This window comes from Crinia signifera, chromosome 4 (assembly GCF_055691185.1).
Source record: "Crinia signifera chromosome 4, ASM5569118v1, whole genome shotgun sequence".
In the NCBI taxonomy this organism is placed as follows: domain Eukaryota; kingdom Metazoa; phylum Chordata; class Amphibia; order Anura; family Myobatrachidae; genus Crinia; species Crinia signifera.
The window spans coordinates 186,646,066-186,718,154 of record NC_139220.1 but is presented as its reverse complement, the minus strand read 5'-3'; the positions used below and the strand labels follow the sequence as shown (position 1 = coordinate 186,718,154).

The 72,089-nt window shown below is 44.7% G+C and overlaps 2 protein-coding genes across 4 annotated transcripts in view; one reads left to right on the top strand and one right to left on the bottom strand.

Annotated features, from left to right (window-relative positions):
* Positions 1 to 1,795, bottom strand: part of SCO2 (synthesis of cytochrome C oxidase 2) — a 4,121-nt gene extending 2,326 nt beyond the window's left edge. The window contains exon 1 of one of the 2 annotated variants that reach the window (XM_083183216.1): positions 1,661 to 1,795. The gene's annotated coding sequence lies outside the window, so the exon portion shown is untranslated. Of the gene's footprint in view, positions 1 to 1,623 lie in introns of both variants that reach the window. The other variant, XM_083183217.1, reaches the window with a different exon arrangement.
* A 15,897-nt stretch (positions 1,796 to 17,692) lies between these two features.
* Positions 17,693 to 70,320, top strand: LOC146074754 (uncharacterized). Of its 2 annotated transcripts, XM_083183213.1 has the most exons (16): positions 17,693 to 18,027; positions 22,793 to 22,854; positions 22,938 to 23,036; positions 26,185 to 26,292; positions 40,677 to 40,772; positions 45,025 to 45,135; positions 45,343 to 45,462; positions 46,340 to 46,420; positions 47,591 to 47,800; positions 49,982 to 50,075; positions 50,152 to 50,315; positions 59,073 to 59,187; positions 62,094 to 62,242; positions 64,359 to 64,433; positions 66,472 to 66,585; positions 67,576 to 70,320. In XM_083183213.1, the coding sequence occupies exons 2-16, from the start codon at positions 22,822 to 22,824 to the stop codon at positions 68,845 to 68,847; spliced, it is 2,841 nt and encodes a 946-aa protein (XP_083039339.1). In that variant the 5' UTR covers positions 17,693 to 18,027; positions 22,793 to 22,821; the 3' UTR covers positions 68,848 to 70,320. The 2 variants fall into 2 exon arrangements, with proteins under 2 accessions (XP_083039339.1, XP_083039340.1); XM_083183214.1 differs by lacking the exons at positions 17,693 to 18,027; positions 22,793 to 22,854; positions 22,938 to 23,036 and adding an exon at positions 35,828 to 35,890 and having other exon boundaries at positions 26,193 to 26,292.
* The last annotated feature ends 1,769 nt before the right edge of the window (positions 70,321 to 72,089 follow it).

Genomic DNA, 72,089 nt, shown 5'->3' with positions numbered 1-72,089 from the left:
GTCGGTCGCGTCGTATACCACTAAAAATGACACCCGATGGCCGCGCTAGGAAACAAGTACCATTATGGTCAAAAATATGTGTGGCCAGACATTGCAATGATGTTCTGGCCCTACAGTTACTGGTAATGGTGAATTATTGTACATATGTCCAGACTGACACCCACTACCACTGATTTCATAGTGAACCATAATACATTGGTGGGTCTTTGCATTGTTAAGACTTTCCACTGGAATGCATGAAGTTAAAAATAAAAAGCAAATGCCAAAGTTATGTTCCGTTTTGTCAGTTCCACTGTGGTCTCCTATGGAAATATATATACACATTGTACTCCTCAGCTTGTTAGAAACAAGGCAAAGGTTTGTCAAATCCCATCACGCAAATCTTCTAATTTACAAGCCAACTTGGAAGAATAAAGCCAAATGCTGGGTACCACAGTAATGCATTTGCTTAAACATACGAATGAAACCTATACAGTAGCAACTTCAGAGTACTAATTTCACAAGTGCCAGCCAACCCTGATTTGCAGGGACTCTCCCAGGTATGAAGTTTTCTGGAAGGGATGAATTAAATAGTTTCCTCTCCCCCCACAGCTTCCATTTAAAGCAGTGGTTCCCAACCCTGGTCCTCAAGTACCCCCAACAGTGCATGTTTTCCAGGTCACCCGGCAGGTGCACTCATTCAGGCACATTTGAAACGATCCACAGGTGGAGCTAATTATAGCAATTGTGATTCTGTGTGGAGACCTGCAAAATGTGCTGTTGGGGGTTCTTCAGGACCAGGGTTGGGAACCACTGATTTAAAGTGTCGTGATATTCAATTGTTTGTGCATTCGGACACAAGTATTACTGACAGGGGCGGATTTAGGAATGAGGGTGCCCCATAGTACAACAATAATGTTCACCCCCCCGCCTAATTGTATTATTTTTATTGATTACTTATAAGCCCTCATTTGATAACAGCCAATATAATGGGATTTATAAAAAAAAGCCACCAACTGTGACATGTTCTTTTATTATGAATACATATTTACTAAGTAGGACAGTTACAGGGGCAGTATCTGCATGTCCCATCAATTTACACTCTATTTAAGGTGGAATATAGTACAGTATAGTGGATATTTTGCAGTTATTGGTACATTTTGGGCTGACAGTACTATCACAGGCATCCAAACATGTGCCGCCTCTAGGCGGCACTGATTACTGAGCACCCCTAGGCGGCACTGATTACTGAGCACCCATTTGTTATCACACATCCACCCAAATGCACCAGGTAAATCGGGTGCAATTCCCAGGATTTGTGCTTAACCCCAGATTGTTAAAATCAATATATACTATGCTGAATGTAAAAATCTTCTAAAACTTCATATATATTATATAACAGTGTTACTGCTATTCCAGGCACTGTAGCCCCACTGACACCCATCTACCACCTATCAGGTGTGTAATGGCCATGGGGACACTGTGTAAAGGTGGTACCGCGTTGTCCCCTCGTTTTCTTTGCCCTCTGCTGCCAGGGTGACACAAACACCACATTTACAATGGAGACACTGGAAATAATGGTATGTGGCCGCATAAACAGAACCTACAGAACGGCACAACATAAATAACTTTACAAAGATAAACCTGCAAAAGAGACCGCCGCCCGCGTTATAGTACACACCTCCTGCTCTCTCAGCTTCCTATTCCGGTTATTATTAAATGTTTGGAGAGAGGTTAAAAGAAAGGTAACTTTCTCGGTTTACGCATCGCGCTATTCTATACATAGCTATTTTTTATGAGAGCTGTCTTATTTCCATACATAAAGAACTGCGGAGGTGGCCATTTTCTCGCAGACCAATATGCTATAAAGCACTCTTATTTAGCTAAGGGAATATGGCTACTGTAATGGAGGCAGAAATTGAAAATACATTTTGGTCTCTTGTCTCCTGCAGAGACGTCATTGTCCGAGACCGTGCTGCTGTGTTTTGCAGCAGCCTGGCCCGCGTTGGCCACTACGGCAGTAGAGAGGCGGGGTCGGGTGAGGGTGACGCAGGGTGGAGAGGTGAGAGAGAGGGGGGGAGAGAGAGAGGGGGAGAGAGAGAAAGAGAGGGGGAGAGAGAGAGAGAGTCTAGCTCTAGTGTCTGTCACCCGGATAACCAAACAAGCAGCCAATATTATACGCAGCTGCGTAATAAACTTAATCTTATATTGGGTATATAGCTGCCCATCAGAGATCCATTCAGTGCGTGGAATAGTATTTCTATATAAATAACTATCATATATTAATTATTATTACATTTTGGGTGGCTCGATATACAAATGATTGCACATACCCTCCAACATCTCTTGGCGAAAAAAGAAAAAAAACAGTGCAGAAAAGGCTAGGGGGCATGACCACAGTAAGGATGGACATCGCATTTCGATCTTTCACTACCATCAATGTTTTGTTTCAATGGTAGTAGTTTTACCATTCGATGCCATGATTCTGATGTTTACCACCATCGAATGGTAAACATTTGATGGTGTTTTAAATGTTCCTGCCCATAGCCAGCCACTCTGCAGTGCTACTGCTTCTGCGCAGGCTAGGCCTTGTGGTAGATGTTTACAGAGGGGGGAGGAGCTGCCTGTCACCGCTACAGAATAAGGTAAAGGGAGGAGCCGCTTGTCAAGCGCTGCGGCTAAAAACAGCACAATCGGTACTGGTGTTTTTAGCCAGTACAGACTGTTAAAAAAATGGTACTGTACCAGCTAAATCTATACAGTTGGAGGCTATGAGATTGCAAAAATCATGTCAAAAGTGAAAGAGGAAAGTCAGTATAACCTTTACTTCCTGATTGGGAACATCATGTGCCATCCTGTTATTACTGCATCACTGCACATTTTAGTGTAGTATTTTTGTAGCAGGATCTTGTTTACAGAAGTGGCATATTTCTTGGTAAACGGTCATTGGGTCACCAGCATGTTGGTCAACACCATTAGATCGACATGCATTTAGATTGACTAGGTCAACAGGGTCATTAGGTCGACATGGGTTAGGTCGACAGTCAAAAGGCCGACATGGGGTTTTTCCAATTTTTTTGGGGGGGTAACGTGCTGACAGGCAGTATTTCATGCCCTACCATCCACTAGGATGTGGTGGGAGAATAAAATAGTATGCCGAGCGTAGCGAGGCACTGTGCCCGATGGGATGAGGTGCCTTGCAGTGGTGCGTTTCAGTGTCCATGTCAACATCCGGGACAAAAAATTAGAAAAAACCCATGTCGACCTAATGACTCTGTTGACCTAACCCATGTCGACCTAGACCATACCTCCCAACAGTCCCGATTTTATCGGGACAGTCCCGATTGTCAGGGCCTGTCCCGCTGTCCCACCCGCGGGCGGCAGTGTCCCGCGGTGTGGGGGAGGCTGTTGGGAGTCCCCCCTGTCAGCTGCTAAGCAGCGGGGAATAAACGCTGTGCGCATGCGCACAGCGTCTATTCCCGCAGCCAGGGGGCTGGGGGCATGGCTAGAGGCTCACAGAGCCTCTGGGTCATGCCCCCATAGCGGGAGAGCCGCGAGTATAGACCACGCCCCAAATTAGGCCACGCCCCCGAAAATTTTGGCACGCCTCCGGCGAACAGCAGCAGCGTCCCGCATCCTAAGATGACAAAGTTGGGAGGTATGCTAGACTCCTGTCGACATCCATGCATGTCGACCATGACTCATGTCGACCTAAATGCATGTCGACCTAATGGTGTCGACCTAATGACTGTTGACCAACATGCTGGTGAGCTAATGATCCATACCCGTTACAACATGAGTATGCTGATTTTAATCAATATGTGATGCATATACAAGAACTTATCAAAATGATCAGATCTAGATTGTTTCATGAATTGGACAGTGTGGCTGGAGTGACCAAAGTGACAGCAAAGGGAAAATGAAACCTTGCAGGACAAATATAAGATTTATTCATAAACAAAGTTCACAAATAGGTTTAGTCAATTTGCATAGATAATATACCGATGTATAATTTTGGGTAAACTGAAGACTTGGAATGGACTTGAAAGTGCTATAACAGTATACTGGTAACAGTGAATAATGACAGGCTTGCAGAAATGAAGAAATAAGTAGACTGTGGTTTAACAGAAGCAGATTAGATCTGCGGTATCAGAGAAGCCTTGCAGAGGCCCGGAAGCTTATCATATCTTACCTTCTATTATGTTGGTTTTCAAAATGTTATTACTAATGCCCTTTGGCATGCTGGGGGTTAAACACCCCCCCCCCCCCTCCCTTGCAGCACCCGAGGGGCATTACTAATTTGATTGAGCAGCTCTCACACTGTTTTATGTGCAAGAGGCATTAGGTGGGACCTGCATTTGGAGGGCAAGCTGGTTCCTGTAGTGCCACAAGGAGGATTAACCCCTTCCCGACATTTGACGTACATTTACGTCATGGTCGGGAAGTACTTCCCGACACATGGCATAAATGTACGTCATGGCTTGTAACTGTCACCGCGTCTATAGACGCGGTGACAGTTAAGAGATGTCTGCTGTCCCTGACAGCAGACATCCCCCCTCGCCGCCCAGGGGGGGCAGGGGTGCCCCCCCCGGTCGGCGATCGCTGTGATTGGCTGTTCAAATCTGAACAGTCAATCACAGCGTTTCCTGTGTTACCGGCGGCTAAGCCGCTCGGTAACACAGAAAACGGTGGTGATCGGTGCAGCACCGATCACCACCGAGCGGCAGCACCCCCCTCCCACCCGCCGGGCACTCACCCGGCAGCAGCAGCAGCTCCAGCGGCTCCACCGCTACGTCCGGAGCGCACGCTGCGCTCCCCTCCTCCCCCCTCCCCCCGCAGCAGCAGCAGCAGCAGCATCATGCTGCTGCTGGAAAAGTGAAAAATAAAATAAAATAAAAAATAATGGGCAAATGTGTATATATATATATATATATATACACACACATATATATATATATATATATATATGTGTGTGTATATATATGTATATATATGTATATATATATATATATATATACACACATATATATATATATATATGTGTGTGTGTGTGTGTGTGTGTGTGTGTGTGTGTGTGTGTGTGTGTGTGCGTATACCGCACCGATCGCCAGCCCCCCCCCCCCCCCTCCCACCCGGCAGCCCCCCTCCCTCCCACCCACCCGGCTGCCGCAGCGCCAGCACCCCTCCCACCCCCCCGCCAGCCGCAGCGCCAGCCCCCCTCCCAAAGCTGGTGACCAAAATGGGGTCACTTGTGGGGGGGTTCCACTGTATTGGTGCTTCGGGGGTCTTGCTAATGCGACATAGCACCCGCCATTCATTCCACCACCAAAAATCACTCCTTCCCTTCTGAGTCCTGCCATGCACCCAACTGGTATTTTTTGGTCACATGTGAGGCATTGCCGTACCCGGGAGAAATTGGGGCACAGATTTTGGGGTGCTTTGTCTCCTTCATTCCTTGTGAAAATTAAAAATTTTGAGCCAGAACTGCATTTTTGTGTAAAAAATTAAATTTTTTTACACAAAAATGCAGTTCTGGCTCAAAATTTTTCATTTTCACAAGGAATGAAGGAGACAAAGCACCCCAAAATCTGTGCCCCAATTTCTCCCGAGTACGGCAATGCCTCACATGTGACCAAAAAATACCAGTTGGGTGCGTGGCAGGACTCAGAAGGGAAGGAGTGATTTTTGGATTTTGCAGCACAGATTCTGGCTGAATGACCCCTGAAGCACCTATACAGTGGAACCCCCCCACAAGGGACCCCATTTTGCAAACTACACCCTTCAGGGAATTCATCAGGGGGTATAGTGTACATTTCAAACCCCCAGGGGTTTCACCAACTTTGATACAACTGGGCAGTGAAAATGAAAAATTACATTTTTTTACACAAAAATGCAGTTCTGGCTCCAAATTTTTCATTTTCATAAGGTACGAAGGAGAAAAAGCACCCCAAAATCTGTGCCCCAATTTCTCCCGAGTACGGCAATGCTTCATGTGTGACCAAAAAATGGCAGGACTCAGAAGGGAAGGAGTGATATTTGGATTTTGCAGCTCAGATTCTGGTGGAATTTTGGTGGGTGCTATGTCGCTTTAGCAAGACCCCCGAAGCACCAATACAGTGGAACCCCCCCCACAAGTGACCCCATTTTGCAAACTACACCCCTCAGGGAATTCATCTAGGGGTATAGCGTACATTTAAAACCCCCAGGGGTTTCACCAATTGTGGTACAACTGGGCTGTGAAAATGAAAAATTACATTTTTTTACACAAAAATGCAGTTCTGGCTCAAAATTTTTCATTTTCACAAGGAATGAAGGAGACAAAGCACCCCAAAATCTGTGCCCCAATTTCTCCCGAGTACGGCAATGCCTCACATGTGACCAAAAAATACCAGTTGGGTGCATGGCAGGACTCAGAAGGGAAGGAGTGATTTTTGGATTTTGCAGCACAGATTCTGGTTGAATGACCCCTGAAGCACCTATACAGTGGAACCCCCCCACAAGTGACCCCATTTTGCAAACTACACCCTTCAGGGAATTCATCAGGGGGTATAGTGTACATTTCAAACCCCCAGGGGTTTAACCAATTTTGATACAACTGAGCTGTGAAAATGAAAAATTAATTTTTTTCATTTTCACAGCCCAGTTGTATCAAAATTGGTGAAACCCCTGGGGGTTTGAAATGTACACTATACCCCTAGATGAATTCCCTGAGGGGTGTAGTTTGCAAAATGGGGTCACTTGTGGGGGGGTTCCTAACTTTTAGCATCTTATGGTGCCTAGAAACCTACATGGTGCCTAAAAAATAATCTCATAAAAAGGAGGCTCCAAAATCAAGTAGGTGCTCCTTCTATTATGAAGCCTGTGGTTTGGTCACCGTGCACACTAGGGCCACATATAGGATATTTATGAAAACAAAAGAATTGGGGGAATCAATTTTTAGTCACATTTCTCTAGTAAAATCTACTGTATTCGTTAGAAAAATGTATTAAAATTGAAACTCTGCAAAAAAAAAGAAATTTTGAAATTTCACCTACACTTTGTTTTAATTCCTGTGAAACACCTAAAGGGTTAACAAACTTCCAAAATGCTGTTTTGAATACTGTGAGGGGTGCAGTTTTTGAAATGGCATCATTTATGGGGGTGTCTCACATACAAGTCCCTCAAAGTCACATCAGAACTGAACTGGTCCCTAAAAAAATCAGTGTTTGAAATTTTCTTGAAAATTTGAGAATTTGCTATTCATATTGTAAGCCTCCTAGTGTCCCAAAAAATTAAAAGGAAGTTGAAATAATGATGTCAACATAAAGTAGACATATGGTCTATGTTAGTTATTCACTATTTTGAGTGGTAAGATTATTTGTCTCACAAGCAGAAAATTTAACATTTTGCAAATCGCAAAATTTTCCATTTTTTTCCGACATTTTGGTATTTTTCACAAAAAAACACAGACTGTATCGACGAAAATTTACCACTAACTTGAAGTACAATGTGTCACGAGAAAACAATCTCAAAATCACTGGGATAAGTAAAAGCAAAAAAAAGTTATCCCCACTTAAGTGAGACATGTCAGATTTGAAAAAAATGGCTGTCAGGAACGCAAAAACTGGCTCTGTCAGGAAGGGGTTAAGGGGTAACTCCTGATAGGCTGGCTCTCAATTTAGATGTATTGGTAAATGCTGTTATCATGTAGCCTTAAGGGCACTACACACAGAGAGATTTGTGCCAGAGATTCATAATGGGAGATTCAGCATGAGAGATATTGGGGATATGCAAATCCTCTTTACCGACAGCATTGAAGAGGGATCACAGCAGAACGTGTCCGACTTTAAAAGCTGTCGGCCCCGTTCTGCCGATAATGGGCGTGGATTGTCGCGATCCTGGCTGCAGATTGACAGCAGTTTACGCAGACACTCCCACTTTTCCACGATCGGCATGCGGGACATTGAATCTTGCCTGCCAATTTGCTGTCGGGCAAATGCAAACGGGTCTGGATCACGGCTGTCAGGAGTGATTGACAGCGGGGATTGCATACCCCCTTAAAATCTGACACAAAAAGTGTTTAGGTGACTTCAGGGGAATAAAAAAAATGCTCAAACTTAAATAATGGGTTTGAATAAAGCCTGGGGAAGTGTCCTCTTCATTTGTCTATAATAGAAAAATAAATAATGTTAAACAATTGCGTGGGGTCCTCCCCATGAGCATGATCAGCTCGGGCAATCTAAACCAGTCCTAGTGGCCTCAGTGAAATAATTAACTGGAAAAGCCACATGGATTCATGCTTCCGATAGCAAAAAGCATTTTACCGCAATTCACATCCCATTAAGTTGTCAATTATGTGAAAACATGCCAATTCGGCCGTTTTTTACTATTAAATGTCACCCATAACCTCTTAAGGTGCCCATACATGATACAATTATTGCATGCATTATGGGCTAGATCGCATTGCATGGGATTTGTATGCAATGTGATCTAGTTCAAAAAGTAAGCGCAGCACATTTGAGCTGTGCATTGGGATGCGCGCATCTCATTGCACACTACAATTATACCATGTATCGGCACCTTCAGGCCCAACAAAGGTCTGTACCTACGAGGATGCGTGGCGTTTTGTTACATTTAGACATTTTTATTGTAGTGTATGTCTCATTTTTATTGCTACTACTATGATGTGTAATGATTACCAAACTGTACAAATAATATACTGTAAATACAAATACTGACAGTAGGACAAAAGGGGAATTTACTGAAACTTGGTAAAAATAAAATAACATTTGTATAGTCACACTATAAAGTAGTTTGAGACTAAAGAACTGCTGGATTTGCATATATTCATTAATAGCAGCTAGAAGATCCATGAACTGGGTAGTATTTTCATTTATTATAGAAATTGGCAAATTGTTCGATAAATATGCAAAATTATATGATGAAACGTTTTAGCTTGTTTTGCAAGAAATAAAAATGATAAAATGGGAAGTGCAACCTGTTGTAATTGTAATAACAACACAAATGATGTGCATGAGTTAATTGAGAATCATATATCAAGTTGAAAAGATAAAGGATCCGTTTGCTAGAGCTCTTCATGAGGTTGCATGATTTTCTTGAAGCGTGGTGAGCGGCGGCGGAACGCGTCCTCCGACGTCTTCATACCCCCACTATCCGCGTCGGTGTGGAGTTGATTTTATATAGTGTGGCGAGCACAGTGAGCCACCGAGCCCAAAGCGTGGCGAGCCCCGTGAGAGGCTACGGATTACTTTACATGTATTACGCGTCCCCTCACGGGGCTTGCTACGCTCGCCACGCTTCGGGGTCGGTGACTCGCTGCGCTCGCCACACTATATAGAATCGACTCCACGCCGACGTGGATAGTGGGGGTATGAAAACGTTGGAGGGCGCGTTCCGGCCCCGATCGCCACGCTTCGGGGTGGCATGGATAGTGGGGGGGGGGGGGGTGGGGTGTGCCTAAACCTCTTTGTATGTAATGTCATCGCACACCCTATAAAATCACATGCGATGCGATTTTGTGGGAGGTGCGATGCGATCCCCTGGGGCATACAGTGCAATGAATAAATTACATAAAAAAATCGTATCGCACGGCACGAAAATGGCCCATGCGATGCGATTTCACTATGTTATCGTACGTAGGAAATCTGGGCGCCGTGCTAGGAAACAAATACCAGGCTTTGCATAACAAGGGAACTGATCAGGGTGGGCAAGTGATCTCATAAGCATGGTCCAAGGCTTTATGTTGCTCTGTACCCACAATGCCTCATCAGCGTGCCACAATATCATGAATTGAGGTCACAAGCAAGTGGGCCTGTGTGGCCTCAGCAGATGGGCCCGTGTGGCCACAGAAGATGGGCCTGTGTGGTAAAAATGTCAGGGCCGATTTTTGGTCCCAGTCCTGCCCTGATGGTGAGAGACAGGATTCAGTTCTGTTTGTCCAATTGTTATGATTGGAAGCATTGGTTTTGGCTCTTAAATTGACCATAAATAATTTGAATTGGTCCTTCACCACCTACCCAGGGCACCACCCCGGGGTGCCACATCACTGTTTGGGCAGACTCGGTTAAGTTATCAGTGGCTGAAATGTTGGCATACAACAGTTTATTGGAAAATCACTGTTATTACTGCTAGTCATTTATGTATTGGTAAAAATTGCCATTTAGCTGATACCAAACATACTCCATCTCCCACTTAAATGTACGGTACTTGTTTCCTAGCACGGCCACCATCGGGGGTAATCGTGTACCTTAACTTAAGGTACACGATTACCCCCAATGGACCCGATTTCCTTTGAAATCAGGTCCATTTTGCCGGCAAAGGCAAAAACGGGTCCATCGCGTCGGTCGGGTGCATTAACATGGCACGCGACGCGACTGACGCGATGCACCCGATTTTCCCATAGGGTTCAATGTTAAAATATTTTTAACATTGTAATCGCATTCATCGCGTCGCTCTTGTGCCATTATAACGGCACAAGATGCGATGGACGCGATTAAGCACATTTTACATAGCTAACAATGGGAAATGGGCCAACATGGCCCATTTCTCATTGTATATGCCCCCCCCCCCATTGTGAACGTCACCCCACGATTGACGCCAACCCGAAGCGTAGCGCGCCTGCGAGGGGCGGCAGTACGCGTCCTCTGACCTTTTCATACCCCTACTATACACATCGGCGTGGAGTTGAGAATATAAAGTGTGGCGAGCGCATCGTGCCCAAAGCGTGGCGAGCCCTGCGAGGGGACGCGTATACTTGTGAAGTTATGCACGTCCCCTCGCCACGCTTCGGGCTCGGTGGCTCGATGCACTCGCCACACTTTATATTCTCAACTCCACGCCGACGTGGATAGTAGGGGTATGAAAAGGTCGGAGGACGCGTACCGCCGCCCCTCGCGGGATCGCTGCGCTCGCCACGCTTCGGGTTGGTGTCAATCGTGGGGTGCCGTTGAGGGGGTTAAAATTGGGGTCTGGGGAGACTTTTACATTGAATCCAATGTAAAATAGGGTCCCAGGGACCCTATTACAATTTCAATCAATGTAAAAATCGGGACCATCGCGTCGGTCGCATCGCATGCGATTTGGTCGCATGCAATGCGATCGATGCGATGCGACCGACCCGATCAACATCGGTGTGGCTGTTCTAGGAAACAAGTACCAAATGTACTTATAAAAAATAAGTCTCTTAAGGAACCTGCAATAATTGGGCTGACTGTTGACTCTGCTTCACATCTTTAAATAACAATGGATTACTATTGTGAAGAATGCCATACAATACAACCAGAGGGAACACCCTCATGTCCTGAATATCCTTCTGTCTCTCTCTCTCTCTCTCTCTCTCTCTCTCTCTCTCTCTCTCCCTCTCTGTCTCTGGGGGTTATTTTGGTTCACTCTTTCTGACAAATTCCTTCTTAGATGGACAAATGCAATGCAGGGGGCAGATGTAAAATGTGAAGAGAGATTTAGATTTGGGTGAGTAATTTTGTTTCTGTGCAGGGAAAATACGGACTGCTTTATTTTTACACTGCAATATAGATCTCACTTTGAACTAAAACCCCACCCAAATCTAACTCTCTCTGCACAAGTAACATCTTCCCCGCCTGCAGTGCACATGGGCCCTTATTGTGATCGGTGCGGCCGGATCCGAATATGCGGCCAGGACCGTGCGTGCGAAACCCCGCCTTCCATACGGATCGCCAACTCCGTCCGTACGCGGTAAGAAGCTGGCCAAACGGACCGCACGTGTATTTTTCACGGAATACGCCTCCTCCATCTCAGGGAACCTCCCTCATCATTCGATGGTCGCAGACCATCGAATGCAGGACCGAGTGGTCCACCAGCTCCCGCAACCTCAGACCACACGGACATTTTTCCGTGCAAAAGCAGGGATCTGGGCGGGCAGCTGACATCCGACGATGTCATATGTCCACCCCTACACGTGCGTCATGGCCACATTACCATACGTACGCCCAGCGTTTGCATGGGAACGCCCATGAAACGCGGGGCGTATTCATATGGTAATGAGCCCAAATAGCCCTTCACGCCCCTCTCCACCCCCTGTTCGAAGTGTTCACATTTCATGCGGGATTTGGCGGGATTTGGCCGTACGCCCCGCTCGCACATGCGCAGAGACGCCTCTGCACATGCGCAGACACAAAACATCGGCGGCACGAACGCACGCGGATATTACCGCACCGATCAGAATAAGGGCCATGGTTTTGACCATCTAAGAAGGAATTTGTCAGAAAAAGTGAACCATAACAGCCCCCTCTGTCTGTCTGTCTGTCTCTCTATCTCCCTCTCCCTCTCCTGTTTACCCCAATATTTGTAGCTAACATTTATTTCCAAAAACTCAACCCTTCTACTCGGATATCTGAACCAGGACTGCTTATTGAAATTAATTGGAGGAGTACCATCAGAGGACGTCACTCAGCTGACACCACTCCACAGGGCAACACCCAACCACTTTTGATGCAGGACTCCCACCAATTGTGAGTGGTTTACCAAGACTGTCCTTTTCACTATTTACCTCCGTGCATTTGCAAACAGCACTTTTAAGTCCGATATAGGAACAAGATCTATTTCCCATACTCTCAATTCAGTCTTTTCAAGTAGTTCCACGTGCTAATTTTTTTATTTAATTATGTATTAATAACTGTGTATATTTTAATTTACAGGGTGTGTGATAATTGGTGTACTCCACAAAAGTGCAGTTTATTCCTCTATGCTTATATCCGGAAAGGAGTTCCTCCCCCTAAAACGCTAGGCCATACTGTACCTGTGTTTTCCTTGCTACTCCCAAGATTTTATTCTTTGGGCACGCCTAACATTTTTCTTAACACTCCCATTAAAAAGTCGGTTTCCTCCCCAGACGCTGGTTTCCTGTCATCTTGCAAGCGGCTAGCAATGATATTCGGGTGCTGTGCGAATTCACAAAGCAGCAATCAGGTCTAAATTAAGCTCTATAAGTACTTAGAGGTATCTAGACAGATTGTGGCGACCACCTCCACTCCACAAACGCCAAACACCATAACATACCTCCCAACTTTGGCAGCCCAGCAGGCTGGGGATTTTTTGGGGTGTGGCCTAATCTGGAGGCGTGGCCTATATTCACGGCTCACCCGCGAGGCCAAGCCCCCATTTTGCCGCTATGGGGGCATGACTCAGAGGCTCTGTGAGCCTCTTGCCATGCCCCCAGCCCCGGGGCAGCGTTTATTCCCCGCTGCTTAGCAGCTGACAGTGGGGACTCCCAACAGCCCCCCCACACCGCGGGACACTGCCGCCCGCGGGTGGGACAGCGGGACAGGCCCTGACAATCGGGACTGTCCCGCTAAAATCGGGACTGTTGGGAGGTATGCCATAATCTGTGCGAATGTCCAAATATATGCTGCTGACTAGTGAGCAGCTTAATCAAAATGTCACTGGTGCCTTGTTAATAACAGGTCATAAAACTCTGAGCGTCTGATGCTCCCGCCATACTTTTACCCCTAAAGAGACTAAGAAACCCCACCCCCTTAAACGTCCTCCATCCCTCCCTTCCCTTTCCACCTGCTCCCCTTTTTCCTGGAATAACCAAACAGAGTCATTTATTTATGGCGAATTAAAGGTCACATTTATTAATCAGATTACCAATATAATCTTAATCACTTAGGTGGCAAAGAAAGCACTGCGGTCCATCAGCCCTCGAACGTAGCTGAATCAAGCCGACCGTGGGGGGGGGCCCATGGACCCTTTCTCACAACTGAAACCGGTAACCGACCTGGGTCCCCAACTTGCCCCCACCCCGACGCCAGGCCTTTGGAGATCTGCCCCCCCTTTATTGGGTGCCTCCGCTTCCTGGCGCCACACTTTGGCTGGCCCGCAGGTACTTCTGCCCCGTTAAGACAATCTCTGCTATAACTAGAAGCTTCTTGGATGTTGCTCCTTCTTCGTCCAAGGGTGGGTGGGTGGGTGGGACAATCCTTTGTGCATCACTAGTTGCTATTTCTGATCCTCCCCCCTATACCTGTCCTGTTCTTAAGTATGGGTATACGCCCCCGGGGAGGGGCCTGCTCCCAATAGCTCTATCCTACCTTCCCCCTACTTTCCTCCCCCTATCTCTTCTCTGCTATCTTCTTGCCCCTTTCCTAATACCAGCAAGACAATGGGGCACACCTCCTGGCTTTGGGAGCCCAGACTAATAGTTTATGGTCTCTCCCGGCTAGTCGCCGCTCGCTCCTATTTGCCGTGCAACAAGCAACACACCTGTGAAACGTTAGTCCAAATACCGGCACTCCTGGGTTTTTCTTATTGCTCCTGTGTCAGGTGCTCTCCAGATGGCCACAGCAAACATATGTTATAGCATATGCAATAAGTATCAATGTGGTAGCCGGCAGAGAGGGGCAAAAACGGGCGGCGGATGTTAGAACATACTGTAGCGGTATGTGTCTTTAGCAACGTTTCAGATATTTAACATGCTTTTGTTGAATGGTGATATCAAACAAGGGAACAACCCTAAATAGCACACTCACCCAATTAGAGTCGTGCAACAGGTTTGATTCCAGCTAGTGTACTATACACAGTGGCAGAGGAGGGGGGCTGCCATTATGCTGGCCCCCCTCCGGTGCTCCTGTTGCTGTGCTCCCCACTGCTGCCGCAACTGAATCCTGGCCGCCGGTCCCCTGCACTGGGCCAGCGCATGCGCAGTAGCTTCTTGGATACTGTGCATGTGCTGGCCCCAGCCTCTATGGGCTGCTTTTGCTGCAGCCCCTGGAGGCATATTCAGGGTCGGCGCATGCGCAGTATCATCCACGGTACTGTGCATGTGTAGAACCTGTTTTTAGGGCTGTCCCACAGCTGCGCATAAAGAGGAATCCTGGAGGGAGGGAACACCTCCCAATGAGACTGCCTTGAGTGACTGGCAGGTCAGACTTCCAATGGGAAGTCACTGCCAGTCACAGTGAAGCCAGAGCAGTCTCACAGACTGCATCTGGCTTCACTTAGGCAGAGAACAGTGGCCGATTTTACCTGTGGTGGCTGCAGGCCATAGGTAAAAGCCACCACTGACTATATATAAATGCAACGTCCAGAAGAAAAAAATATCAATAAATTGCCTTATTTTTAACAATAAAGTATTTTTTTTGTACTGTATCTGTTCTCATCAGAATAGTAGTAACATAAGACAACAACAAGAGGTAGACGCACCATGTGGCACAAATTGGCCTGTAATGCAGAGATAATTGAAATAACAGGACATCTGGAGTCATATGGTGCCAATATGAAAATTGAGGTACTAGGACCTCTGGATGGCAAAAATGTGGCTCCTGCGATCTCAATCTCGGGTGCAAATTAAGGGGGTTATTCTGGTTATTACGCTTGCATGCAAATTCACATGCGAACGTGATGTTTTTAAATGTGCATTTCTGTGCATGTGCATGCGCCGGGTGCATGTGGCCACAGTAAACAGAGTGTTTGCCGGGCACACGCACCCAAGACTACGGGCAGGGGTTGTGGGGTGGCGGGTCGGGGGATTCGCCCATGGGAACACCCAGCGTTTCATGGGCGTTCCCATGGAAATCACCTGTGGTGCGAGTGTGCAAGCAAATATAAGTGACCTGGGAGTCATGTAGATATGCGTACAACCTCCCAATCGCAGCTGTGTGTGTGTGTGGGAGGGGGGGTGGGTGGGGGGTTAGGCAGAGCGGCATCTGGGGGACTCACAAGGCTGCGAATAAAGTGACAAATGTTAAACTAGCAGTTGTTTAGAAGGTACATAAAACTGGCAGGAAGGGGAAGATGCCTTAAACAAATATTTCCTCCCCTCCTGTTGGCAGCCCTGCTGTTATTACACGCTGTCTGGCAGTGTCTGTGTGCTAGTTACGGGAAATAAAATAAGAAAAGAAGAAGCGTCTCATACTGTCAGCTGGTTATCCACAGAATAAGTAATAAATATTTACATACATCTATTTTCTGTCCTAACATAACCTAGGGCAAATCTGTCACAAAAACGAACCCAAAGCTGTGCCCATACAGTATCTCGATGTGTGTCTCGCCATCTGATCACTCTGAGCTGATGATACTATTATGGACAAGCCAAGATTTCTAGAAGGGTGTTTCCAAAAGCTTGATTCTACAGTGAGCATAGTCAGCCCTAAGTAGAATGCAGGGGCGGATTGGGACTTGAATCCAGCCTTGGAGCGGGGGGGTGGTGCGGCAGTATGTAATGTGCAGAGGGATGCGGCAGCGGTATGTAATGCGCAGGGGGTGGGCGGCGGTATGTAATGCAAGCGCAGGGGGGGGGGCGGCGGCTCACCTGCTTCTCTCTGCTGGCCATGCGGAGGGGGAAAGGGAGCTGGGAGCCCGCTTGAAGGCCCTGGGAGGTGCTGTGCGCATATGCGCAGCAGCCCTCCCGCGGCCATTTTGGATATGGGCAAAGTGCTGCAGCCGCTGCCCACGGCACAGCCAGCCCAGGGGGGAGCGTGGCTGGCCCGTTTTTAATGATTTTTGGGCTGTACCACCGGGAAATGGCCCGGTTTCCCGGCGGCCCAATCCGCCCCTGCTCGAATGCATATTTAGCACTTAACACACTGATAAGGTTTCCTAAAGACCAAGGGTGGGATGCAGCAATGCAAAAAAGACGGGCAAACCACTGAAAATGCTGTTGGCAGATTTTTGACTACTTACCGCAAATGCAGCAAGCTCTGAAATCAGGGCCGGTGCTAGCGTGCTCTGTGTTACATGCTTGTTGTCATGGGGAAATTCATGTTAATTGCCAGGGGGAGTAACTTGCTCTTTACCCAGGGGTGCGCACAGCAGTGTTACATGCTCATTGCCAGGGGTGTGCACTGCACACCAGCATTCCCAGAATCCACACTTCTGGGTGCTCTGCGCTCCTTTGTCAGATGCTAGAGGTGCAGGAGCACCTCTAGTGTCTGCCTCTATGTATCCTGTGGCTGTGTGAGCAGCGGGTAGCAGTGAACCTGCGGCTCAGCAGAAAGGAAGCTGCTGTGTGCAGCAGGCAATCCACGGCCTGCAGCAGATTACAGAATGCGGTTCTGGTGGTCAGTGAGAGGCAATTTCTGATAGAGCGGCTTGGCCCTCCCCTCTTTAAAGCCCTTAACCAAATAAAGCCCACAGTAGCAGCACCGGGCAACACCACTTACATGCATAATGCCTGCAGTAGCATTTCCGGGAAGGTCCCAGGCAACTTAAGGGGGATTGCAGCGTATGGGGACATTTACACACATAATGCCCCCAGTAGCATCGTCGCCCACACACATTATGCCCCCAGTGCTGCTTACATAATGCCAGCTGTAGCAGCGCCACTTACATGCATAATTCCCCAGGAGCAGCACTGCTAACACGCCAAACACCCAGGAGCAGCACCGCTAACATGCATAACACCCCCAGGAGCAACACCTCTAACACGCATAACACCCCCAGGAGCAACACCTCTAACACGCATAACACCCCCAGGAGCAACACCTCTAACACGCATAACACCCCTAGGAGCAGCAACGCTTACACGCATAACTACCACAGCAGCAGCACCGCTTACACGCATAATGCCCAGTAGCAGCGATGATGTCCCCATTAGCAGCACTGCTACATGTCTTCCATTACATGTTGGCAAGCTGTTTTTCTTAAACTTTCATGTATGTGAGCTTAAGATTCTGCTTTTATTCATAAAGTATTGTTTTTACTCATTTGGTGCACCCTCAGTGTGTTCATTTCTGGCACTCGCTTCTGAAAAAGTGGACCTCATAATAATATAGATAAATCCAATGTACCTAGGAAGGATGTGGTTTTCTGCAGCGAGGAAATGTTAAAAGTTCTGTAACTTTAGGCACATAGATCTTGCTGCAGACAGTGCAGAGAAAAGATGCCTGAAGTTGGAACTCCTCCCCGCCTATCAGCACAGCAGCCTTGCTGTTATTACTACACTCTGGAGGAGTGGCTGATACTGTTGCCGGGAAAACAGAAAATCCCCAGAACTTGAAGCAGCAGCGACAGCACCAGCAGCAGAGGAGAAGCCCGCACTGTCAGCTGGTTATTAAGGAACCGCAGCTTAAGGTACTAGTAATCATATTAATTACATGTGTCTATTTTATGTGCTTAAGCTAAGGCAAATCTGTCAGAAGCAATCGCAAATGTGGTGTCGCTCTCTCCATCTGAGCACACTTGAGACTGACACTATTGTAGTAACCTGTTTGAATTGGACGTTTACAAACAGAATTACTCATCCTGTATTACTAAATTTGTTTATATTGAAGTGCCGTATAATACTATAGACAGATCGTTGCCCCAACATACACTTGTATATAGTCTATGTGACATAAAAAGTAAGTGCTGAAAATACTTTCACTTCGTAAAATGTGTTACACAACAGTAATATATATATATATATATATATATATATATATATATATATATATATGTATACAGTGCTGTATGTATGGCTGTGTGTGACCTTTCATCTTATCTCATATAACATTGTTGGTACTTGTTTCCTAGCACGGCCACAACGATCTTGATCTGGGGCATCGCAGGTAAAAAAATCGCGTCGGTCGCATCGCATGCGGGCTAAAAAATCGCATGCGATGCTACCGACGCGATGCCCGCGATTTCCCATAGGGAACAATGTAAAATGCCTCAATTTAACTAAATCAACATAGGGAACAATGTTAAATGGGCCAGAGAACCCAAAAAACCCCCCTGACCAGTGAAATGGCCCCCCAAAAAGTTAACGCCACCCCACGATCAACGTGAACCCGAAGCGTGGCGAGCGGCGGCGGTACGCATCCTCCGACCTTTTCATACCCCCACTATCCACGTCGGCGCGGAGTTGAGAATAGATAGTGTGGCGAGCCACCGAGCCCGAAGCGTGGCGAGCGCAGCGAGCCCCGCGTGGGGACGCGGATACCTTCACCGGTAAACGCGTCCCTTCACGGGCTTCACAGGTATCCGCGTCCCCTCGCAGGGCTTGCTGCGCTCGCCACGCTTCGGGCTCGGTGGCTCGCTGCGCTCGCCACACTATCTATTCTCAACTCCGCGCCGACGTGGATAGTGGGGGTATGAAAAGGTCGGAGGACGCGTACCGCCGCCCCTCGCCACGCTTCGGTTGACGTTGATCGTGGGGTGCCGTTAACTATTTTTGGGGGGCCATTTCACTGGTCAGGGGGGTTTTTTGGGGTCTCTGGCCCATTTAACATTGTTCCCTATGTTGATTTGGTTAAATTGAGGCATTTTACATTGTTCCCTATGGGAAATCGCGGGCATCGCGTCGGTACCATCTTATGCTTTTTTTGGCCGCATACGATGCGACCGACGCGATTTTGACTTTTTCAATGCATTTCAATGGAAAATCGCGGGCATCGCGTCGGTCGCATCGTAGACCATTAAAAATTACCCGCGATGCCCGCGATTGTGGCCATGCTAGGAAACAAGTACCACATTGTTTATTAAGGACAACTTGTAAACCCAGTCTGTTAATATTTTATTAAAAATGTCACTCTGTTTAAGGTAGACACCAATAAAAGCTGCCAGCTGGGCGCACACTATCCGATTTGCATTAACGATATGCATAATAACGATATCGTTATGCATATTGTTCAGTGTGTACCCACTATTTCGTTAACAATGCACATTAATGAGAACTGTTTGAACATGCATTCCAATCTGACGATGGGCCTTAGTTCGACATGGCTTAAGGTCGACAGGATCATTAGATCGACACAAACATTAGGTCAAAATTGGGAAGGTCGACATGGGTTTATTGCATACTCTAATATCCACTAGGTAGGGACAATATAATAGTGTACCCAGCATAGGGAGGCACTGAGCCCGAAGCATGGCGAGCATAGCAAGCCATGCGAGTGGACGCGGTGCACTTTTTCGGTGTCCATATCGACTGTGTCAACATTCGGGAAAAAAAAAAACCATGAAAAACCCATATTGACATTCCCAATGTCAACCTACTGCTTATGTCAACCTAATGATCTTGTCGACCATAAGCCATGTTGCCCTTTTTCATGTGTCGACCTAATGCCAGTCGACGTAATGATCCACCCGCACCTTTACACTCGGTAACCGAAATGGAGACTTAATATTTGTGACCGAATATTAATTAATTAGTAATACCAAATGGGGAAAGCATTATGCCCCCTTAAAATGACAGGCACCTCTAACTAGGGATGGCCATCGATGGCAAAAGTGCAACTGCCCATTGATAGTGTAAAACTATGCACTGGATGACCATCAATAGTCTTATATATCATTGGTCATAGTAAAAACAACAGAAAAAGTGGCAGCGCTAACAGATAAGATTTACACATAGGGATTGCCTGTTAATAATTCATTTATTAATACTATAATGAAAACATAATTGGTAAAATGTGTAATAAAATAATTCGTACCCTCCTCTGGCCCCTAGAATTAAATCTAGAATGGTCAGTCCTCCTTGGGTTTGAACAAATGTTGACAGATATGGCAATTGTAAATAGTTTGTTTTCTGGAGAAAAGATGGGATGAATTATTTTCTCAGTGGGCCACTGAACCCCCCCCCCCCCCCTGGTACTTACCCAAGGACTCCACTACCTACACATTGGCGGCCTCCAAAAACAGCAAAAATCTAATTTTGGCAACTTTATTGTTTCACTGAGAAAATAATTTATCTGGAAAAAGGAGACCACCAACTGGGTTCTTGATATTCCTCCAGCCGCTGTTCACTAAAAAGAATTAACATCTCCGCAAAAATAATGAGGACCACAGACCCAAGCCCGGAAACAATCCCAAAATAAAGTGGTGAGACATTCCCATCTTTTCTCCAGAAAACAAACTATTTACAATTGCCATATCTTTCAACATTTAATCAAACCCAAGGAGGACTGACCATTCTAGATTAAATTCTAGGGGCCAGGGAGGGTACGAATTATTTTATTATATTTTATTATAAATTTTACCAATTATGTTTTGATTATAGTATTAATAAATGAATTATTAACAGGCAATCCCTATATGTGTAAATCTTATCTGTAAGCGCTGCCACTTTTTCTGTTGTTTTTACTATACATTTCCAGTGGTTTACTATAAACCACCCATTGGCAGCTGCTCTATTTACTTTTATAAAAAAACACCTATTAAAAACAGGCAAAGCCCCAATCAGCACAATCGCTCAGCACAAAACACTGCTGGTGCATCGCAGGACACCCGCGATGTGTGCTGAGTGACCGTGCTGAAAGGTGTTGCTCTGCCAAAGTTCCGGGTCACCCCGAGTGTATGGGGCTGTACTCAAAGTTGACTTAAATTTAATTTACTGGCCCAGCACTGTTAGAGGTAGGCATGGCCATTGACCATCGCGATCTAGGGAAAGCCAGTGCAAGCACACAAAGTGGCCTGCACTGTACCGCACTGACGCACTAGCTCACTTTGCAGCCTACGTTCTATCACACTGACGTGTCCCCTCATCCCACTGCCTGTGCTCTATCACAATGATGCGCTCCCACACCCCATGGCCTGCACTCCCACACTGACACCTTGCAACTTGCGATCTATCACACTGATGCGTCACTTTGCAGCCTACGTTCTATCACACTGACACGTTCCCTCATCCTGCGACCTGTGCTCTATCACAATGAAGCGCTCCCACACCCCATGACCTGTGCTCTATCACACTGATGCAATCCCTTACCCCAGGGTTTAAAATGCACTTTGCCCACAGCACGTGCACGCTGTATCTCCCTGCACGCTGTTTGCTGCCTCTGGGCGTGTCTGGGAGCATCCAGCACAACAGGAAGTTGCCCTGCTAGCAAATCAGCGTTAGCTGACATCAGCAGAGGCAACACGGGAAGAAGGGACATGTCCCTGCACCTTTCACACCAGCCAGTAGTCCGGGAAGGACCCGGGAGTAACCCTGGTACCTAGCCGGGTTGGATTGCCGGCAAATTAGCCTGGGATTTTGTCCCGGGAACCTTTCACACCAGAGCTAGTCCCGGGTTGTTCCCGGACTCAACCCGGGAATTTAGGCTGGTGTGAAAGGGGTATATGAAGTAAAACCCCACCCAAATCTAATTCTCTCTGCACATGTTACATCTGCCCTACCTGCAGTGCCCATGGTTGTGTCCATTTGAGAAGGAATTTGCCTTTGTGAGTGAACCAGGGACATGGTATCATGGATGCTACATTTTTGAATTATAAATGATAGGCATTTGTAAATGCCGTTATATAGCAGGTACCGTTGTGTTAATGATGCACTATCACACTGACATGATCCCTGAGAAGCGGCCTACGTTGTATCACACAGAAGCATTTCCACACTGTGTGGCCTGCGCTCTTAAGTTGAGTTCGGTATTAAGAAGTGATATAGGGCGGTGATTAGTTACGCATTGGGAGCCTTTGTTGGGCTTGGTAATTAGAGTAATTGTTGCTTTGGTGATTTCTGGGAGAGATGTGAAGCTTCTAAGATTACGATAAAAATTTATGTGACATGGGTATGAATGTTTTGAAATAGGACATGGGCTGGGTGCTTTCGATGGTTTCTGTGCAGCAAGTGCCTTTTTTTGAGACCCTTAGAAGTGTCACAGTCAATTGCAGGGAGATTGCAAGAGGATAAATAGTAATGGCCAAATTAGATGGTGGTTGATTATTTTGAAGAGTCCTTTAGATTATATAGGTTACCCATGTTCATGGTCCTGTTCAATATGATACCCTCTTATACTCTAGTTATGAATTTGTGCCTTCTTAGTAGCTCATATGAAACAAAGTCAGAATCTTATATATATGCTATTATTTGTTTTCTGTATGTAAGTGTTCATATTTTATGCTTTCCTTCCACCTACAGACTCTGCCAAGGCGGATGACTTTGAGAATATGCTGTGTACAAACACTGCTTCTGATCAGGAGGTAAGACTATAATAGTATATTACACATCTAAATTATTAAAAATGCTTTATTTATGATACGTTTGTGCTTCTTATCTCTTTCAGTATGGGAACACTCCTCTGCACTATGCTGCCCATGCTGGCAACATAGACAGAGTCGTTAAACTGATTCAGGATGGATATACAATACTGAGTAAGAATTCGGTGCGTATACTACTTGCTGCATTTACAGTTGGAGAGATTACAGAGTTCTAATGGTTATTTCCAAAAGTATCAACATGCAAATGTCTTACCTTATATAAGTGTGGGTTATTTTTTTTATTTATATTTAATACATCATATTAATTACATTTCGTTAAGTCCAGAATGGAACTCCAACCTCCTAACCCAAGTCTAATGCAGCTCTAAGAACATACAGTACTTCCTATTGTAATTCTTTTTCTTTTGCAATTAGGATGCCAATATATATTATTTAATGAATTCCGTGCATCCTTGAAAATTAGATGTATATTTGTGATAAGATACTATATGGAGACTTTTTCATTTTATAGACTTTACGCTCTCTCGGGTAGGGCTCTCTTATCGATGTGCTATTCTGATTCTCACTTGCAATAGGATACGGTCGCTGGGCGGACACTATGATAACCCTGTCGACCTTAGCCATGTTAACCTGTTTCATGTGTCGACCTAAGCCCTGTCAACCTTTAGTGGTTGACCTAATGTATTTCGACCTTCATAGTGTCAACTCTATGACCCATACTCCTTACACCATCATCTGCTCACCCTTGTCATTACCAGCACTGACCCTTCTGGTTCAGCCGTTGCTGCTTTGGTGGATATGATGACTGTACAGATGGAGCGCCTCTCAGCCAGCTCTATCACAATGATGCGCTCCCACACCCCATGGCCTGCACTCCCACACTGACACCTTGCAACTTGCGATCTATCACACTGATGCGTCACTTTGCAGCCTACGTTCTATCACACTGACGTGTCCCCTCATCCCACTGCCTGTGCTCTATCACAATGATGCGCTCCCACACCCCATGGCCTGCACTCCCACACTGACACCTTGCAACTTGCGATCTATCACACTGATGCGTCACTTTGCAGCCTACGTTCTATCACACTGACGTGTCCCCTCATCCCACTGCCTTTGCTCTATCACAATGATGCGCTCCCACACCCCATGGCCTGCACTCCCACACTGACACCTTGCAACTTGCGATCTATCACACTGATGCGTCACTTTGCAGCCTACGTTCTATCACACTGACGTGTCCCCTCATCCCACTGCCTGTGCTCTATCACAATGATGCGCTCCCACACCCCATGGCCTGCACTCCCACACTGACACCTTGCAACTTGCGATCTATCACACTGATGCGTCACTTTGCAGCCTACGTTCTATCACACTGACGTGTCCCCTCATCCCACTGCCTGTGCTCTATCACAATGATGCGCTCCCACACCCCATGGCCTGCACTCCCACACTGACACCTTGCAACTTGCGATCTATCACACTGATGCGTCACTTTGCAGCCTACGTTCTATCACACTGACACGTTCCCTCATCCTGCGACCTGTGCTCTATCACAATGAAGCGCTCCCACACCCCATGACCTGTGCTCTATCACACTGATGCAATTCCTTACCCCAGGGTTTAAAATGCACTTTGCCCACAGCACGTGCACGCTGTATCTCCCTGCACGCTGTTTGCTGCCTCTGGGCGTGTCTGGGAGCATCCAGCACAACAGGAAGTTGCCCTGCTAGCAAATCAGCGTTAGCTGACATCAGCAGAGGCAACACGGGAAGAAGGGACATGTCCCTGCACCTTTCACACCAGCCAGTAGTCAGGGAAGGACCCGGGAGTAACCCTGGTACCTAGCCGGGTTGGATTGCCGGCAAATTAGCCCGGGATTTTGTCCCGGGAACCTTTCACACCAGAGCTAGTCCCGGGTTGTTCCCGGACTCAACCCGGGAATTTAGGCTGGTGTGAAAGGGGTATATGAAGTAAAACCCCACCCAAATCTAATTATCTCTGCACATGTTACATCTGCCCCACCTGCAGTGCCCATGGTTGTGTCCATTTGAGAAGGAATTTGCCTTTGTGAGTGAACCAGGGACATAGTATCATGGATGCTACATTTTTGAATTATAAATGATAGGCATTTGTAAATGCCGTTATATAGCAGGTACCGTTGTGTTAATGATGCACTATCACACTGACATGAGCCCTGAGAAGCGGCCTACGTTGTATCACACAGAAGCATTTCCACACTGTGTGGCCTGCGCTCTTAAGTTGAGTTCGGTATTAGGAAGTGATATAGGGCGGTGATTAGTTACGCATTGGGAGCCTTTGTTGGGCTTGGTAATTAGAGTAATTGTTGCTTTGGTGATTTCTGGGAGAGATGTGAAGCTTCTAAGATTACGATAAAAATTTATGGGAGATGGGTATGAATGTTTTGAAATAGGACATGGGCTGGGTGCTTTCGATGGTTTCTGTGCAGCAAGTGCCTTTTTATAAGACCCTTAGAAGTGTCACAGTCAATTGCAGGGAGATTGCAAGAGGATAAATAGTAATGGCCAAATTAGATGGTGGTTGATTATTTTGAAGAGTCCTTTAGATTATATAGGTTACCCATGTTTCATGTGTCGACCTAAGCCCTGTCAACCTTTAGTGGTTGACCTAATGTATTTCGACCTTCATAGTGTCAACTCTATGACCCATACTCCTTACACCATCATCTGCTCACCCTTGTCATTACCAGCACTGACCCTTCTGGTTCAGCCGTTGCTGCTTTGGTGGATATGATGACTGTACAGATGGAGCGCCTCTCAGCCAGCTCAGGGATTTCCTGAGCTCGGGCAGGCTGGCGGAGAGGCGCTTCATCTGACAGGGATGCGCGAGTGTCTCACAAGCTCACCCGTCCCAGTCACTCGGCGGTGGGGAGCTGAATCCCTGCCCGTCTCCACTTCAGGGAGATGGGCAGGGTTAGGGAGGAGTGTGGGTAGCTACGGGGAGAACGTGGGAGCAGCGGGGAGGCAGCGGCGAGCTCTGTCAAAATGGGGCATGCGAGCATCTCGTGCGCACGCACCCCCTTCTGGTGGATGGAGAAAGGCGCCGATTGGCGATAGAATCACCAGGAGCAGCTCTAATGAGAGCTGCTCCATCTGTATGTGCATTGTGACCTTGTATCCTTCTATGTTCTGCATTGCTAACTGCAAACATTTGTGTGGTCCCTATAAATAAAGGCTAATAATAATAATAATAATAATAATAAAACTTGTACTTTTTTTTTGTCATAAACAAGTTTATAAAACTTAACTATGTCTTTCTTTTTCTATGCAGAGTGGTCTTACTCCTTTGCACTTTGCAGCTTTTGGTGGACAGGTAAACATACTCAAAAAGTTTCTTTCTGATTGCACACATGTGATCAATCTACAAAGCACGCTTACGGTATGTATGGTAATGGAACACCGAAATATAGAAAATATCTGCTGCATTTATTCTTACACTAGTGCTGTTAAAAATATCCTATCTATTGTTAACGGTGATTAAAATATAACCAGAGTGACGATAAGTGAAAAGCGTTGGTTACGTAATAAGTCCGCAACCAACGTACCCTTTATACCTAGCTACGTGCGAACAAAGCGTAGCGCAGCGTAGCGTACCTTTTATTGTATTATGTATACCAAGAACCAATACCTTAATCAGAGATTCCTTCGCAGTACTTTGTCTCTAATCTGCGAATATACCTTATCGGACTGTGTCCGCAATATACCTTATCGCTATTATGCGAATAAACAGACAACGACCACTGTATAGAAATATGGAGATAAGAGCTCCGTAAAAAGATTGTATTTGAGTCCCTAATGGACAAAAGGGGGTTACAGAAATAAGAATAAACAGGTATAACAAGTAATACAATATACTAACAATAAATACTAAACAGACTCTACTAAGAGGAGAGAAAACAGATACAAGACACAATCAGCCAACAATACTTTAAGAATAAATACCGTGAAATGCAACCGTTTACCGTGGTCATCTAGTATGCGAAGCGCAGTCCGGTCAGAGCTCACTATCGTTCAGGAATGAGCGATAGTCCGGTAGGAAGGTCCAGGGAAGGTAGTTGTGCCGAAGAGACCCTGGCTGCTCTGGGTCGCCTATCTTATAGGGTCAGAAAGGGGAGGTCAAAGGCCATTCTCATTGGTCAGAGATCATATGTCCGGTCCACTGTGATTGGAGGTTAGACGCTGTACCTGATCTGACCAGGTGCAGGGGAGTGAACTTTAAGAGTCCTTTGTTTGGTGGTTTCGGCGTCAGCAAGGATAAGAACCGGTTTTATCTAGTTTCCTTTGTTAACTACTTTCAACAGAAACTGTCTCTGAAATATGGATTATGTCCATAACTATCGGGCAGTGTACATTGCGAAATATTCGCAATGACCGGAATACTTTGCATGATGAGCTGAACGGAACGGTACTAAACACGATACAATCAGGTGTGTGCAGGGCTAACTAAGCTATGTGTGGCGTTCTAAACCTTTTAACTATATATCATTTCGTGTAAGTGTGTTATTATGAATTTATGTGTGATAGTATGTCTACTCTTCTGGTCCACATTGTCACACATACTCGGGTATGGAAACTTTATTTGCGCAACTCTGCGAACCAAAATGGCGGCCATACTATCACAAAATGGCGTGTGTGTACCTAGACTTCCACAGTCCACCCTTTAACAGTAAATATAAAACTGTTACAATACAAAAACATTTCACACGACAATACAGAAATTCATAATCCCAACAAAGAAATTGGGATCCATGAAATAAACATATAAGGGGAGTAAACCATCTGCTCTCGGCCGATCCAGGATCATGGATAAACGATGGGCCGCATTTATCGAACAATCTACTCAGGGTCACGAAGGATAATGTACAATTTTGGGATAAAAAATAAAAACAGGGGTGGTTACAACATATACACGTTCACAAATATGGCATCCTTTGGTAGGTATTGTTTGTGACAACAGATCCTTGAACTCTTTGTTGTCTCTCTTTTTGGTATGCTTTTAAGTATGATGGTATTAAAACATCCGGTCCCGGGTAAGGTGTCAAGTTTATAGATTCTACCTTAACCTAAGCTGGGACGGGTAACACACTCTCAGAACTCTGTATCGTCCGTCCAATGCCTGGCAGCAGGGCGGCGGCGGTATCCTTGCTTTTGAGGATAAGAACGGATAGTGGGGGGGGAGACAAGAATAGGACCCACAACAATAGAGAAAACTGAGAAAGGAAACATTTTGTTAGTGATCTTTTCAACCTGTCACCAGTGGGGTGTGTCACAGTCCCTTTTTGTAGCTTGTACAGGTTGCTTGACCTTAGCTGCTCTCCAGTCCTCCCGAAATGGTGCCTCTTAGCGATTTCTTTCTTTCGCCCTGGAGTGTAGGGACCTTCCGGTTTTCAGTTCTTTTGGCAGTAGGACGAACGTACCCGAATCTCTCTCTGCGACTTTGTTATTGAGGTAGTGCTGGTCAACAAGATCTGGGGTGGTCCTTTCCAAAGGTCTATCAAGCAACCTGTATATGGAAAAGCAGGGGAAACAACAACAACATCTCCTGGTTCATGGTTATGACAGTTCACAACAGGTGTCAACAAAGTCCTTTTGCTGCAGTTTTCCAGGTGTGGATACATCACTTGCATTTGTGGTCTAGGATCTCCTTGTGGGATTACCATAACCTGTGGCTGCCCGCCAAGCAATGTTTCGATGGGGACCAATGAGGTGGAGTTCTGAGAGTGATTTTACTACTACAAAAAAGATTATGGGGTGTACCATCAGTCCCTGAAGGTTAACACATGACTTAAACCTTTTATATATATATTTGCATACTCAAGGGTGCTTCTGGGCTGCCATATCTATACACACAAACGTCAACATATATATATATATATATATATAAAAATAAATGAATAACTTAAATGCTTCTAGAGTGGACTGTACAAAGCCAATTTTGTATTACCTGCAGAGGATCCTGCTGGAGGAGGGATGTGGAGATGGCTCTGTGGGAACAGCCGTTGCAGTTTGTTTCCCCCAGACAAGTAAGGCATGATTCTGTCGTCTTACCTGTCTGTGGGCACACCAGTAATTTTGGACTAATTTTTTTCACATACCTTCCCTGTCAAGACAAGTCAGGCCATGGGCTATCTCTGTCCTGACGGTTTGGCATGTTCTTAGAGTCACTGGTTTACCTTGTCCATCTTTCTATTCCTGTCCACATCCCTTCGGCTTCCAGACTGCTTCTCCTGCAGGGGACACAAATCTTGTATTACTATGTGAATATACTGACATTTATAGGGGGAACACAAACATTATCCGCAGAGCGCATGGCTCACCCAGCTGCCTTGCCAGCATGTTCATCATCAAGTGACACTGAATCCTCATTGAAGATGTGGTTTTTACACTTGATAACAGCCACTCTGTCCGGCAGCTGTGTGACTGTCAAGAATCTTTTAAACTTACAACGCTTGCGCCACTGAAGTGCCAGCTACTGAAACAAAACATCTGAGGCGCCATAGGGCCTAAGATCTTTTGTATTACCCCAACAAACATACTTGGAGTCGGCATGAATATTGGCTGTTTTTCTCTCAGTTCGCAGTACTATTAATGAGACTGCTGCTGCTGAGTGAGACGTCCAATGGGTTCAGCCTCTACTATGCCTTTTCCATCTATTACGGTATAGCCAGTGTACAATTTTCCCTCTCGGTGTTGTGGAAAGAACGGAAAAAAAAAAATGAATTACCTCTTCCAATGGGTTGTTACCACCCTTTGGGGGCATGCTGCAAAAGGTCTGATTCAAACATGTCATGCAATCATATTCGTCTCGGCTCCCACTAAATTCCACCATTCCAGCAACCTCAGCACCACTCCACCCTTTGTGCCTTTGGCGGGCACACCTGGTAAGAGTGTTGCTGGGTTTACAATATTACCCATTTTACATGGTAACATCAATACAAGTTCCCATTTAGTGAACTTGGCTGATGAATATTTTTTTTTTTTTTTTTTTTTTCACATGTTTAGGCAGAATTTTTAGGAGTGTCCAGACTATATGAGGAGCATAAACAGTTAAAACACACCCCAACACCACATTCTCAGTTTTGTTTACCAGTAGTGCTATGGCGACTACACTGTGTAGACAAGTATGAATGTGCTTAAGTAATAGGGTTTAATTGCACACTGCAGTACGACATTGGTCAGGCTGGCATCACCAGGTTTCTTACGTCACTATATCTGTCGCCCCCTCAGCAGGTCTAATATTCTAAATCACATGGTCTCTTGTGTCAGTTTTACCCATGGCAAAAAGCTGTAATCAGGCCTGTTTCTCCTTCTTTATTGTCCACATCTGTCTGTGAAGACATGGGTATTGTGATTGCACCTATTTATGTGTAAATGCGTTTTACAACCCTTTTCATTCTTTGTAGAAGGGGAATGCTTTGTGCATTACTTGGACTGCTTTTCACAAGATGGTGGCTGTGGTTGCCCTGGGTAACATTAGGAGTAATGCTTAAAGTTATTGGGACTTTGTTCAAGATTTACTGAAAAATATCTATATTGTGACTACTCGCTTTACAGGGTACCGCATATTCACAATGGTATTTCTCTGCTGGGAGTGCGACAGATTCTTCGAACTATTTATCTATGATTTGTGGGTTTTTGGAACAAAAGGGTAGGGGAAGGAGAAAAAATTGGAAAAAAAAAAAAAAGAGAGAGAAAAACTCAAAAAGGGTAGAAAATATTAATGACAGTAATGTGTACATTTATTTTCAACAGAAACATTTTTCTTTTATTTATTTTTTTTATGACGCCAGGATTTAGCACTATGGGGGAATTGGCTCTCAACTATTTGGTTCTTACCCTTGTCAACTCCTGTTCTGCTTCTTAAGCCCTCCCTTTCTTTCTGTTTCCCAGTGTGGTTGTGGCTATGGGCTGTGTCTAGGGGTATTTAGCTAAAAGTTCTCTTTTGGGAACCTTGTTATTTCACTGGGTATTTTTCCAGCTCAACCTCAGGTTTCGAATGGTGAAGCTGTACTTTGGGGCGCTATACTTTCTGTTTTTAACAGTGTTTCTATTGAAGCTATGGTTGCCATTGATCCTGTGTCCTTCCCATCTTTAGTTCAAAGGGAACTCGGTATTTGTGCTGTAGTTTTTTAGCTACCTTAGATGGATTTGACTCTATAACAGTGGAATACAACATTAGCCTCTGAGGACTGTCCAGCATATCTTGCACTTCTTGTGTAAGATTTCTAGGAGTGTCCAGAAATACCCCATCAGGGGTGTACTAGATGACACATCCCATTTTACATAGTAAATCTCTACCCAGGCGGTTAGTCGGGTCGCTGCAGCCAACAGAAAAGAGTGTTTGGTATGCAGAGGCCCGCTTGTAACATCTGCTGGTTTCGTCAGTGGGTAATGCTGTATTTTTCCTGTTACCCCACTTGCTGCTACTAATTGCTTGACACAACCTAGACCAGGAGGGAATGTTGTTAACGGGTTAGGTACAAAAAAAAACTTTATATTTAAACTATTCCACTTACCCATATCTGAGGCTCCTCCCTCAGATATTGTCTTATGTTACCTGGATGTGGGGTGTATGTGTGTCCTACTCCCTGTTTGCATATATGTGTCATGCTTAGGGCGGCGTTGGCTACTAGGTGGGGCTATGGCTATGTGTTGAGACCTACCTGTCTTCTCCCATTGTGTCTCTCAGTTACTTACATATGTGTTATGTTTTCTATGGTTATTTACCCTGCAATGTCTGGCTATGTGTCCATTGTTTCCACATTTGAAACATACTATTTGGTTTTGTCTTTCTGTCATAAATCGTTTGTCCAGATCAACAGCAGATTTCTTTAAAGTGTGTATTGACATCTGTCTGCAGTTGGGGTGAATGGTTTCTATGTTGGTTCTCAGATTTTTCCTAAGACCTTGTATCAGCACAGAGACAATCCCTCCCTTAAGATGTATGTTGTCCCTGTGGCCGGGGATACCAGAGTGTTTTGGCAACATCTGTAAAGCACGGTTGAAATATCCGCTGGTGGACTCACCATCTTTCTGTGTGATGGTGAACCCTAAGGTATCTTCAACTGTCCCTGGGAAATATACACCCAATTGTATATTTATTAGGCGTATATTTTCCTGGTTGCCCTGTTCAGTTAAGATCTTATCGCCCTCCACACCACTGTCTCGAATGAACTTCTGGACATCTATATGTGAAGGGAGGCAAGCTCTCAACATGTTTCGCCAATCCTTATTGGTGGGCTCATCTGAATTTCCTCGCTCCCTTACAAATTTCTGACACTTTGCCAGATCTTTGCTGGGATCAGGGAAATTTTTGATGATTGAATGACGTTCCAATCGTGTCCATGTATTGTGCATGTCACTATCCTTTACAGGCATTACCTCATCCCCGCCTCCCCGTCCACAAGGAGGTTCTACTGTGTGCAGAGGGTGGATCTGTATTCCCCCTGCACCATTGGACAACATCCCAGGAGCAACTATCTCTGTGCTGTGTTGTGTGTACTTACCTGTGTCTAATACTATGCTGTTGACATCAGCCGTCTCCTCCTCCTGTGCTGGGACCCCAGCAGTGGGTTGCGCCTTTCCCTCAAGCATGTTAAGGGCATGGGAGACGGCCAGTGCCAACAGCTGCTCGTTCTCCTCTCGGGTTTCCTTATAAGGGGGTAAGACAGGGTACAAGTTAGTAACGGATACATTATTACTTATGTCTTTCTTATAAGTCATTAACCCCTTCGGCACATATGGGGGTGGGGGAGTTGATTCTATTGCGGCAACGGTTGCATTTTTATTGTGGCTGATTGTGTCCGGTATTGCCAGACCTTTGATTCCCCATTGTTCCTGTCCTTCCTTCTGCCACAATTTAAGAATATCTATATGCTTCACTCTCTCCTTACGACTGGAGAGTAGGCATATTTCATCTTTTACTGCCGATAAGATTTCCGGATCGAAGCTACCAACACTGGGAAATTCTAACTTGCTGCCTTGTGTCATTTTTCTCCATTTATTTTGGTAAACAACTGCGAGTTCACCGTGCTTCCTGCACATAATAAAAGCAGCCGATCCTTTTGGCCGGCTTGCTTCCTCCCTAACATGCACGTTATCACAGCGTGACCCGTTATTACCCATAGTTACAGGAATAAACGTTCACAGCTTAATAGATATCGGTGGGTTATTACTTATCTGAGAGCTCCCCAAACACTCACTTCTACAGCTTCCTAGAACATCCCACAGTCAAGCAGGTGCGAAGGATACGAGGTACGATACTCAATCACCAAGTCTTTCAACTAGCAGCGAACTTCTAGCCAACTTGCTTGGCGCGGCACAATTTTTCCAGGGTATAACAAACTTGTTTTCCTATACCCCCAAAAATTGGATTTCTAAAGTAGCTAATCGGAAACAAGTGCGTTCCGATGTATCTTCTTGTACCCTCCTAGCGGAATCAATTCCACTGAAGGGGCAGTTCCTATGGGCACGTCGTCACGTGAACCCTAACCTTGTCCTACCTGGACTGTCCTACACTGGACTACACTGCGCTTGAGTCGTGTCGTCACACACCTGTTCGCCTCAGTTATGTTTCACACTGGGCACTGGTTACACCTTGGTCTTATGCATATATTTGAAATATTTCTGTACAGAAAATCTTCCCAAGTTGGTAGCTTTTCACTGGATACTTATGCAGGTATAAATCCCTTATAACACTCTATAGGAATCTATTAAAATAATGCTTGAGTTGCTTGTTTAAAAAAAAATGAACAAAAAGAAAAAAACTTATTTTCTTTTATTAATCACCGCCTCATTCGCAGTATATTGCTATACTGTTTAAATAAAGCTAGTGGTTAAATACTGTTCACCTTTGAGTTCCTATGTGTGCTGCATGTGCAGTACCAATGAACAGCCACGTGTGTACATGCACTGTTCACAGGCCGCCGATGAATCGGCCACCCACGTGTTCTATAGTGTATTTGCAAGGTTACACTCGGGTTTCGCTATACGCAGTAATTGTGCCTAAATGTGGAATAAATCCCTTAACTCCGTCCGAAAGTTACGTATCAAGATGCGAAATAAATCCCGCACTTAATCCGTAAATCACGTACAAAGATGCGAAAATTTCCCGATATGGGCACGTGCGCGCGCACCTTGCTTAATACACAATAGACGCTTTACGTTACTGCAAAAGGCCCAGGGCTTGTCGCCACGTGGCGGAGTCTCTGGTTTTGCAGTAACTAACAATAAAAGTTATAGTTTTGCACAGAGGGGATCCTCTATGTACTATAATAAACACAGATTCCACGTGTGCGAACCTTATCGCACGTGGTACATATACTGTAATAAACAAGCAACCCAAGACACTATACCCCGTTAAACTACTTGTGGCAGGCAGAAGTACAGTTTACTAAACACTTAATATATGTTTTAAAACACGTGGCTTTCACTTATTGTACTCCGGGTTCAGCGCTAGCACTTCCCGAACCCCGCACCGCCGCGGACTCGGCCTATCCAGCAATGGAAACAAATAAATACTTCCACCCTTTTGCTGGTATAGGTCGAGTCGCACGCCTGGTACTGAGTTCTGGAATGTGGAGCGGACGGACGATGCCCCCAATTGTTAACGGTGATTAAAATATAACCAGAGTGACGATAAGTGAAAAGCGTTGGTTACGTAATAAGTCCGCAACCAACGTACCCTTTATACCTAGCTACGTGCGAACAAAGCGTAGCGCAGCGTAGCGTACCTTTTATTGTATTATGTATACCAAGAACCAATACCTTAATCAGAGATTCCTTCGCAGTACTTTGTCTCTAATCTGCGAATATACCTTATCGGACTGTGTCCGCAATATACCTTATCGCTATTATGCGAATAAACAGACAACGACCACTGTATAGAAATATGGAGATAAGAGCTCCGTAAAAAGATTGTATTTGAGTCCCTAATGGACAAAAGGGGGTTACAGAAATAAGAATAAACAGGTATAACAAGTAATACAATATACTAACAATAAATACTAAACAGACTCTACTAAGGGGAGAGAAAACAGATACAAGACACAATCAGCCAACAATACTTTAAGAATAAATACCGTGAAATGCAACCGTTTACCGTGGTCATCTAGTATGCGAAGCGCAGTCCGGTCAGAGCTCACTATCGTTCAGGAATGAGCGATAGTCCGGTAGGAAGGTCCAGGGAAGGTAGTTGTGCCGAAGAGACCCTGGCTGCTCTGGGTCGCCTATCTTATAGGGTCAGAAAGGGGAGGTCAAAGGCCATTCTCATTGGTCAGAGATCATATGTCCGGTCCACTGTGATTGGAGGTTAGACGCTGTACCTGGTCTGACCAGGTGCAGGGGAGTGAACTTTAAGAGTCCTTTGTTTGGTGGTTTCGGCGTCAGCAAGGATAAGAACCGGTTTTATCTAGTTTCCTTTGTTAACTACTTTCAACAGAAACTGTCTCTGAAATATGGATTATGTCCATAACTATCGGGCAGTGTACATTGCGAAATATTCGCAATGACCGGAATACTTTGCATGATGAGCTGAACGGAACGGTACTAAACACAATACAATCAGGTGTGTGCAGGGCTAACTAAGCTATGTGTGGCGTTCTAAACCTTTTAACTATATATCATTTCGTGTAAGTGTGTTATTATGAATTTATGTGTGATAGTATGTCTACTCTTCTGGTCCACATTGTCACACATACTCGGGTATGGAAACTTTATTTGCGCAACTCTGCGAACCAAAATGGCGGCCATACTATCACAAAATGGCGTGTGTGTACCTAGACTTCCACACTATCTATCTATCTATCTATCTATCGCTAACTACTCCACACCCCTATTAGGTGAAGTACCACCTTTGTGTGCTAAATAATGTCATAACAGTGAAGAAACAGAAAGTGAAAACAATTTTTGCACAGACACTGCTCTGTTTCAAACTTGCTGGATATGGAGAGAGTGAGCTGTGAAGACAGAGATTGGAGGTAGGAGCAGATAGAGACTTGGGGTGGGGTGGAGAGTTTGTGGACTAAAAATGGTGGTACTTTATTCCTAGCACGGCGCCCGTCGGGTTGATCGCATGCCTTAAGTTTAATGTACTTAAGGCATGCGATCGACCCAATTTTCTGTCAATCACCAGTGTATTTGCCGGTAAAAGAGAAAATCGCGTTGATCGGGTCCATCGCGGCCCATTGTAATGGGCCGCGATGTGACCGAAGCGATCAAAGCGATTTTCCCATAGAGAATAATGTTAAATGATTTTTAAAGTTAAAATTGCGTTGATCGCGTCGGTCGCGGGCCATTATAATGGCCCGTGATGCGATCGACGCGATCAACGCGATTTTACATAGGGAACAATGGGAAATGGGCCAATGTGGCCAATTTCTCATTGTATATGGTTATAAAGTATGGTTAATGCCCCCCATTGTTAACGCCACCCCACTATTAACGACAACCCGAAGCGTGGCGAGCGGCGGCGGTACGCGTCCTCCGACCTTTTCATACCCCTACTATCCACGTCGGCGTGGAGTTGATTTTATATAGTGTGGTGAGCGCAGCGAGCCACCGAGCCCGAAGCATGGCGAGGGGACGCAAACACCTGTGAAGTTATGCCCGTCCCCTCGCAGAGTGGATGTGTGCTAGCCTCAGTGTTGTGAAAGAAAAAATCAGCTGTGGCGCGCATGCACATTGACTTCTAGAAGACCCTTACTGCATGCCCCAGTCTCTTTCATGTGTCTTCTATGGACTGACTAACTTTATCACCACTGTAATGTGTTCTGAATTGCACTTCTCCCCACCTCCCCAACTCCTAAAAAGAAGTGCAATTCAGAACGTATGACAGTGGTGATGAAATGCGACACAAAATTCAAGGTAATGGAGGAATCTTTCAAGAACAATTGGCGCATTTTGGGTACTGACCCAGTGTTTAAAAATGTAACCAAGGCTCCACCTTTGATTGCAGCCCAGCCGGGACAAAGTTTAAAGGACATGCTGTTGAGACCGGAGGCCTTAATGAGAATAATTCTCTGTGTTTTTGTGAGTTGCTCATATTAAATAGGATGGTCTGAGCAACCAGATTGACAGAGCTTGTCCCTTTAGAGCTTGTTATGTACATTATATGTAAATATATATATTTTTTGGTATATTTTGTGTTTTTAGTATAATATTTTTTGTGTATTTTTTACCACTAGGTGGAGGAAAGTGCCATGTGAACCTATTGATACCCAATGGCCAATTGATAATTGTTTATACATAAGCTATTTTGCGGTGGCAATGATTTAGAGCCAATGGATATAGAAGCAGTATTAACATGGTGTACGGAAGGTTTATACAATTTATAATATATTCAGTAACGGAGTGCTATTTGTGTACAGCATTGCTGTATGCTAGTTGCGCCGCAGTGGAACGCATACTTCCGGGTTATGCGTTCCACAGGGAGGAAGTGACGCTAGGCGGTAGTGATGCGTTTCCGCCTGTAGGACCTGCACGCCGGACACCAGCAGGGGGTTGAGGGGATTCACCTAGTGTGATTCCTGCATCTATTTGATAAGAAATAAAGTTAGTCAGCCAGCGTGGCAGGCGAGTATATGGTGCTAGTATGCCACAATATATGGAAATAAAGGTACTGATTTATAATATCTGAATCTGTGTTTTTGTAGTACTATTGGTCCGTGTTTGGGTGTGGATCATATTGTTGCCCCGACTTAGTTCGACAGTCATTAGGTCAACACAGTTGGATCGACAGGCAGCAAGGTCGATAGGGTTCTAGGTCGACATGGGTGAAGGTCGACAGGTGTCTAGGTCAACATGGGACAAGGTCGACATAGGTTTAGGTCAACAAATGCGTTAGATCGACATGGGTTAGGTCGACAGGTCGTGAGGTCGACATGGGTTTTTTCACTGTTTTTTTAACCTGAATGTCAACTATGTCCAAACGATTTTCTTTCCTTCACAGTTCCATTAATCTAAACCTAATTACAGTAAGAATCATCATAACCTTGTAATATATCAACTCGATACATGAGATTATAAATAGAAGCAATGCAAAATTGTAATATCTTGTCTAGAACTAGAAGTTTTGTTAATAAAAATGAGGAAATGCTATAATGGTGACCTTCAGCTAACTGTCTTGGCAGTAGTACATTCATTGTATTTTTTTTATATTCACCGCCCATCTCATTCCAAACATGCCACGTAATGGTAGCTGCACAGATATGCCAGCAGCAAATACTTTCCACACCACTAACTGCAATTATAATTTCATAACTTTTTTTTTTAATATCAATTGGTTCCTCACATCTTCTTTTATCATTATTATTACCTTTTATCATTATTATTATTATTATTATTACTACTACTACCTTTTTATATAATGCCACAATAGTTTCACAGTGTTGTACTTGGGACAACCATAAGTGTTTCTATAATGGGTGCAAAATTACTGCATTTGTATTACTTACCTTTCTGGAGTCCCACGATGGAGCTGCAGTCGTTGGTGAAACATATGGTTCAAATTGTCAATAGCCACCATGTCAACATCATCAAAAAGTCAACATTCTAAGAATACTGATGGTTAGGGTGCGGCACCGCTGGGAGGGTTGGGATGTGGTCTTTAGGTCAACAGTGTCTACGTCAACAGTCAAAAGGTCGACCACTATTGGTCAACAGTCAAAAGGTCAACAGGGTCATGAGGTTTTCATGTTTTTTTGGTGTCTATGTCGACATAGATCGGCATGGACACCATCTAAGTGTACCGTGTCCCCTCGCTAAGCTCGCCATGTCGACCTTTTGACCCTGTCGACCTTTTGGCCCAGTCAACCTTTTTGACTGTAGACCTTTTTGACCCTGTCGACCTTTTGAATGTCGACCAATAATGGTTGACCTTATGACAGTTGACCTAGAGTCAATCTATCATGAGTCCGGAAACCGATTGTGGTATACTGTATATTAAACAGCATTTTAGTAATATTTAGACAGACCAAACAGCCGCACACTTGCTCAGTAGATGCCTTTATATATTTGAGTGAAGCAAAACATTTACAACTGGAGGAAAAGCCTTGCCAATAGGCTTTGATATATCATCACGGGAATATTGCTAGTTGAACGGTTACCAATGGGCCGCATGTACAGTGTGACTGCATGCACATCGGATGATTATACAGGTCGCAGTACACATGCGCGAGGCCATCCTGCAATAAAATCCTACAACTATTTCTATATGCGATTGACAGGAAGTAGGCGTCTGGGGGTGGAAAGCGTCTGGTTAATGGGAGTGCTAAGAAAAACCCAGCCGTGCCTAGGAAAACACAGGGCATGTCTGGGAAAACACAGGTGCTCCCAAGCAATTTAGGGGGGAGTGGGGCAGATGTATTAAGCCTGGAGAAGAGATAAGGTGGATATAAAGTGAAAGGAGATAAAGCAGCAGCCAATGAACTGTGTTTGAAAATGAAAGTTGATTTGCTGGTGTGTTATATCCTTCCACTTTATCTCCATGTTATCTCCACGTTATCTCTTCACCAGGCTTAATACATCTGCCCCAATGTGTGATGTCAGTTTCAGGCCGGATAGGCCTTCTTCCATCGCACCACCGAGCAAGTCTCATCTTGCGATGAGCTGGGGCCAGTGTAGAAAAATCATACAATGGACTCTGACATATTCGCATGGATGTGTACACGTACACATTAATTCACACAATAAGCACAATGATTCCCAATGCAGGATTGCACTCTAGCAGGGTGGCATTTTAACTAAACGCTGGCTGGGCAAATTTGGAATTCAGATCCGGTCTGATTTGGGCCCATTGTCCGCTTGTGTCCAATATTAGCAATCTGCACTTGCCATAGGGTGCATGCAAGTTTCAATGGTGCAAACAATGATGGTATGTAAAGAAGCAAAGCCTGTAGATGCTGACAGTGGGCGTCACAGTACTTACACATTTATATGCATGGATGTACATTAGGGGAGGTGGCATGATCATCTTTGGCATTTGTAAAAAGTCACAGACAGGCGACCGCCAATAGATGCAGATACAGCTACACCCAGCTCTGACAATGTGCAGTACATGTGTCTCACTACTCTTAATGATACCCTTTTACACCCAAATCCCAGATCTGACCTATTATTTGGAACACGCTTCCAAGTCAGGTCGGATCCGAGATTTGCAGCGTTTACACTGCGGTACCAGGACTGCCAATCATCATGCTGGGGACAAGCCCAGCACCAACGTAAGCTGCTGGGCTGCCCCTGGCCCCCATGCACACCCCCCGCCCCCGTCCGTGAGGTGAATGGATGCAGCACACAGGCATTTATTCACCTCCTCCCTGCCTCCGCTGCTGTCTGCAGAGTACAGCAGCGGAGGCTGTGTGCGCCCCCGCCCAACCTCCATGTTGACCGCAGGATGCTGTGGTCCGGAGGTTAGCCTTCCCAAATTGCTGTAAACGTGAGCTGGGGAAAATCCGGGTTTTTGCGGTGGTGTAAAAACGCTATGAGTTACACACAAGGAGGAAGGATGCAGTATATGCACTTACCTGATATCTGGACAGGTTGCGTCATAGGGATGAAGGCTAATAGCCTTCTCTAAGATAAGAGCAATCTTGCAATCTTATAGGGATCCCTAGTATATTTAACAACACAGCAGTGTTAAGAAGAATGCTGGTAGTGTAGTCAATATGATAAGTATGGCAGTCTTTGTTGGTTACAGAGACAAGAGCTATATGTGTTTTTGTTCCCTGACAATGTTTCTAGCTGCTGATAAACACTTTTCTGTTTCAGGGATCTTCACTTCTCCATGAAGCGGTTCGTGGTAAAAGCATTGACACTGTTAATTTCCTGCTAGACAGAGGAGCCAACACAAATCTGCAAGACCAGGCATGTGATGCTGGGGAACGTATATGAAAACTGTCATGGGCAGTCAGTTTAAAAGGGTCGACACCTCAAATAGGTGGACATGACTAAGGTTGACAGGGTCGACACAAGCATTAGGTTGACAATGGCAAGGTCAACAGTCAAAAGGTCCACATGAGTTGTCCACGTTTTTTGTCCAAAATGTTGACAAGGACACAGTCAAAGTGTACCGCATCCCCTTCCATGGAAGGTTGTGCTCGCAATGCTTTGGGCATGGTGTCTCTCTGATATCAATCCGACACCCACCAACTAAGGGTGCCAGGATAGTCCTGGGCCTCAGTCCTGGCCTTGACTGGCCTGGGGGGGGACCCCTTTATTGGGGGGTACCCTCTCCCCTAGGAGGCCACTGGACCTTATATAAAAAGTGTCCCCAGGCTGTGGCAGTACCCTGATGACTGGTGAAGCCCAGTGCTGGTTTAAAAAATACAGAGGACCCCTACTCCATCTGTTCCCTATATTTTTGGAACCAGGATTGGTCCTAAGGCTCAGTGCTGGTTTTAAAAATATGGGGAAACCCTAAGTGATTTTTTCCCCATATTTTTGGACCCTGGACCGCTCAAAGAGCCCGGGACTGGATATGCTCGGGAGGGGGGCTCCACTCTGGTTTTTTTTTTTATAACTTTTGCTAAAAAAGCACTTTCCCGTTACTAAACAAATTGCACCTTGCCTAAAAAATTGCACATTACCGTTACTTAAAAAGTTTGTGCATAAAAATGACACCCTATTACATGTGCGATTTGTGCAATTCACACCCTATTATGTGTCACCTAAAATGTTCCATTGCTGTCATGATTTATTTAAACCAAAACAATTAAAATATTGCTGTATATAAAAATAAAAATAAAGTTTGGACATTATCTAGAGGTAGTCCTAAAGTGACCGGGGGATGGACATAGACCTGGCTGCCTGTACTATAACCATTTTGGACTATTTCCTCCAGACCCAGGAGCAAAATCCTTTCATGGGACTATATTTAAAAGCTTGGTGGACAAAGGGGCACTCTTCCACACATAAAAGCACTGTCAAAAGATTTTGTGGTTCAAAATATTGGCCCTGATTCAGGTTTGCTCGGTAAGCTGCGAACATCGCAGCTTACTGAGCACCTGAGACGCCGGCCCGCTGACTACCCCCTACCACCGCAGAATACCCTCAGTACCATGTGAGGGGATGGGTACGAGAACACATCCACTCGCATGCCTCCGCTAGCAGGGGAAATCATTCAATGGTCGCCGACCATCAAATGGTTTCTCCTTCCTTCTAAATAAAAGTCCTTTTTCACTGACTTCTATTTGCGGAGTGAAACGCTGAAGAGAGGGCGGGTGACTGACTTCCCACTTTCAAGGGGGTGCCCATAAAATGCTTGGCGTTCCCATGGTCCAGTGACATTACCTGCCCTGTCTGCACTCGGCCCTCCCCCCATCTGATGGCCCGGCAAGTGTGTAACTCGCACACTCGCTAACGCATGTGCAGACCCCCAAACATAGGAACGGGGTCGATATCACCCTGTTCCGAGCGCTAGTGAATCACAGCCTTTGTGTTTAAAAATAGTTGACAACATATGAATGAAATGTAAGTGGTTAGCTTATTATTTGAAATATACAAAAGTGAAGTCTCTAATCTATCTATCTATCTATCTATCTATAGATATATATATATATATATATATATATATATATACACAAAAAGAATCAGGGTGCGCTAAGGTAAATCATACAACTGGCAGTTTTTCAAAAGTACAAATATTTAATAAAAACGCCACCAAATTGGCTAAAATAGAAAACATGCAAAGTTACACCGTCATTTCACACAATATGTTTACAATCTGATACAGAAGATAGGCCCAACGTGTTTCGTCAACCACGTGACTTCATCAGGGGGTTTGATTAGCTGATTGAAAACTGGTGCGAAAGCACTCAAAAATGATAAACATACATATAATAAAATACTGATTTGTACTGGATTTAAGAAAATGAGAGGGTTGGAGGAGGAGAGAAGGACAATGGAGAGAGCAAACAATTGATTAGTCATAATTTACATTTATATACAACCCAGACTAATATTTAATATAAAAATCATTGTTAAGGGGCACAAAAATTACTGTAAAAAAAAAAAAAAAGAGAGAGGGGGTTCATCCATAAACAAGAATGATGTACCCTTTGAAAAAACTATTTATAAATGCTCCCATCTTTATTTAGCCCATACTGGTTCATCAGATCTAATGAGAGCATAAAAAATTATCATATAATAGTAAAGCAGTAAAAACTTTTGAAATTGGTACCTTCTTGGAGCGGCAAATGTTAGAATATCCCAAACAAGCGGCAAATGTCAGAATATCCCAAACAAGAACTGTGCAGATGTATATCTGAATAAAGAGATATATACATAGTGGCAAGGTCAGGGTTTTCTTTAGACCCGCTTAATTGAGCCGTCACCATCACCCTTGAAATATATCAGTTCAAAGACTTACATATCGCCAAAAAACTCAGAATATTGGTGGAAATAGACATATTAATTTACTCCAAGAATAGGAGCTTGGATAAAGATCCGCAATAACTCAGATTAATATAGTTTCGTTAGACAATCATTAGAAGTGACCTGTTGTCTTTAAGAACGTAACATTCGGCAGCGATCAGTAGTTAAACGCAAGCGCACTCCATATGTACAGTTGCGTTTCAAAGGGAAAAAAATGGCGCCGATTTGGAACGCACAGCGTTTTCACCGTGTAGTTTATAATGAATTACTCCAGTCCACTTTTCAGGTGGAATACACCACTACTGTTCTAACTATTTAGACCCCTGGAGACATTATAGTAGCCCACTATTTTAAATATACTTTCTTTGTGATACAGTAAAAACGAGATTTTTAGTGGAAATTCAAACAGGAAGTGACGTTTTCCATCTAGTCCTATATATAGCCTTGGATACATACTAGCAGTCATTCAGCATTTGGATACACTAGAGTGAGCACCTTGGTCACCCAGTCCTATGTAAGTACTTAATTTGAAGCCACTTTTAGGGGTTATTGTTGATCCTTTTATTTAATTACTGTCTTATAGTTGATCATGTTTGTATGCATACTGAATGGGATTTCTTTGACTTATTTTTAAAGTTTCTGGTTGATCCTTGATGTTAACACCAATTTACAAAGGTGTGGAAATACAGAATATCTGGGGATTTACCTGTTTTTGTCTATTTCCACCAATATTCTGAGTTTTTTGGCGATATGTAAGTCTTTGAATTGATATATTTCAAGGGTGATGGTGACGGCTCAATTAAGCGGGTCTAAAGAAAACCCTGACCTTGCCACTATGTATATATCTCTTTATTCAGATATACATCTGCACAGTTCTTGTTTGGGATATTCTGACATTTGCCGCTTGTTTGGGATATTCTAACATTTGCAGCTCCAAGAAGGTACCAATTTCAAAAGTTTTTACTGCTTTACTATTATATGATAATTTTTTATGCTCTCATTAGATCTGATGAACCAGTATGGGCTAAATAAAGATGGGAGCATTTATAAATAGTTTTTTCAAAGGGTACATCATTCTTGTTTATGGATGAACCCCCTCTCTCTTTTTTTTTTTTACAGTAATTTTTGTGCCCCTTAACAATGATTTTTATATTAAATATTAGTCTGGGTTGTATATAAATGTAAATTATGACTTATCAATTGTTTGCTCTCCATTGTCCTTCTCTCCTCCTCCAACCCTCTCATTTTCTTAAATCCAGTACAAATCAGTATTTTATTATATGTATGTTTATAATTTTTTTGTGCTTTCGCACCAGTTTCCAATCAACATATCAAACGCCCCTGATGAAGTCACGTGGTTGGGCCTATCTTCTGTATCAGATTGTAAACATATTGTGTGAAATGACGGTGTAACTTTGCATGTTTTCTATTTTAGCCAATTTGGTGGCGTTTTTATTAAATATTTGTACTTTTGAAAAACTGCCAGTTGTATGATTTACCTTAGCGCACCCTGATTCTTTTTGTATTTCTATCTGTCCTGGGTTCCAGCTAACAGGGGACCTTCAGAGGTGCTGCTTTGGGTTACTAGGGCGCGGTGTTAGGTACCTTTCGCCTTTTCATATATATATATATATATCTATAGATAGATAGATAGATAGATAGATATTCCATTGTATTTTGTAAAACCTATTCATATACATCATTATGATGTTAATTTTGCTTTTTTCCCAACTCTGTCTTGTAGCAAGGAAATACACCTTTACACTTGGCTGCAATGTTGAATGATGCTGATATGTCTCTTGCCATTTGCCAAACTCTGCTGGAACACAGTTCAAATCCTAGCATCCAAAATTTGGTATGAATCAAAAATAAGATGTACAATTTAAGATAGTACCTTCCAACCACACATAACATCATTGTTTAGAATATCGTACCAGAACATTACAATGCTTTGTAGTTTTTTTTATGATTTTATATAAGAACATTGAACTCCAATTTAAGCCTCTGGTGCTCATGCAATGTTTCTTAGGCAAGATTTTTATGTTGTGATCTTTCTCTACAGGCAAAAGAGAATTTTATTTTCACTGTGGTGAGAGGTGTAGCCGTGGAGGGGGGCAGGAGACCAGAACGTCTTATTTTACTTGCCCTAAAACATCACCCTGATTTGCTGAGCCGGAATGCTGTAAGTACAGTAAAGGACTAATATATTACTTTTCACACTAAACAGCCAAGCACTCTTGCCGCAACCACAGTTGTGCCGGGGGACATCGACTGACCTTTTGTGGGAGCAATCTAGACAACACAGGTGTGACTGGACCACTTGGGGTGAGGGCTGTGGCAGCTGCTTGATGTCACACGTAGCCATTGTAACCGGAAACATGGCCGGCCTGTGTGTGGCTTTTGCGCTCGCACTTAAGCGATGTGCCTGCAAAATTTTACGGGTACATCACAGAGGGACCCAGTGAGCGGGTGTGGTACAGGGGTCCGACAGTCGGGATCCCGACAGTCATTAGCCCGACGTTGGGATCCTGACTGGCCGGACCCAGACAGCATGGCGAGCGCAATTAAGCCCCTTGCGGGCACGGTGGCTCTCTACATGAGCCACCTATTCTATTCTCCCTCTATTGGGGTCGTGGACCCCCATGAGGGAAAATAGCCGATGGCAGTCGGGAACCCGGCTGACGGTGTTTTGACAGTCGGCATCTTAACGTCGGGTAAATGCCTGTCGGGATCCCGACTGTCGGGACCATGTCCGGCACCCCAGTGAGCGGGGTGGCCTTGTCCTGTACTGGGCGCCACTCCCGCAGCCTAATTTTGCAATACTGGAACTGAAGCATAATTAGGCCCCATACACCAATGAGAAATAAAGAGGGTCATATCATTCAACAAATGCTCACATGCATATTGATATTTCATTGTGTTGTCAAAAGTTGCCAAAATTGTGGAATAATCTCTGTGAGGAGTGGTTGTTGAATCAGTGGCCAAGGTGTGAGTATATATAAGTAGTTAGGGGCATCCTTCTATAATTTATATTCTTCTTTACTTATGGTTTACTTTAGGCTGGTCTCACAGTGCTTGATCTAGCAAGGAAAATATCCGCCCCACCTGATACTATCCGGGGCATCCAAGAAAAAACCCAGGTACGTTGTAGGCAAGGTTTAGAATAATCGTAACATAAGGATGTGTTGTCCTTTGTATAATCGCTCCTATTATTTGTCTGGTATAGTAACAATAATACTTCTTTCAAAATACATTGGTTTGGTACATCCATACATAACATCAAAAAGATTCAATTGAATGCCAAATATATACACAATTAAGGTCCATACATCGCTGGGGGGAAAGCCACTCAGTTCATACACACTGGGCGGCTTTGAGCTGAAAGCCGCTCAAACTTTCTGTTTTGAGCGGCTTTCATCCCAAAATCACCCAGTGTGTATGGGCCAATAGTGTTCTTGAAAGATATAGCCACATTCACAATCTGTGCAGCTGGACTATATGCTATATGTCTATATATAGTAGTGAAATGGAATTTTTCTAAATCTATCTTTTAGAGGGCTACATCGCTTAAAATCATTCAATGACTGACAGTATGTCATTTCTGATGTAGTAATCATACGGCATGCTTTCTTTGTGTCATGTCACTCAATACTTTCTGTATAAGGGAATATGCATTATTCAACAAAATAGGCCTTTGTTTTCTGCTAAGTACCGTCTTTTGTTACTTCAACCTTTCATTGTGATGTACGTGATATATAAATAACTCATTAATTAATCCAAAAAGAGGGTAAGTACCCATATAGAGTGCTATGATTCTAAAGCCCCATACATGGGCAATATTTAACAACCTATTTGAGTGTACACATCGATCGGTAAACGACATTGCCCAGTGACATCACCGGGACCCGCTGAACATCGTTCGGCTATATAGCCACATTGACCTGCATGTTCAGCAGATAGGAGGGGTCATTAATGACATGTAGCAGCATGCATCGTTAAGGATACTGAGTGTACACTCTAGACCAGGGCTGGGCAACACCAGCCCCCCAGATGTTAGTGAACTACACATCCCAGGATGCTTTGTATTAGTTTTGCTATGTGGCCATGCTAAAACTGATGCAAGGCATGCTGGGATGTGTAGTTCATCAACATCTGGAGGATCGGTGTTGCCCAGCCCTGCTCTAGACGTATTGTAAAATATATTGCTTAGAAGCTCCTTTCTGAGTGATATTCTTTAAAATATCCTCTAGTGTGTATGGGGCTTAATACAGATGGGATTAGGCCACAATTTAATATTTTCTTTTTCCAAGGAGCAACAATTGTTGTTCCTGAGCCAGAGACCCCTGCAGCCATCAACTGCTATGCCTTCAGGGCACAACCGCATGCTTGATGAATTTGTGTCCTCTGAGGAGATTCCAATTATTAATGGTGGTAGATGGAGGCCTGGGAAAAAGGTCAAGCTCTTCATCTGTGGACACAGTGGAGTTGGGAAAACCACCTTTGCTAATGGACTGACTGAGGTAAGTTCCAAACCTAACTTTATACTTAGAAGTCAGAAGTCCTGAAGGCAGCAGTGGGGGAGGAGTTGATAAGAGAGGAGGAGAAAAGGTGGTTGTTGCCTGAGTGTGTGAGTGGAGTATGGTGTGGAGATGGGTGCCGGACGGGTTCCCAACAGTCGGGATCCCGACAGTCATTTACCCGACGTCGGGATCCCAACTGTCAAAATGCCGACAGCCGGGTGCCCGACGGACACCCGCTATTTTCCCTCGTAGGGGTCCACAACCCCCATAGAGGGAGAATAGAATAGGTGGCTCGCGTAGCGAGCCACCGTGCCCGCAGCGTGGCGAGCACAGCAAGCCCGCAAGGGGCTTTTTGGCGCTCGCCATGCTGTCTGACTCCGGGCAGTCGGGATAATGACTGTCGGGATCCCGACTGTCGGAGTCCCATACCACACCCGTGGAGATGAGGTGATTGATTACAATGGAGAATAGTTGATGCTTTTCAAAGTGAGTGAGAGGAGTTTGAATTTGCTTCTGTATAGTAGTCCGTTATAGACGAGCAGCAGCGGTGTACTCAAGGGCATGTTGTGGGCATGTTTGCGGAATAGTGGGCGAATCAGAGCATACTCAGAGATCTGTATGTCATACAAAACTCTTGCACTGGATTAAAGGCTAGTCCAAATGCACATTGAGAATGAAGATGGCTACTTTCACATGCTGATAGATATGTCCCACTCTGAATTCAAGTCATGTTTATTTCTGAGCAGTATTTGCAGTCAACTTAAGTGCGACTCTGAATCATGCTGTTATGCTGTATGCCCATCCAAACATGCTTTATACATATAGGATTCATCCTTGCACACATTACTTCTATCCTGTGAAAGTGACAGGTTGAGGCTTCAGCTTGTTTGAAGTGTTTTAAAAAAGTAGCATTACATGTATTATGTCCTGTGTGCAATCTGTATGGAGAAATCTTAGCTAGATCTTGCTTCTTTACAGAGGTCCTACCTTAAATCTGATATGTTTGTTACATCTATTGTGTCTGTCTGGGACAGGACCGGTTTCACAATTAGCTCTTAATATCCATAGTTTTCATTCAGTAAGAAATTCACTTCTCGTTTGCTACTTTTAATAAGTAGCAATATATGTGACATAATAAGGCTTAAGCTGGGTTCACACTAGAGTGATGTGATTTCATTCAACATCAGAACAAATCCCCTTCAGCCCGGATAGTGTGTACACACACTGTAACAATGTAAATGAAGGATGGAAGGAACACCGGGGATCATTCTGGTTGGCTCACCAAGCTGTGGTAGTTCGCTGCTTAGCGAGCCTTCTAATGTGAATGCCAGCCGCCCGGCAAATATACCAGCCACACTGCGAATGGATGTTTTGCATAAACATCTATTCGCAGTGTTGCGTGCGTGCCTGAAATCATTCCAATGTCACTGATGATCGAATCATTTGTACAGTGCTTGAAAATCTAAGTCAGTCTCTGTCCAAATCCGAGAACTGGGTGTGCGCATGGGGACGCCCAGCATTTTCCTGGGTGCATCCAGCATTTTCGTGGAAATGCAACGCGCTCGCATGAGAACGCCCCCTACCCGCCTCCATCCCTTGTGTGAGTGCCAAGGAGAATATGCAAGTGTCTGAAGGTGCCCACACAGAAGCCCTGCACATGCACATAAGTGAATATGCGCAGGCACAGTGCTTCAACAACGGTCCACAGTGCGAACACATGGAGGTCCGAGCAGACTAGAATCAATCTGTTCCTTCCCTCATGGTGTCGTGAGCAATATTGCTAGGTTTGATGTGCAGCATATCAAACCTAGTGTGTTCATACCTTGTGTGGGAGCATGCATGTCTCCGGTACACATTAAGCAATATAGGCGATATGCTGGCCCTATCCTCCCCACCGGATGGCATATCACTCAGTGTGTACCCAGCTCTAGTGTGGAAACATACCTATGCCATGTAATGTGACAAAATGTTGGGGTACGAACATGGCTTGTATATGCTATGTGGTATGGGAATATGGGTGTTTCTGCAATATTCCTGGCAAGATGCCTGAGATGTCATCCATGGTGTGTGTTTGCTAATGATTATTTGAAGTTACTTTTGCTACTATAAAATATAGTGATCATTATCCTTGCCTATAAACCTCTTTATATTCATATCCCCATTCTTTGCTATAACTTACAGACAGGATCATTTGCCAAACTGCTGTATTACCTTACTGGCCCTAAGACTCCTCTCTCCACCAAAGGGGTGTCCTGTTCACAGACCAATGTCAAAGGTGACTGATTATTCCGCACAACAGTTTAAGTAGATAAAGGTGGATATAATAGCAATTAATTTGTATTTCTTTCTAGATTGTTCTTTGGTTATCTGGGACTTTGCAGGCCAGATGGAGTACTGTTTCACACACTCTCTACTCCTGAACACCAGTGGACCCAATACTGTCTACTGTCTGATCTTCAGCCTAAAGGGGGTTGATAATGACCAGCATGGAGGACAGAGGCATGCCCTTGAACAGGTACACAATAAAAAGTATCTTTCTGTGGAGGCCTTCCAAGTACTTGAAATGGGTTTTCATATTAAATAACCACTGTACAGTACTAAGGGGCTAATATAACAATCACTGGAGAAGTGCAAAAATCGTTATTAGTCAATTTTCGCACTTTGAAGCTCAAACTGCGATCACACCCTGGAAGGATGCAATCACATTTTCTAAGTCACTGGGTAGCAGCAATACAATGTTAGGAGGGAGTGGTCCGGACAATGGAGGCGTGTCTGGACCGTTTCATATTGGCAGGGCAGGGGGCTACCCTAGGAAGCGATTGTACTTCTGTGATGCAATTGCAATTACATTGTGATCGTGGGGAGGGACTTGACATGCCTGGTGGCCTTTCCCAGCATGCGAGAGATTGCAGTCAAAAGCAAAACTGTGACTGATACTGAATCAGCCCCCAAATCCCTTACATTCACAAAAATAATATTTGTCCAGTCATGTACATATCTGTGACCTCTGCTGAGTGCCATTGGCACTACTTGGGTCTTCCCATAGAAAGAGGGATCCGACGGTAACTCTTTTGTACTATTGGGGAAGGGAGGTTTTAATAAGTTTTACATGAAAATGTAGATTAATGGATACAGTATATAGATGCACCCCCCGAATTCCTATTGTTTTAAAATACTTTTTCCTTGGTAAACCCTTTTTTTTTGAATCATGTGTTTTTATTGAATTTTCAAGTTTACACATACATTTTATACATTAAATCTACTAACAATAAGAAAAATAAAAAGAAAACAAAGAGAAATAAAAATGAAAATTAAAGTAAATAATTAACAATAAAGAAAATTAAACATTAGATGTGTGCTGCATCATTTCAAGAAATGTTGTATCATATTATAACCGATTTTTATACATTTGCGTTCTAGTATTAATTATCAGGTTCATAGGCATTTGTGGTTTCAAGGTATAGATAGATTGGGGAGTACGTTCTTGGGGACACGTGAGCGGATCCTGGTCATAGATTTTAGGCTATCTTAATTACACAAATAGGTTTTTCTAATGAATTACGTGTTGGGGTCTTGTAAATACAATGCAGAGGTCTGCCATTGGCCCCATACCTTACCAAATTTCCCCAGGCAGTTCCGTTTAGTGTACATAAATCGCTCATGCGATATAGTGGTATTCACAAGTGCAACCCACATATTGGATGATGGGGATGTGGGGCTCATCCAGGCTCTAGCAATGCATACACGGGCCAGGGTAAGAAGGTTATTTACATAAATCCTCTGGTGCCTAGAAAGTAACTCCTCCAACTCCAGGCCAAAAATACAAATACGGGGGTCATTGAGTGGGGTCTGCATACCCGTATCCCGAATATTAGCCAGGACAGTTTCCCAAAAGGAGTATACCTGCGGGCAACGCCACAGTAGATGCCAGAAGTCTGCGCCAGGTTCTTGACATTTAGGACAGGTGTCCGAGCCAGTGCCACCCATCTGCATTAGCCGACGGGGGGTCCAGTAGACTCGGTGCAGGATATACAGTTGGATCTGTTGGAACCTGGCCGACGCTGTGGCTTCCCTAGGGGAGCTCAGTATATGGGACCAATCCTCGTCCTCAATAGGCCCTATGTCCACCACCCACCTAGCTCTTAGGGCATTCAGCTGATCCGTGCCGGAGAAGGTGAGGAGAGGAGAGTACAGAGCTGAGACCCTACCCCGATCCGGGAGTTTACGAATCATTCCACGGACTGGGCTTTCCACCAGTTCAGGTACATTTCCCCTCCATTGTGCACTTATTGCGTGTCTGAGTTGGAGATATTTATAGAAGTGTTGGCGTGGTATTTCATACTTAGACATCATTTGTTCAAAAGAATACAATATCCCATCCTGAAAAAGGTGTCCGATCTCAGAAACCCCGAAAGGCACCCACTCCGCCCCAGCCTTTAGTTTATAGGTTTCAGGGAAGTCCTTATTCCTCCATATAGGGGAGCAGGAGTCTACCACTGGGTTGCCTCTGATGGCCCCCACTGCCAGCCACACTCTACGAGCCTGTTGCAGGAGGGGGGGGAGCGCCGCCAAGGGGGTCTTTGCCAATAAGAATTGCAAGGGTGAGAAAGTTAATCCCGCCCTACTCAGCAGGGCAGTAGGTAAGCCCCCGTAATGCGCAGGTGTAACCCACTCTACCAATTGAGCCAGCTGAGCTGCCAGATAGTACAATCTCAAGTCTGGAAGTGCCAGGCCTCCGTCATAGCGAGACCTACACAGAGTTTTGGCTGCTATCCTTGAACGTTTGCCACCCCAAATAAAGGCGACAATATGTTGCAGGATAAGTTTGAACTGAGAGATTGGGATATATACTGGAGAGTTTTGAAGGATATATAGGAATTTGGGTTGAACAGTCATTTTTATGAGGTTCACTCTGCCAGTGACCGATAGGGGAAGCGTTTGCCAGACACGAGCTCTCTGGCGCAACGAAGCAATCTGTGGGGATAAATTCAGAGCTATAAAATCAGAGGAGGAATGGGAGACCTGTATTCCCAAATATTTAAACTGTGTACACCAACGAAGGGGGTAGTTATATGACTCAGGTTGCTGTGTGGTAGGGAGCAAAGGAAATACTACAGATTTTTCCCAATTTATCCCCACCCCGGAGAACCGGGCGAATTCCTTCATTAAAGCAAGGAGTGCTGGGAGGGAGGAGGACATGTTAGTTAGGTACAGAATCATATCATCAGCATATAGCCCAATTTTTTCCTCACTGTTCCCGATCCCAAAGCCCCTGATCAGTGGGGAGGTTCTTATATAGCAGGCCAATGGTTCCACCGCAAGAGCAAATAGTAGGGGGGACAGAGGGCACCCCTGTCTGGTCCCCCTTCCCAAGTCAAAGGAGGCTGTGGTGAAACCATTAACCACTATCCGGGCGGCCGGGCCAGAATACAACAGCTTAATCCATGCTAAGTAGTTCGGTCCTATCCCAAATTTAACCAGGACGTCCCATAAATAGGCCCACTCCACGGAGTCAAATGCACGGGCCGCGTCCAGTGAGACTATGACCGCATCATCCATGCCTTCTCCAGCCCACTGTATGTAGGTGAAGAGACGTCGTAGATTGAGGGTCGTTGATCTACCAGGCATAAAGCCAGTTTGGTCGGGATGTACCAATTCTAGTATAACCGCGTTTAGACGTACAGCCAATAGTTTAGCCAGTATTTTAATATCGGTGGATAACAAGGATATGGGTCGGTACGCGTCGAGGGATAGTGGATCCTTACCGGGCTTCGGGATAAGGACTATCAGTGCCTCCGCCATAGAGGGAGGCAGTGAGCCCTGTTCCAGCAAGCTATTGTAGAGGGACAGTAGTCTAGGGGCAAAGAAGGCTATATGGGTTTTGTAAACTTCAATAGGGAGTCCATCCACTCCTGGGGCCTTAGAGTTGGGGAAGGCTTTAATTGCCCCCTCCACCTCCTCTAGCGTAAAGGGAGCATCCAGGAAACTTCTAGAGTCAGTGCTTAAACTAGGGGTAGTGATATTATTCAAATATTCGGTCAACTCTACAGCGGTGTAGGTTACCCGGGATCTATACACTTCCTTAAAATGATTATAAAAGGAGTTTGCAACTGGTAGGGTCCCAGTGCTCAACACGCCATCCTCTTGCCGCACGCTGTGCACAATGGTAGGGGGAAGACTCTCCCTAGCCAAATAAGCCAGGAATTTACCAGATCTATCACCCTGAGTATAGTAATCGTGGGACTGAAACAGTAGGCGCCTTTTTGATTTGTCTAGTAACAGCTCATTCCATTGTTTGTTGACTACAAGCCACTCCACACGGTCCACCTCAAGCCCAGAGGCCAGGTATCTCTGTTCCAGCTCTGCACTCTGCCTCTCCAATTCCACCTCAGCCCTGCGGCTGAAGACTTTTAGCTGTGCAACACGGGTAATCAGCGATCCTCGAAGGAACGCTTTAAATGTATCCCACACTAGTGAGGTGTTTTCTTCTATAGGATTATTAGCAAAAAATTCCTCCCACATTGCCAGTAATTCGGAAGCTGCCCCCATCTGCGTCAGCCAAAAGGGATTAAAGCGCCAGAATTTCGCTCCCCTAGGGCATTCCAGCTCTACCGACAGATATACAGGGGAATGGTCCGAGACGCCCCGGGGTAAATACTCAGTGGCGGTCACAGACGGGACCAGCCGTCTAGAGATCAGGGCCATATCAATGCGAGAGAAAACTCTATGGGTGCTCGAGAAGCAGGAATAGCAGTTGGCCGATGGGAACCTAAGCCTCCAAACATCCACCAGACCCACCTCAGCAATAAGACGAGCGAAGGGCGTAGCCCCGCTCCGTCCACCGCCAGGGGCAGGCCTCCATCTGTCCAGGGACTCATCCATAACAGCGTTAAAGTCCCCAACACAAATAACTGGGTGTGAGGGAAAGTCCTGCATAAAAGTACACGCTGTATTAATTATTGTGGGTTGATAGGGAGGAGGGTTATATATAGCTAACAATACGATAGGGGAGTCATGCAGGGTACCCGCCAGGAAAACATAACAGCCCCTGGGGTCTATTTGGACCTTTTGGCATCTGAAACCCATATTCTTATGTATTAAAACTGAGACACCTCTAGAGTTAGGGTGAAAGACGGAGTGAAAGGTCCATCCCACCCAGGGTTTTTTAAGAGCTAATACCCGACTGCCCACAAGGTGAGTTTCAAAAAGACATACAATACCAGGGGAATGAGTCTTAAGCTGATTCAATACCAATGTACGTTTAACTCGGTCATTAAGACCCCTGACGTTCCATCCTATGACATTTACCATTTTATATCAGAGGGGGAAGGAAAAGGCAGGAGTAAATAGCACATTATTGGTCTGGAATGAGCAGTTCCTCCCAGCCCACATGCCACCCAGAAGAACATATATAGGAGTAGTGCACACATTTCAATAAGAATAAAAAGACCTAACATAACATAAAGAAAATAACAACACCCCGCCCCCTCCCGGCATACCCACCCGAACATAGGTATACTTTTCCCCTAACAATCAACCCTATGTGACCCCTCTAAGGAGTCGTTCTACTAAAGGAACAATAAACCCCTAAGGGGCAACTATTACTATGGCCTATAGAACATGGTTATCCTGACCACAAGATGTTTGGTCAAGGGGGGGAGTAAACCTCTCATAAAGGAAACATGTCCGTGAGAGTATGTCCCCCACATAGCATTAAAGGTAAAGGCTTTTTAGCATAACGGATTATCCCACACAGATTAGTTACTTCCCCGTATAGCGAGAAACTCAAGTAGTTTAGGGAGGGAGATCCCGGGGAGCCGGCTGTGTGTCCATCCACGTCGAGGCTGCCTGTGGAGAGTCAAAGAAATGGGTTCGAGTGCCAGCAACCACTCGCAGTCGTGCAGGGTAGAGCATGGAGTACTTCAACTGCAGGGAACGTAGCCGCTGTTTAACACCTGCAAACTGTGACCTGGATTTCTGGACCTCAACTGAAAAGTCCTGGAAAGCTGCCACACGTTGGCCCTCATATTCGAGGGGACCCTTCACCCTTGCCAATCTGAGAACAGTGTCCCGGTCTTTATAATGAAGGAACTTCGCAATAAACGTGCGCGGTGGTGCGCCAGGGGGTAGTGGGCGTGTGGGGACCCTATGCGCTCTTTCCACCGCAAATTGGGGGGTGAATGCATCCTTCCCAAACAGGGACACCATCCAGGATTCGAGAAAGGATTCCGGGTTTGCGCCCTCCGCCTTCTCAGGGAGCCCCACAAAACGCACATTATTCCTCCTGAGCCTCCCCTCCATATCAGTCAACTTTTGCTGACATGTAGACATTTGTGATTCCAATGCGGAGAGGCGGTTAGGGATAGGTGCAGTGGTATCTTCTAACGTAGAGATCCGGGTCTCAGTCTCCTCTACCCGGTCCCTCAATTTCTGCATGTCCTGACGTATAAAGGATATGTCGATTTTAACCTCCGCTACCATACCAGTCAGGCGTTTCTCCGAGTCAGTAATGGCTTGCAGGAGTTGTGCCAGAGTCACTTCAGTGGGTTCCGCCATCCTGGTTTCAGGGGAGGAGGGCCCAGGGGAGTCCGGTACACTAGGCGGAGGGGGCGCTACAGAGGGAGGGGGGGATGGTGCTCGTTCCTCTCTAGCGAACTTGGCCAGCCGTGCCGCAGCAGTAGAGCCGGTCTTTCGGCCCATAGAACAACAGGAGGACTCCCAAATGGGGATAGCTACAGCTGTTTCTTGTCACTACCAGAGAGGTTGTCAGCAGCAGGGGTTCTATTTATCAGGTGCCCAAAGTAACCGGGCTTAGGATCACACCACAGTCAAAGTCACAGCAATGGGTACACGATTATAGGCCCTCTTTAAAGGAGTATAGGATAATGCGTGCTCTTCCTCAGTGGCAGTTATGGCAGGCCGTCACACAAGCAGAGCACAGTAATAGAATGGGTGTTAGGCTCAATCAGTTCTGTGAAGCAAGGCAGTCCACCCCACCTGCAGCCCCAAGCTGGCAGCTAGTTATATGAGGGAATTATCAGCGTTATTCTGTGCACCAGCAGGTAGCACAGGCTCAATCAGTTCTGTGAAGCAAGGCAGTCCACCCCACCTGCAGCCCCAAGCTGGCAGCTAGTTATATGAGGGAGTTATCAGCGTTATTCTGTGCACCAGCAGGTAGCACAGGCTCAATCAGTTCTGTGAAGCAAGGCAGTCCACCCCACCTGCAGCCCCAAGCCGGCAGCTAGTTATATGAGGGAGTTATCAGCGTTATTCTGTGCACCAGCAGGTAGCACAGGCAGAGCAGGGGTATTGCAGTGTCTTTTTTCCCCAAGATGGTGGGGGCAGCTCACTATTTAGCAGGAGCTTTTCACTTGCAGATGGCAGCAATTAGGCAAGGGACTCCAGGACACCAGGACAGTGGGGCCAATCACTACACCCTCCACCGTTCCCCTACTCAAAGGTCGACCTCAGAGGGGTCTCAGGTCCCCAGATATCACAGTATCTGCAGGGGGGGGATGCCTCCAGAATGGCAGCAGGTACTCACTTTTTGGCAAGCCCTTCAGTCCGTGGAAGCCTGCCAGGAGATCGCAGGCAGCGGGCACAGCAGTCGGCGCTACCCCTCCGGTCCGCCCCACAGGTGTGGATGTTTTGCAGGAGGGAGGTTTGGACCGTGCGGGAGCCTGTCAGCGTTGGTGTCTCGCCGTCGGCGGCTGTCTGTCCGGGCGCACGCGGAGGCTGCAGGCTTCCGTCAGCTCGTCGCAGGGGGGGTCGTCCGCTCCCCGCTCCCTCGCCAGCGAGGGGGGCCTGATGTCAGCGGACACAGCGGGGTCACTGGGCTTCCCCCTCCGGGCGGTGCCGCACAATAAGCAGCGGTCTTGCGCTCTCCTTCCTCCGCTTCCAAAATGGCGCCGGCAGCGTGGTGTAAGCAGGGGGATCTCTCCGGCGCTCGACACAAGGTAACTCCGGGGGCACAGGGGTCCCTCCTTGAGTTCAGTGTATGCAGGGGAACGGGTGCCAGCTATGCCCACCTCTGAGAGGCTTTTTCCCCGCCGACACAGGATTTTTTCCAGGATGTTTGGTCAGGAGCAGTGCAGGCACACGTCCTACTCCATTCCCCGCTAGGCCACGCCCCCCTTGGTAAACCCTTTACTTCTCCGTATCATACATGTCTCGTGTCTTCTGTCTGCCTTACGCAATCTCTCCCTGCATGTTACATTGCAATACTAATAAAGAATTCCTTTAAGCTGTGTACACACGTTGCTATATATTGCTCAGTGACCATCTCTGGTCGCTGATGAACAGGAGACTCTACCAGAGGGAAACAGCTGACCAGCAAACATTAGGAGGCTGAACACAGGAGGGTGCGCCCGGCGATTTATCGCTGCAGCACAAACAAATCGCTGGCAATATGGTCGCTCAGCGACCATATTGCCAGTGATATTGCACCGTGTGTAGTAAAAAGTGTTAGACATTTAGGGCCTTATTCTGGTCGGTGCGGCCGAATAGGAATATGCGGCCAGGACCGTACGTCCGAAACCCCGCCTTCCATACGGATCGCCAACTCCGTCCGTATGCGGTAAGAAGCTGTCCGCACGGACTGCAAGTGTATTTCTCAAGGAATACGCCTCCTCCATCTCAGGTAACCTCTCCCATCATTCGCTGGTCGCAGAACATCGAATGCAGGGTCGAGTGGTCCGCCAGCTCCCGCAATCTCAGACCACACGGGCATTTCTCCGTGCAAAAGCAGGGATCTGGGCGGGCAGCTGACATCCGGCGATGTCATATGTCCGCCCCCTACACGTGCGTCAGGACTGCATTACCATATGTACGCCCAGCATTTGCATGGGAACGCCAATGAAACGCGGGGCGTATGCATATGGTAATGAGCCCAAATAGCCCTTCACGCCCCTCTCCACCCCCTGTTCAGAGTGTTCACATTTCATGCGGGATTTTGCCGTACGCCCCGCTCGCACAAATGCAGAGACGCCTCTGCACATGCGCAGACAAAAAACATCGGCGGCACGAACGCACGCGGATATTACCACACCAACCAGAATAAGGGCCTTAATGAAAAAATAAAAACTGCTTTCATTTTCTAAACTGTATTAGAAATAGGTCCTGACCTATACCAACTCTGTAGTGTGCATTGCTTTTCATAAATGTCCCTCCAGTGTATTTTATGCATCACATGTAAAATGTGATTTTCATGTATATTAAGGAAAACAAAAAATTCTACTGTCTTATATTATGCTGCACATATTCTGCATTTCAGTTGATGTTCTGGCTACGATTCCTGAGTGTAACTCACAATTCTCAGACCAAGCCCCATGTTTTCCTGATTGGAAGCTTCATAGATGCTCTACCTGAGGAAAACAAAGCAGAGATTGGTAGGTATCTCTCTCTCTATCGATATATATATATATATATATATATATATATATATATATATATATATATATATATATATATATATATATATACAGGGTCTAGTTTGACAGTCAATAGGTGGACATTTACAAACGGTTGACTGCAAAAGGTTGACCTTTACAAAAGCAAAAGGTTGGCATGATATACCTGTAGGTTGACACATGAAAAAGTTGGAGGGTAAAGAATGAAAAAGTCAACAAAATCGTAAAAAATGCACGTCGACATTTGCATGTGCCAATTATTGCCATGATGACATTTTGCTTGTGTCAACCTTTTGTCAATGTCAACCTTGTGCATGTTGACCTTTTGGTGTGGACCTGTCATCTATCTACCTAGACATTGTCGACCTTACATGGCTAAAGAGCCAAAGAGGGCAGGACATATTTAGCAACTCCTAAACATTTCAGGCATGCTCTCTTTTTGTTTTCCAACACTCTGCAGCTCATTGTCATGTTAATGGAAAGTTTACCTAATTGAGAAGGTAGATTGTGAATGGCACAGATGGAGCAGGCTTATTGGTAGCACCGCTGTGCCGAGGAGATGCTTGCGCCTCCCATTGCTGCGAATGGGTCATGCGAGCATCTCACATGCACACTCGACTCAGTCGCGTCGGCGCGCACTGAATGGCACACACAGAGCTGCTAAGATGAGAGTGGCTGTATGCTTGCCGACTTAAAATGCTGGGCGTTCCCTTGGCCGACCCCCGTCCCGCACCGAACCTTGCGACTATGCAAGACGCCAAAGCTGCTCGCAAAGGGGAGCCGCACATGCCCACAAAAGTCTGTGCGCATGCGCAAGGTCTTAAACATCAGAACAGGGCCGAATTTGGCCCCCGTATGAAGGAATTAGAATGACCCCATAATATGTTATGGTAACACTACTCAACAAATGTAGTAAAAATCTCTGCACCCAGCACATTAAGGTGTTTTTGCCTAATTTATCGATGCTGAATTCAGTGGAAATCAGTGAACATCACACGCTTTAGATAGTTTTCACACAAATAACAAAAAAATTGAAATATTCTCATTGTATTCATTTATACAACACAAAAATAACTTCAGAAATGCTTTAATATTGCAGAAACTAATCGTAAGAAAATAAAAAAACTCTTAATGAATGGTACCCGGTTGATAGGTTGACAGTCAATAAATAGGTGGACACTATATAGTCAAATGCTAACAGGGTAAAAATCTTCGCTTCCACTTGGATTCTGCAGGGTGCCTTGTAGTACCACCCCCTACAAATATGACAAGACAAATAAAAGAAATAGGAACCCATGCTTCCTATTGGGATATATGATGGTGAGTTGTGAGAATATTCCAACATCTCCTCCTTTATGGTCCTCAGTCCAAATTCACAACCTCCAGAATAAAACAAAAAGAATCTCATGGTGCAGATTCACAGTTAATTGAAGAAATTTCAACTTCAATAAATGTATATGTGCCCGTACCGTATCAGGACCTTTTCCAAGGCCAAGAGATATAGCGTAGATCGTGAGTCACATTTTAAACTTGATTCCCTCTTAATCCTCCATTTTTCCTCAAAGATATAAACATATAGAGGAAAAACTCATCGCGCAATAAGCAAGTACATTTATTCTCATACACAACATTAAAACACGTAGAAAACAAAGCCTGGTACCGTATCTGGCCTATTACAAAAAGCTAGTTAAGAAGCTTTTTGTCAGATGTTTGGGGTCAGATGTTAGAACCCGGGTAGATCTCCTTATAAAATCTCCAGAAAAAGTCCCAGTGTCAGGTTACAGATAGGGATCCCAGGTACCTCCAAACCACCAACGCGTTTTGAGTGGCGAGCACAATGGGGGGTGGCTGGCTGACGTCCACCCTGTCTTCAGCCGAAAGCCCACAAATATTTCAGTCTCCACTTATGTTTGCGAGCCCTGGAGAAATCATTTGATAATCGGTGACCATTAATAGATTTCTCTGCCATCAAGATATGCTGGGAAAGGTGGTGGTGGTGGTGGGGGGGGGGGGGGTTGCGGCTCCTTTGGGGCTTGATAAGCTGTGTGCTTCGCAGCTTACCGAGTCAACCAGAATGAGGGCCAATAATATGTCATTGATCTCACTACAAAGAGACAAGCCATGTTCCCCCCTTCATTGCAGGGTCCCAGTGTCCTTGGTAGTATGGCTCCATTGTCAGAATGTCTTGGTGAAATCATTCCCCATGTTCATCACTTGCACTATGGATGCAGGGAAAAATTCTAGATAGGAATGTAAAAATAAATACATTTTAAGTGTCATTCTACTACCCATATTATTGTAGTTGTCCCGATAGATAATTCAGTATGGACATCATGTAGTTGGTCTCTTTTCTGTTCCCTAAGAATCCATACACAGCAGCTTTGAAGGAGGACCAAGCAACAGACTCAATTTCATCCATTTACCATAAAATATTTAATCAGTAAGCAGTTTCTTGTCTTTGGCTTTCACTTATTTTTATTTATTTTTAACTTAAAGCCTGTCCTCCTTTATCCAGAGCTTTTACGAAATCATTAAAATGAATGTGGAGTTGTGGCAAAATTATTTATGTGGCCTTTGGAGTGTGCGGTGCTTGACTTTCTTCTTTCCACCAACATAGGTTTATCTCTCCAGTCACGTCTTTGTGATGCAGTGATTTTTTATGTCTCTGGTGTTCTATAAACCCAGAAATAAAATGTTTCTAAAAATTTCGAAAATATACCATATTTCTTATGGTATATTTGGATTCTGCGCACAAAATGACATGGACATTTTGTATATGTCATGTGAAATGCATAATCACTGTTGAGTAGTGTAATCCTTTATCTGGAATATAACTTGTAAACAAACAACTTTTCCAGCACAACTTCTTAGTTTATCTCTTACAGCCACTCAGTTTTATGAAAATGTGATGAAGAGAGAGATCGAGCTGTTCAATTGTTTTCAGAAGCAGTTTTTTGCCATCAACTGCAGAGATATGGCTGATGTGGAGCCCGTCAGAGATGCTCTGGCAAAGACAGTTACACAGATCCTTCAGGTAAGAATGCCCACACATACAAAAATGAAATGCCAATAAAACCAGATTTTTAAACATGTTTAAAAATCTGATTCAGCAATCGATTGGCGATCCCTATTCATTTTTGATTGGGATTGCCAAAAGGGGGAGCCCACACATTAAAGATTAATTATGGCAATCATCTCCAGAACGGATGATTGTCACAATTAATTGCTGATGTATGGGGCCCATAACACTGCATATCCATATTTATTGTGAACTAATGGAAAGTCTGCTGTTATCTGCTGTAACATCCAAGTTTAAACTAACAATTGGTGGTTAAAATAACCACCCTTATAGGCGCCACTGTATAAGATGACAAACATATCCATATTTTAAATGATATATATTTTAATTAAAACATGCATAAATCAAAATATAATCAAGAGTGCACACTAACATAAAATTTCACATATATAAACACATCATAGCACAATATTCCTAATATTCCTAGTATTGAGGCTATTATGAGGCATATACAGGTTGATTATCCCTTATTCAAATATTCGTTATCCAAATTATTCCGAAAACCATACATTCCAGAAAGTGACATTATTTTTTTTTTTTTTTTGCTAAAAGCACTACTGGGGACATCTGTAACAGCACTACCGAGGACATGATATGTAACTGGCACTAAGGGCCTCATTCAGATCTCATCGGTACTGCGTGCCGATGTTGTGCGTCTGCGCAGGCGGGTATCTGCGCATGTGCAGGTGTATGGTGCGTGCACCCACGGCGACCTTTCGGTTCGCCAGGTGCATGCACCCATGGCGGCGTGGGGGGGGGGGGGGCGGAGATGAGCGGGGGCGCTGGGCTGCCCCATCACCATATGGGAACGCCCAGCGTTCCATGGGGGTTCGCATGAGAACGCTGTGCGTTCTCATGGTAATGAGGTAGTGACACGGGTGTGGGGGGCGGGTAGCTGACATCACCGGATGTCAGCTGCCCGCCCATATCACGCCAGCGTGCACGCAAATGTAAGTAACTGAAAAGTCACTTATATATGTGTGCACGCTAAATGGTCGGTGAATCAACCTGCGGTGAATCAACCTTGCATATAAACCTGAATAACCCCCTAAATGTGTACAGGAAAATTATTGCTTGGCATTCACATTCAGTGCCTGAGATAGTATACAAACTTTGTTTTTATGTTTTGAAACCTTGTTTTACGCACAAATAAAATATATTTGTTTGTATTTGATGTGTTTGATATGTTTATACAGCATAAATGCAAGATACCTCATTGAAATATAAAAATATTCTGTAATAAGGAATACTCTGTTATCCAAAATTCTTCTGGTCCCAAGCATTTTGGATAAGGGATACTCAACCTTTAATAGGTTATACATGTCTAAATGGATGTGGACTTAGGCTTTTTCAGAAATAAAATGGGCAGTAGTAAAGTTCCAATTTAACTCCTGCAGTTCCACTTTAATATTGCAGTGTTTTATATTGCACAGGTTTATGTTGCACAGTCCCCACTGGCCAATAGATATAATTTCTCTGTAATGTGGTTTCCTGTCTCATAAAAAATAGACTTGTCTCCACTCCTGTTTAAAGCAACATCCCCTCCTGAACAAGAATATTTGTTCCGTGGATTAAGGTGTCAGCATCACGCAGATGTCAGATCTACAGCCAGAGTTCAGGGTCCAGTGGTGTTATAAAGTGGTGACCTCTCTCTGTGCCAGTCCAGCTCTAAATAATGCATTTCTCCGCCTTAGAGAATGCTCGGCAGCTTCCTCCGCCATAACGTGCTTGTTGTCAGGGCTTTTATGCTCGTTGCCAGGGAGTAACATGCCCATTGCCAGGGGTTACATGCTTGTTGCTCATTGCCAGGGGCAGTGTAACTTCCGTGTAGTGATATACACTACCCAGTAGGACCTCTAGTATCTATTAAGTAGGACTTCTAGCATCTATCTCCTCCAAGGCGGTGGCCTTTTTTGTATGGACATGTCGTTATTATTATTATGTGCCTTGTGTAGATGTAAGAAGATCAGCTGTGTGTACTTATTAGAACCAGATATCGCTGTACTGTATGTACAGCTCTATCTTTTGTATACTATTATGTGTTAAAGGCCTACTCTGGTTGCAACTTTAGAACTCAAAAGATATCCCTGTTCCGGAGATTTGTCAGCTGGTCATGAAACAAGTCTTGTATCTACGCACACAGAAGGTAAGTGCTAATGTGTGGACATAGTTTGTACTAGCCTATGGGCAGTGTTTAGGATTCGCTGCACAGTCGCCGTGTTCCGGAGGGCTGGAGCCCTCGCTGCCAGCCCTCCCTTACACACTATTCAATGAGGCAGGGGCTCGCTGCCCCTGACGGCGAATGTGTCCGCCGCAGGGAGCCTGAGGACGGTGGCAGGCAGGGAGATGGAAGTCTCCCTGCCTGCCCCAGAACGTATGTGGGGGGGAGGTGGGCCCCCCAGGAGCCAAGCCACACAGGCTGCAGCCAACAGGGTACCGGGTATTCACTGCACCCGATCGTGCATATGTAATGATCGGGAGCAGTGAATATATGAATATGTAATGAGCGGCTCTCGGCTCCCGGCCCCCTGCTGGCTGCTATGTGTAAAAAAATATATATTTCTTAAAATTAAATATATATTCATGTGCTGTAAGCACATGAATAAAAATAGCATGCCCCTTCACAAAATAAAATTCCTGATTTTTTTTTACACCAAATTTAAAAAAAAAAAATATTATTTTAAAAGTTCACATTCCACTTCACCATAAAAAGATGGCGATTGCTACACAGTGACACACGGCGAAAATCACTTAGAAAGCAATTCGCCATCTTCTCATGGCGAATCACATTGAAAAACCCATTGAAAAACCACAGCGAGTTGCGGAGAGTATCAGACAGTGAATTGTCCCTCAGTCACTGTTCACCGTCGGCAAAAAGTGCACGTTGAATAGGGTGATTCACTTTCTGTCACAAAAAATCACCTTCCAAAGTGAAAAAAGCACAAATTCGCCATGAAGCATGGCGAATTGGCCTCATTGTATACTGCCCTATGACTGTAACCCCCAACTGCATTTTATGCACTATAATATGAATATTTAGCCTTCTACATTTATTCCGCTGTATGATACTTTTCTCAAGGCTTAAATCCAGTCTCCTTCTAGCTGGAGGGGTCATACGAATATGAGTGACTTAACTCAGTGCAGTGAATGGAATCCGGGTCGCTTCAACACAGGATACCCATTCACCCTGCACCTGGACTCGCGAGCGTTCCGAGTCCAACCCTGGTCAAGACCTGGGTTGAAATTCCGGAACGCTGGACCTGGACCAGGACCCTTTCACACTGACTAATTTCCCAGGTTGATGCAAGGTTGATGTGCAATAACTCGGGAAATATTTGTCAGTGTGAAAGGGGAATTTGACCCTAGCCTCATTTGATTATACCAGGACATCCAATTGCTGAGTAAGCACTCTCTGGGCATTTCAAATATTGTATCTGCACAATTCTGTTTGACCATCTCTTTACATTTTTTTTTACTTTCTAGTGCAATACAGAAAAGTCTGTAATTCTGCTACAAAAATGTATATACCTTCCTTAATAAGGGCCAGATGCACTAAGCTTCAAAAGTGATAAACAACCAAGCAATCAGATCCTGACTGACAGTTTTCATACACCGTCTGTGACATGGCAGTTAGCAGCTGATTGGCTGGCTGTTTTTCACTCTACATTTGATCACTTTTGAAGCTTAGTGCATCTGGTCTTAAATGAGAACCTTAACCAATGAGATCATAGACTCTGTCAATAAATAAAAAAATGGTGAATTGCTATCTGGAAAAAAAAATCATCTAGTTCAAGACAGTGGGGCAGATGTATTAAGACTTAACAAGAGATAAATGCAAGGGTGATAAGGAGAGATAAACGTCCAGCCAATCAGCTCTTTACTGACTTTTTTCAAACACAGCCTGTAACATGGCAGTTGGCAGGTGATTGGCTGGGCGTTCATCTCTCCTTATCTCACTTGCATTTATTTCTGGTTAAGGCTTAATACATCTGCCCCAATATCCCTCATTCTAATTGCTTCCCTCCCCTGCGCATTCGCTCATGGGAGCCGATGTTAAGCATGATGTTAAACTTTTATGCGCATGTGCAGCCCCTTCGCAGCTTTGCAGGTCAACCAGAATGACCCCAAATGTATGATGCTGCATTTCTGGTATTGTCCAATTGTTTGCTCTTGTACCTTTACAGGTTCGTTTCCAGCGTTTGAAAGAACTTTGTGACAAAATTGAACAGGACATTTCAAGCCCAGTCTGCTCAACCACATTGCTAACAGCTGTGGAATATCTACATAATATTTCTGAGGTATTATTACTCTGCTATGAGTCTTCTGATTAGTACAGGTATACGTGGACCCAGTGCATGATGGGAACATTGACAAAACTGAAGGGGATCTAGACACTACCTACTTGAAATATAAAATTGATACAAACCGTACATTACAAGTTACTCTATATTAAATTGCTACAGATGTTTGCCAGACAGAACTAAAGTAGCTTAAGCCTTGGATTTGCACTGATGTGTGATCTGTCTAGTGAGTACATATAAAGATGCATACCATATGCTCATACCAGCGATCATGGTGAGCATTTCAAACAATACACTTTTGCCAGATGTTATTATCCAAGGGTATTCTTTTTAATTTGTATTTATCTCATAGGACAGTGTCTTGACAGCATTTGGGACATAATTAAATTACCATAATAAAACAGTCCAAGAAATTAATTTACACACAAGAATAGAAGAGCTTAACTCAGCCAGTACTCTAGTTATTTCAACTATTTACAACGCTAACTAACACTAAAGGCCCCTTTCCACTAGTAGGAGGTATCACATGCGGAACCTTGCGTGCAATACCCTGCCACCTCACCCAGTGGCTCCTGGGTGGGTGGATCACATATGATACATCGTATGTGGTCCTTTTGTATACCATATATTGTATGCAATCCCAGCAAGGGCTAAGGGCTGTGATAAATATTCATGGCAGCCAGCAGGAGCTGCGATATGACAGTTTTCATGTGATCCGTTGTGTCTGAATCTCATGTAAAGCGTCCATATCACACTAGTGGATAGGGGCCTCCAGATGTCTTGGCATTCTGACCGTCGGTAGCCTGGTGAATTTCCTGTCTATTTGCCGGTATTTTGGCTGCATCCCTTTACAACAGCTTGTAGAGCTAGATCACTTTTATGAATGTGACTATATTGGGAATATTTGCAAGCTTGAGGTGTTGTGAATAATTATGTGTGTATCTGTATGTGTAAGCTGTAATAGCTTCTTTTGTATTTTTTTGACAGTTGTTTTACGTACCGCATTGGTTTTCATCCAGAACATGCTCAGCTGCAAATTCTGATCAACACTTTACTCCTGAATTGCAAGATGACTCAACAAGTCCTTCCCATGCTTTGTTATCAGGTGTGGTTATTTTAGACTTGGAGTGGCTATTACAAGATATATTTGCCAGATTTGGTAACTTTGCACTGAGCCCAGCATCTGGAACAAATATACAACTAAGGAGTTTCGAGGAGGTTGCTACAGCCCTGAACTTGACAGATGGTGAAGGGGATGCTGAGACTGTTTTGGAATTGCTGGAGGCATTTCAACTTCTTTTAAAAACACCGGAAGGGGAATTTGTGGTGCCTGGCTGGCTAAAACGAGGAGGCCCTGAAAGGCACGGGTGTCGGAAAAATCTACGAGGAGTGGTATATCGTTGGAAAGATTGTAGCTGGGGAATTTTCAGCCATTTCTTTGTTGGGCGCCTTCAAATACAGCTTATGCGTATATTTGGATCACAGAGGTGCCAACTTTGGAAGGAGGGAGGGCTTGTGGTCACAAATGCTCAGTTGAGGGTTGAGGTTTCAGAAGACAAGCGATCTTTATACTTGATTGGAAGTTGGAGAGCCAAAGATAAAAAGGGAGACTGTTACAATTTGTTGGAAAAGGTAGGAAAAGAAGTTGAAAAGCTTCTTCAGAATGAGCAGGAGCAACAGCATGAGAAGCTGCATTTTTGTCCTATGGAGTTGTACAATATATGCTGTGTATTGAAGGAACCTCAAATACCACTGGCAGCCACCATAACTGAAGAGCTCAGTGGATTTAGTTTTGAGCAAATCCTGGAAGCTGAAAAAGAAAATTCTTCCCTATGTGGTAGAGAGGGGAATATACAGCCATGGGAGTTATTGTTTCCCCAGCATGATACAAGAATGCTATCCAGTCTTGGAATCAATTGTAGAACACGCTGGATTGAAGGCTCTACACGGATGAGGCTTTGCTGTATGCTCGATACCCCTCATCCTCAAGGTCTAGATTGGAAAAGGTTGGCAGAACTGCTTGGTAAAGCAACCAACAGTATTGTACTAGAGATTGAAGAAGAGGCAAGAAATAGAGGATTATCACCTACCAGCATTGTATTAAAAAGATATCCTGTTACACTGCAGCAGCTAAGACAGTTTTTAAGTCAAATAGAGAGAGAAGACTGCACCGTTGAGATCGATAAAATGCTAATACAATATTGCAGTCATGAGGTCTACATGATGGGTCATAGTATGGATATGCCTGCCTTAGGGTAATGGTTAGGGCTAGAAATGTATATCGTCATAGTGAACATGGTGAATTTATGTCAAAGTGTACACATTGCAAGTCGACATGGTACACTCCAGCATAATGAACATGTCGATGTGCGGGACCCATCAACATATAAACAATGCAAACATAATACGAACATAATGAACAGTATGATTGTTGACCCTTGGCATGTAAACAAACCATACTGAACCCAGTGACTACAAACAATGGGCCTTATTCTAGTTCACTCTTTCTGACAAAATCCTTCTTAGATGGACAAAACCATGTGCACTGCAGGGGGGCAGATGTAAAATGTGCAGAGAGAATTCGATTTGAGTGAGTTATTTTGTTTCTGTGCAGGGTAAATATAGACTGCTTTATTTTTACACTGCAATATAGATATCAGTTTGAAGTACAAACCCCACCTAAATCTAATTCTCTCTGCACAAGTAACATCTGCCCCCCTGCAGTGCACATGGTTTTGTCCATCTAAGAAGTATTTTGTCAGAAAAAGTGAACTAGAATAAGGCCCAATGTATCTAATAATCTGTGATTCTTGTTACTTGTGAAAGCATTGCATTGTTCTTTTTTTTGGTCAGGGGCAAGCGCTGAAGGTGTGCATGCAAAGCGGCACCTCTGTGGATCATAGAGGATCCACGTGTGATCACTGCTCTTCCAATGAAGCTTTGTGGTGTACCCACTGCTGCTGCTGCTGCTTAATTACGGTATCTCTGTCCCAGAAGCCCTGCTAACACCTGCAATAGGAGGCAGGATGACTCCTGCCTTGTACAAATCAGCCTGCGCTGTAGCAAGCAATGGTGCACCTGCTGCTGGACTGCAAGATGGGATCCACCAGTGGGCGACTGAAATGAACTTACGCCCCAGCACCTGGAGCCCATCTACAGACAGCATTACTGAATACTGACTACAGAGTGCATCTTTCTGAATATTTTATGTTTCATTTTTAACAGAAGGAATAAGTTTTGATAAATTATATAATTAAACATTCTTCCCCACAGTACCATGGGGCTCTGAGACACCACAGAATATAGAGACATCCTCTGAGTCTATCCTATACTGGATTTATTTTAAGGGGACACATTGGGGCAGATGTATTAAGCTTTAACAAGAGATTTTATCTATCAGTTATGTGCGTTAAATGACATTCTAGCATACAGACCACCACATACAGAATCGTATGTTTTACATATGGCAATCAATACATTTGCCATTGGATATTAATAGTTGTTGCTATAGGCAACCAACCAGATACTATTATCTACTAGAAGGTGCTAAATAAGAAGTAGATTCTGATTGGTTGTCCATACCAACATCCCATCTTAGTAAATAAACACCTTACTGTATATGTCATTTTTGATATCATGTTTTACATTTTTTGATAATCTGTATATTAAAATGTATAATTCTACCACTGACCGTGCATTCTAAATTCTGTAAATATATTTGAAGAAAAATAATGGATGATTTTTTGCTATTTTTCCTGATGTTTCACAGTTTTTTCTTTATCGGACAATCTTATTGGAACGTCTGATAGAAAGACCAGCTGTGCACGAAAACACACAAGTTCAGTGTGTTTTTTTTCGCATGGCCACAGCAAATGGCGCTGCTTTTGGGAATTATGCTTAGCCTGCCTAAGGAAGGCAAAACAGCCGCGTCTCCTGCCAGCTTATCAGGGCTGAATAGATAGCCGAGAGTCTATCAGCTATTAGGATATCAGCCACAATCAAACCACAAATAGCGATTGCTGATATTAGGATATCAGCATATGGACCAGATTGGATTGCATATGATAAGCTTCGCACAGCAGCTTATCATATGCGATACTTAACCCTTTGATTGCCAAGTTCTCTGTGAGAGATGCGCAAAATATCCGCTTAAAGCAGGGGTGGGGAACCTTTTTTGTGCCAAGGGCCAATTGTATGGTGGAAAAATCCTTCGGGGGCCATATGTAAAAATTTCTCTTACAAATTGTCCTGCTGCAGCCGTCCCATGCTCCAGCGGCGGCCGCTGAATAGGACTGACAGTCTCTGGTTGCTGTTAATTAAGAGGAATCTCGCAAGAACTACCGATCTCTGGCAAGAAGTCCCCTGTACTTGACTCCAGGCAAAGCTGCCGGGTGGGCAGGAGGGCCACTCAGACCGGCTACGGGGGCCGCATACGGCCCCCGGGCCTGAGGTTCCTTACCACTGGCTTAAAAGTGTCAACATCTCTGTGAGAGATGCACAATATATCATCTTAAAATGTTAGCGCTGCTCACATTTGTTATAAATTATATAAATTCAAATTAAAAATGATGTGTAAAAACATAACAGGTCATTATCATAGCACATTTTATTAAGGGGTGCAATGTCCTATTGGGTTTGTCTAACATGCCCATTGGGCGTGTCTAACACCACCAATCAGGCATTTCTACCATCATCTATTGGCACTCACTACAATATAAAATGTCGCTCAGCCACACTATAATCTCCGGCCTGTTCCAGTTTTAATCTTCTAATTACTCTGTGTAACAGTACATGCAAATAAAGTAAAAACATATATGGATGACACAGGTATGTGGTAATATGACAATGGTCTAATACAATTAATAATGCAAAACACACATAATTGATTGATGGGCACTTCTTTTAATGGAATACAGTTCTAGAAAGCAAAAGACTTTGTTAAAAGGTATTGCTAGTTGCTAGCGACAGGGAGGTGTTCATAAGGGTGTTCACAGCATTAGGGGGTGTCTGTGCACCCCTAACACTCAATGTGCACACCTATGGTCATTTTGATGAATGAAAATGTGTGCTTAGCAATTTTCACTCAAATTTTAACAAATTCACTTGGCACTCAAAGGGTTAAGCAATGCAAATGCAGGAGGAGGTGCATACCACCCCCTGCCTGCATTTGCACTGAACTGCATTATGATCACAGTTTAGAGCAGGCATGTCCAACGTTGGCCCTCCAGATGTTGTGAAACTACACATCCCAGCTTGCCATAGTTTTGCTATTAGAGAATGCTAAAACTATTGCAAAGCATGCTGGGATGTGTAGTTTCACAACATCTGGAGGGCCAATGTTGGACATGCCTGGTTTAGAGGAACATCACGACCATCTCTCACAAAATTTGTTAAACTTTTCCATTTTTTTTTAAAGTGCAATCATTTTACACAGCAAAACCATGTTGCTGCTTCAAAAAATTAGAGAACTCTCACATAGATGTAAATTTCCTAAAATGTGA

Bases quoted from the DNA above. Each gene is read 5' to 3' on its own strand.
- LOC146074754 (XM_083183213.1), top strand. From the start codon at position 22,822: ATGCTGTGTACAAACACTGCTTCTGATCAGGAG. The intron at 50,076-50,151 runs GTGACTGATTAT...ATTTCTTTCTAG, and splicing joins TTCACAGACCAATGTCAAAG to ATTGTTCTTTGGTTATCTGG. The intron at 64,434-66,471 runs GTAAGTGCTAAT...GTACCTTTACAG, and splicing joins TGTATCTACGCACACAGAAG to GTTCGTTTCCAGCGTTTGAA.